Genomic DNA, 72,089 nt, shown 5'->3' with positions numbered 1-72,089 from the left:
AGAGAGGCTTCCTTGGCCACCTTTCCTGTGCATATCTCTGCGCCTAACAGAGCCTTATCCATGAACTTTATCAACAACTCTCGACGACTTAGGTCTGAGACTGATGGGATAAGTATCAGTCTTGAAAGGGTCGACCCTACACGTGGACGAAGGAAATTGAACGCGTGCGAGTATAAAAGAAAAAATATGTAACCTAAAGAAGGGGGTCCTCTAGTCCCACTGAAAAGGAGAAAGGGTTTCAGAGGCAAAGACACTGGAACCATGCATAAACATCTTAACAAACCCACAGCCGGGTAAACAGGATTAAGCCTTTCGATCTCACTCTCTACAAATGATATTGTATGGGCCCATTTACGTGCGAACCCAACTCAACTGTGGTTCAACGCAAATCGTGCGCTTACAATTGGCGCCGTCTGTGGGGAGGCTTGCGTGTTAGCTCGAGCGGTGGCGAGGTTGAGTTTCTGTCGAACAAGGGACTATGAGGACGCCCGTATCACCGGCGACACATTGTTGCTATTCCAACATAGGCTCCCACTAGGGGCTACGTTCCACGGTGTCAACGACATGGGCAAGCCTAGGGGCTTCAAACATCAGGCCGACTTCCTCCACCTTATTCGAGGAGCAAAACCTTCGGAAGAATAAGCAAGTAAAGAAGCATACAAGTTTTGGACAGAACCAAGGCCTTGCATGGTCCTCGGACCCAAGCCTCTGGGGAAACCAACTACTTAAAAAGAATCATACAAGTTTTGGACAGAACCAAGGCCTTGCATGGTCCTCGGACCCAAGCCTCTGGGGAAACCAACTACTTAAAAAGAATCATACAAGTTTTGGACAGAACCAAGGCCTTGCATGGTCCTCGGACCCAAGCCTCTGGGGAAACCAACTACTTAAAAAGAGTCATACAAGTTTTGGACAGAACCAAGGCCTTGCATGGTCCTCGGACCCAAGCCTCTGGGGAAACCAACTACTTAAAAAGAGTCATACAAGTTTTGGACAGAACCAAGGCCTTGCATGGTCCTCGGACCCAAGCCTCTGGGGAAACCAACTACTTAAAAAGAGTCATACAAGTTTTGGACAGAACCAAGGCCTTGCATGGTCCTCGGACCCAAGCCTCTGGGGAAACCAACTACTTAAAAAGAAGCATACAAGTTTTGGACAGAACCAAGGCCTTGCATGGTCCTCGGACCCAAGCCTCTGGGGAAACCAACTACTTAAAAAGAATCATACAAGTTTTGGACAGAACCAAGGCCTTGCATGGTCCTCGGACCCAAGCCTCTGGGGAAACCAACTACTTAAAAAGAGTCATACAAGTTTTGGACAGAACCAAGGCCTTGCATGGTCCTCGGACCCAAGCCTCTGGGGAAACCAACTACTTAAAAAGAAGCATACAAGTTTTGGACAGAACCAAGGCCTTGCATGGTCCTCGGACCCAAGCCTCTGGGGAAACCAACTACTTAAAAAGAATCATACAAGTTTTGGACAGAACCAAGGCCTTACATGGTCCTCGGACCCAAGCCTCTGGGGAAACCAACTACTTAAAAAGAATCATACAAGTTTTGGACAGAACCAAGGCCTTGCATGGTCCTCGAACCCAAGCCTCTGGGGAAACCAACTACTTAAAAAGAATCATACAAGTTTTGGACAGAACCAAGGCCTTACATGGTCCTCGGACCCAAGCCTCTGGGGAAACCAACTACTTAAAAAGAATCATACAAGTTTTGGACAGAACCAAGGCCTTGCATGGTCCTCGGACCCAAGCCTCTGGGGAAACCAACTACTTAAAAAGAGTCATACAAGTTTTGGACAGAACCAAGGCCTTGCATGGTCCTCGGACCCAAGCCTCTGGGGAAACCAACTACACAAAAGCGCCATCGGAGCTCCCTAACTCCCAGTCGACTGCTCGGATGGATTATTTATAAATCATCAGACTTGGACGACATTCACGCGCTTATCACAGAATGTCCAACTGATATCCTGGTTAGTTTCTTAAGTTTGATTTATTACAAATTATCGGTATAATGCCTGATAGTGCTGACAGATGAGATTTGATTAGATTATGCTTCAAAGTAGCTTTATCACAAATATTCTCAAAGCAACGCATACATAGAGCACATTCGTTCATAAAGTTGTGTTGCCCATTAGATCAACGCTTAAAACATGTAAATCAACTTCCATTCTTATTACGATGAAGAAATAGTACAGTGTACAAATGAAAAGCTGGAATCAGCCCACGTCAAAGCTTACTACATAAGCAAGAAAAGAAAATACAAGAAAGCTGGAGAAAGCCGAGGAGGTATGTCGGAGGAAAGGTTGACTACAGCTCCGAGACCTTATTCTTCCCCCACACCCTTACATGCCTATAACTCAGGCAGCCAAAGAGACCCAACTTGAACCTGACACCATTGAAGAAAAGGTGTAGGGAGTTGAAGGTGATGGGGCTTTCTCTAAATATACGCCTACCGCAAAGCAGAGGCGCTGATGGAGGAAAACCCTTCTTCTGCCGCACCAAAACTCTGGCATGGACAGAACCTGCTTCGGATTTTGACTAAAAGAGGGGAAGATTCCTTTCCCTCTCGGTGGAGATGGAGTACTCTCCTGAATTTGTGCTTCCTGTGCCCATACCTTACTGTTATAAGCCTCATGAAGACACGGCACTTCTGCGGCGGAGGAAGTTCTTTATTCCCAACCCTCGCTTTCAATATGTTATGCCAAGAAAGGAGAGCTCCGGATATGGTAAGCGCGATGTGAGTGAAAATTGAAAGAAGAGGTGTTATATATAAAGCAACCATCTCTCCCTCCCATTTATTTGAAAAGACAAGATGATGGTAGTCAACTCATGCGGCGTCCCAAGGAGCACTACAGACAAAGTGGTCTTGGCTCAACTTCCAACATCAACTGCAACCACAAGATTAAAGAGCCTCGTAAAGGCGCACTTCGGTCATCGTGACATCAGAGAGTACCACGTGGCCAGAAGTTGCAGAAATATCTCTTGATTCATGGGCTAGGTGGATTCGTGGACCCGGGGCCGCTTTGTGTAAGGGCCCAGGTACCTTGGCTGACGCCGAGCAGCGGCCATGGCCGAGGATAATCACTGTTGGGCACCTCGGGAAATGCTCAAAGATAGGGGAAACCAAGTACTGATGCAGACATTGGTCTTAGAGAGAACCTAAGGCTTGCATGGTCCTCGGACTCAGGCTAAAAGGGAAACCAAGTACTAGTGCAGACATTGGTCTCGGACAGAACCTAAGGCTCGCATGGTCCTCGGACCCAAGCTAAAAAGTAAAACCCAGTACCGATAAAACCCAAGTCTCGGACTCAAGCCTCTGGGGAAAAATCAAGTACATAAGATAAAACGCATACGTTCTGAACAAAACCCAGGTCTTGCAAAGTCCTCGGACTCAGGCTGCTTGAGAAGTCAACTTCCCGAATGAAGAAATCTCTTGGCTTAAACACTGGAAAAAGATAAGGCTCGCGTATCATGGAGATGATGGAATAACCTAATGATCGGCAACTTAAGGAGGCCATTCATCCGGTAGGTAACATGTCCTCGGACAGTTACTTTTTACCTCTTATCTAGCACTTAGCCCCCATCTCGGCCAATTTAAGGTAAGCCTAATTTCTCACTGGTCGGGTTGTTATATCAAATAACAGTAATTCTATTAAAGTTGTGGTGGCGCCTTTTTATTGACAAATATTTCAGCCTTAGTTACCATTAATTCAAATGCCATATTATTGTGCCGAGCAGCGTGAATAAACTTATAAAACATGAAAATAGAACATGTAAAATAAATGAATAGTAACTTCTATTAATATGGAAAATTGTTACAACGTACAAAGAAGGGCTTAAACAAGCCTATACAAAAGTGAACTGTCAAAATAACACTAGCATCCGCAGTACAGATAAGTAAGTAATCAGCTGCCCTTTAAACTCGCCTTCAAAGCTTTTTCGATCTCTGCCTCAGTGCTGCTCATATCAGGAGAAGATCCTTATACAAAAATAATGAAGGAGAAGGAAGAAGAATTGGAAGACATGGAAGCACTTCAGCAAGCTCTTGTTGCTGAAGAAAGCAAGGGAAAAAGAAGATGGAGGACATGAGTAGGAAGGAGGAGAAGAAGAGGGAAGCAATGAAAAGAAAGTAAAAGGAGCAAAAGAGGGAAAAGGGGAGCCATATTAGGTATGCTCATGAAAGAGCGAATGGAGATGACAAGGGAGGTTTTTGACTCAGTCACACCGGAAGTGGAGTGTAACGAGTCCCTGCTTCGGATTTTGACTAAAAGAGGGAGGAGGCACATCTTGAGTCTTTGCCATCCTTGCCTCGACCGAGCCCTCTCAAGTTTTATTAGGGCATGGCGTTTCTGGAAAAAGAGGGATTCATTCATGGCCGACTACTATGGTGAATGTATTATTGGATAAGGAGTAGCCAGGCGGAAGAAGTGAGCTATAAGAAGGGCCTAAGGGATTCCAATATGAAAGTATCACCTCTGGTTTTCTCTCTTATATAAGGGAGTAAGGCGAGGGCACGTAACACGTTCTGATCCCCAAGGAAATCCGTGAATAAATGCGCATCCGTTTCGTTCCCCCACGTTATCGGTAACCGTAAGATTTGAGAAGTCTCGTAAAAGGAAAAAATTAAAGGCGTGCTACGGATAACCTAACGGTATAAGAGCATCATGCGTAAACCAAGGGAAATATCTCGTAGACCGGTGCATTCCTCGAGGAGGTGAAGAGTCGCCAACGTTGATCAAGGGCCGAATTAAATGAGCAGTAATGAAGGCTCGGGGTTACCAAAACCCCCCTCTCCGACCAAGAGGCCGGACAGCAGGGTTTTGAGGGGCTATTGTGGGGTCCAGTAATAGACGGACCAGGCCCATTTGCTGATGAAGGGTCCAAAGGCCCAAGCCTAAAAGGGTCATGGTCAGAATTCAAGAATAAGGTGGCCCAACTGGCCCGGAGAAGCGGCCGAGGACAGTGCAGTCCTCGGCTGACCCAAGAAAGAGGGCAGAAAGGTAAAGGGGAGTGCCCGAAGGGGAGTGCCCGAAGGGGAAATCTAAAATATCTAAGAGAGGCTTCCTTGGCCACCTTTCCCGTGCATATCTCTGCGCCTAACAGAGCCTTATCCATGAACTTTATCAACAACTCTCGACGACTTAGGTCTGAGACTGATGGAACAAGTATCAGTCTTGAAAGGGTCGACCCTACACGTGGACGAAGGAAATTGAACGCGTGCGAGTATAAAAGAAAAAATATGTAACCTAAAGAAGGGGGTCCTCCAGTCCCACTGAAAAGGAGAAAGGGCTTCAGAGGCAAAGACACTGGAACCATGCATAAACATCTTAACAAACCCACAGCCGGGTAAACAGGATTAAGCCTTTCGATCCCACTCTCTACAAATGATATTGTATGGGCCCATTTACGTGCGAACCCAACTCAACTGTGGTTCAACGCAAATCGTGCGCTTACAATTATAATAAATATAAAAGTTTACCATAAAACATTTTCTCAATTCAAAACTAATTATTCATGATTTTAGACTTTAGTATCAATTAAAAAAAAAAAAAAACACAAATATAAAAAATAGAAAGCTTAAAAATTACCATTGCATACTAAGAAAACAAATAATACTAATAAGTTAATGCAAATAAGTTACCATTCTGTCCTAACAAAAATTCAAAAATTACAAAACTTTAAAAAAAAAAAAAAAAAAAAAAAAAAAAAAAAACTTTTTCCTGTACCGGCCGATACGTCCGTTACCGGCCAGTATTGCCCGAAATTGGCCGGTACGGTCGGTATTTTTTCTGGTACAAAACAGGGGGGTTATATGTACCGGATTGCTTGCCAGTACGGTATATTCTGGCGGTACTAGTCAATACGATACGGAATTGACTCCCTTTATTTTTATGCTTTATGATTCAAATTTCTAGTTTTCTCTTTTTTTCTTTTATTGGGTATTCTATTCACTTATAAACAGGACAAAATGCATGGAAAAAGAAAATCAATTTTATGTCTTTTACTCATATATAAAAAAAAAAAAGAGCTAATCCTCCATAGAGGGCAAAATGCCATTCAGTCAATTTGACTATTGGCTGGTCATGCATCAGTTGCTATTGAACCATAAATGTAAATTTTAAGACAAATGCAAATTCATGAGCTCCCAAACATAGGTAGCAATCATTTCTTGTTATGGGTTTTTTAAGACATCGACCCCCGATCAAACCATTAAAGCATTGAATGCAACTTAGGATAGGCCTAGATAATAATAAAAATTCGCAACTTTTAGAATAGGTTTAAATTTCCATCCAAAAAGGCTATAAGGTTTGAGCTAGGCAAAGTTTAATTCATATTAGGTTTGGCTTTAAATTTGAGGGGGTAGCTACTAGCTAACTATTTTAAATATGATCAGTTCATTTAGGAAAAACATGACTATTTTGGATAACTTTGTCTAATTGTACGGTGACTTACTGCTCCGACCAATATGGAATGATTTTTATTGAAAGTACTAAGTTGACAACCTAGTAAAAAAAAAAAAACCATTCTTGGATGGTTGGAAAGCGATTTTAAGAGGATCTTGTACCAATCTAGAACTCATGCATTTATTTTTAGTCTTTCAAGTTCACAATATGTAAGGAAAAGGTTTGGTTTGAGTGTGCTTTTAGAATTTGAATTGTCATTTTTTTTTCTTATTTATTTATAGGTCATGTTAACCATATTTTTAGAATAATTGTTAATAAACCATTTTAAAAAAAATCCTCTATAACATTTTTATAGAAAATTTAAAAAATTGTCAAAATATTAATTATTTTTTTTCTTATAAAAACTTTCTTAAAGTGGTTTATTAACAAATATCTTTAGGGTATTCGTTAACTTTTTCTTTTCTTTTTTAATTTATTAAAAATAAATATAAATATTATTATATTGAGAAAATAAGACTTTAAAAAATCATATATAAATTATGAAGTTAAATAAAGTCTAAATAATAATAATAATAATAATAAGCGCATGTCTTGAAAACCTTAGTTCCTACTTCCTAATCAAACTTACCAAACTTTGTTATAATTTTGCAAAGAGCATTCTTCATATATTTTATACAAAGGCTTTTACATCATTGCTCAGTTGTTAGACAAACAAAGAGTGTCAAGTTAATTATAACATTAGATATGTAATGAACTCCAAAGTTTGTTTTGATATTCCAATAATTAACTAGTAATTCTTGAGCATAACCATGTATGGCTATAATAATGTGAAGTTAGACTTTCTATCATATGCTTTTAATGAGGCTAGGTATGTTCACAACTAAACTTTCAAACATTCTCCAATGTATACTTTTAGTATATGTTAATCGATTAGTTATGAAGGGATATGATGGACTTTTTGGCAAATAAGTGGAGCAAGTAATTAGCTAGTATTTGATAGTGATAGCCTGATAGGTGCTTAATGATTATTACATGTGTAAACCTTAACTATTTTATGATTAATTAATATTATACTCGAGTTCTGTTGATGTATATGGCCTTTTGTTAAAAAATATTTAGGATGTCATAAATTTGGTTCATTAATTGACAAATTACCTTGCTATTAAGTACTCACTTTATGCATATCAAACTTACCAAATCCTTATGAATTTGGGGATTAATGAAGCACATAGGCACGGGAAAACAGTAACCTATTGATACCACTCATTATATTTGGTATCATCACAAACAAACAAAAAACCATCTTAGTTTGTAATTTTTTTTTTTTTTTTTTTTTGAGGTAGTTTCAACATATGGCGTCCGCTCCTGATAATAACTCTTTATCATCAGACCAAGATATCAATCGGTTTTTGGTGTAAGCGGAGATTGAACCCTAGATCTCTTATTCAACTATCAGAGACTTTACTAATTGAACTAACTGGAACCCACATCTTAATTGTAACTTAAAAGTGGATTTGAATTAGTTTTTATAAATTTTTATTTATCTAAATACAAATATATACTTCTATCAATCTTTAGCAAATAAGCTTCTAATAAAAGTTATTCCAAACACCCACTAATAAAATTTACCATTCCCTTAAACGTTAGTTTTTTCCTTAATTTGAAAGGAAAACTATTTTAAAATAAACAAAACAAAACAAAAGAAGATGTGATATACAGCAGTAGGTATATATCCTAATAATCATATATGTGGATGCGAAAAAAGTCAAAATTAAAGTATCTTTATTCAGGTGGGAGGTGATTGCAAATTTACTTAAAGTATATGGTGCTGTCTAACACTAATAAGTTACACTAAATAGGGTCCTAAGGTCTTACTAACTTTTCGAAAAGAGACCGTTAGGAGGAATGAATGAAATTCACAAAAGCCTTTGAATTTGAAGTTTGGGCAGTGTGGACCCTATTTTACCATGTAGCGGCAAAGATTTCAAGTCTGTCCATCTAAATGTCTTCTCTGTAATTATGTAAGTTTACTGTGTTTAGCCTTTGCATAGAGACAACACAGAGAGAAGCAGACAAAAACAATACTGTTAACATCATGCTTTGTAAATTATCATCATCAAGTGCAAATGGGTTATATTTTTTGTGTTACTTTTCATATGGCCCAGGATTTATTAAAATCAGTTGTAGTTGTTGAAAATTGAATGCAATTGGTGTTTTTTCCATTTGGGTAGAACAATATATAGATTACAGAAATGTCTCAAGATGGAAATAATGATATCCAATGATGCTGAGTGCAGATATTTGGTGACAATAATTTTTATTCTTTGATATTGTGATCATTGCAAAAGAGGGAAACCAGTATTTTTTTTTTAAAAAAAAAATTATTAATACGATAAGATTTAAATCAATGGAATCATTTTATATAATTTTTTTTAATCATTAGACTAAAATATTAATTGATTTCTTTAAGTATAAACACATATGGTCCGTTTGGATTGAAGGAAGGAGGGGGAGTAGAGTAGAGTAGATTTGGCCTGAAATTAGTTTATTTTCAACCAATTCTACTCTCCTCCACTCCCCATCCTTCCCCCCTCAATCCAAACAGACCCTTAAGGAGAATTTGATATCCAAGTCCATTATTCAATGATTAAATACTTTATCAAATGAGCTAATTGAAACTCACAATAAATTGATGGTTAATAGTGGCAAGAGAGAGATGAGAGTCATGGGTGTTGAATATTTATCTTTCTTTTCTTTTTTCTTTTTTTTTTTTTCCTTATAATTGGGAACTTTTTTGTTTTGGGTCAACTATGGAGAGGTTATTTATTTATTTTTTTAACAACAATGTAGAGCTATGTAGTGACATTATACTCCTCTAAAAAAAAAGTAGTGAACATTTTACTCATTAGGCAACTTTCCTTTTTTAGGTTCCCAAATGTATTAGGTTATTTAGTAATGGACCACTTGGAGGAATGATGAAGAACATGATTTTAAGCATCCATGGTCTTTCCCATTTGCCAAGTACTCCTTAGCAAATGAAGAAGTAAAATAATAATAAAATAAATAAATAAAAAGTAAAAAAAAAAAAAACTACATTTTTCTAATGTAAGATGGGGCTATGATAATTTGCAATTATGTAATTCATTGTATCTTACATATTTCAGCACCCATTTTAATAGTAGTCTAATAATTTCTATGTGGGTGTGGTGGAATACAACCACTAATTGTACTGTAGGATTTAATATAATTTAGCCTAACTATCTTTAGCTCTACGTTATTAACTAAATCTTTGACACATTATTATAAAAATGAAAAGCTTGGTTTAAAATTGATCAATATATAAAAGAAAGAGTGGTTACTTATTGGTCCCTCCTTAACATATGGACCAACCATTAATGTGGCAGATCCACCATCCAAACTACTGAATATTAAAGCACCAAAAAAGCAGTTTTGAAAGTGTTCGTAGTTGCTCAACTTCCACCTCTCTGTGATTAGTTTTTTTCTTCCTTTCCTTCTTCGTTGAAAGTGTGTATAAAAGCCAACAAAGTTACAACAAAAACAACTTAGGTGGTCCTTTTTTTTTTTTCTTTTCTTTACTTTTTTTTCCTTTAACAAAATATGAGAATGTTTCTCATATTTTTTAAATGAATTGGTTTTTTTTTTTTTTTTTGGTGGAAAAAATGGTTTCCTTTGAGTGTGACAATGTAGAATTGAAAAGCTGGTGTCTGTTGACATTGTTAGGATGATTCAATTTCAAGTTTTCCTATCATTATATATATGGACCTTGGCATTGACATAACCAATTCTTCTTTTTTCTTTTTGATTAAATGACATAAAAAATTCCTGTCCACAATTAGGTAAGTCAAAACAGTACTATAACATGAATGAAATTCACAAAACGCCTTTATTATTATTTTTTGGCTAATGTGGGTATCCAAATGAATATAGTCTTCCCTTCACACACATACTGGATAGTTATAGAAGAATTATTTTGAATTTGGATTTTGGCAATTGACCCATTTCAGCCTGGTCTTCATTTTTTAAGAAGTGGCAAAGATTTCAAATAAGATTATCTAAATTGATTTGTGTAAGTCATATTTTTATGTTACTTTTCTTTAGGGACTAGGGCAAACTTAAATTTGGTAATAAACGATGGCAAGCAGTTGAAATTATTATTGGTTTTTCTTGGATAGAACAATTATAAAAATTGTGTTACGATCAACAAAATAAATAAATAACATATTATCAAAAGGTAAAGTTTTTGTCGAATGTTTCTATATATTAGATTTGATATGCAACGATATACGTTATATTAGGACATATTGTCACGTCTAGTGCAAAAGAACACTAGATACAAACCAAACCCTATATTGAAAAGGGACTAACGTTAGATGATTAGTCGCTGCAGGTATTAGGTTTGGTAAGCTTGACCTGCAAAAGTAGGAAATTGGTATTTGTTGTGCGAAGGGTTGGAGAATGGACCCAAGATTCATGGCAAAAGATTAAAGATAGAGAACCGAGAGATATGGGAGGTTTTTTGTTGCTTTTTTTTTTCCTCTCTATTTTTGAGTACCAATATTTATGAACTCATCACTTCATTTGGGATGGACAAAGAGGTCCAAGACCACTATATGTCCATTGAAGGATTATAGTTTTTTTTTTTTTTTTTTTTTTTTTGAAGGATTATAGTTAAAACTTAACATCATTGGCATTCCACTCTAAAAAAAAAAACATCATAGGCATTTATACTTTCTTCTTTCGGGGAGAGGGGAGAGGAGTTGTTAATAATTGACCACTTAATTGAATGATGAAAAATATTATTATGAATAAATAACCATAGGTCATCCACAACATTCTTCCCTCGCTCATTTTCTTTTTTAGGGCCTATTTGGATACTGTTTATTTGTTGAAAACTGAAAACTTATTGCTGAAAATACTATAAAAAAATAATTTTTAAAGGTGTGAATAGTGTTGTGGGACCCAAAAATGCATAGGTATACACGTTTTGCTGAGTTTTGTGATCCCATGAACAGTGTCGTGGGACCCAAAAAAATGCCAAATGCAGCTGAAATGCTAGACAAACGCACGCTTAATTGAAGTTTCATTTGGTATTCAACGTAGATCTATTAAAAATAATTATTCATATGAGAGTTTGGCTTACCTCCAGTACATTTTTTACTGGATATGTCATTTTGTTTTAAATATACAATGACAAATAGTAGTGGGTTTTAATCCTCACATTTTATTTAGTTAGTAGATGATGTGGTAATCTCTTATTAAAATAAAAGGAGATTCCTTTTTAAAAAGCACTAGAGGTAAGCTAAACTCTTCTTACGAAATAACTATTTGATTAATTGGTAAAGTTTCTGATAGTTGAATAAGAGATCTAGAATTCAATCTGCTCCTATAGTGGGTGTCGTAGATTGAAAACTCTCTTTAAAAAAAAAAAAAATTGAGCCATTATTCATATATAGGAGTAGCTCATGTTGGCAAAATGAAAATTTTAATTTATAATATAATTTAATATTGATTCTTTGTAATGCTTACCCATATTGTATTCTATGTTGATTCCGCATATATACCAAATATATTATAAAGTATTATGGGGTTAATACAAGTATCAATTATTACTCTTTTCTTTTCTTTTATAGAGTATAATTATTACAAATCAATGAATCATTATATTTCACGTATGGCATGTTATAATTGTGAGCTTCATTATATATCTTCGTGGGTCGGGTGGAATCCAACCACTGAATCTACTTTATAGATTTAAATAATACAATTGACTATCTTTAGCTCTACGTTATATTTAACCAAATCAAATCTTCAGCGTGTTATTAAAAGGAAAAGTTGTACACTGATCATAGCAAAAAAGAGAAGTGCTCATTCTTTAGTACATGGATGGACCAACCATTGAGTCCATCCTCGTGGATGTTTTACCCGTGACCTTCTATTATAATAAAGTTATAAAAATCTTTTATCTATTTAATAACTACTTCTTTTGAGAGGAAAAAAGAAAAGTAATCTATTTATTTTGAATGAGTGGATTTAATTATGTCATACCGTTAAAGTAAAATCTCATTTATTCATTTCAAAATTGATGAATAAGATTTTATTAACTAGTATATGATAGTGTTACCTCAATAACTATAAAAAATCTTAATCCATTTCAATGCTATAGCAACCCTCGAAAGGTCTTTTAGTTGCTAATTTTAACTCATTTGCTTAGTGCACGTTGTTCTTAATTGTGATTTATGAGTTCTTAAATGAAGATAAGTGTAAATTTTGCTTGGCTTTGGCTTTAAATAGTAGCATCAATACTTTTCTAAACGAACGAGCCCATTTTGTGAAGAGGCAACAAAGTGGAGATGAGTTTTCCTTGTCTCATCCTGCTCCATCCTGAATGTGCATTAATATATATTTATTTAAATATTTTATATATAATTTTAGCTATTTGTTTACATATCTTCTTTTTTTTTGTTGGGACATATTCTATTACCAATCCCCAAAACACACAAGCTCTCTCTCTCTCTCTCTCTCTCTCTCTCTCTCTCTCTCTCTCTCTCTCTCTCTCTCTCTCTCTCTCTCTCTCTCTCTCTCTCTCTCTCTCTCTCTCTCTCTCTCTCCCCTTTTTTCTTTCATTTCTACCTCATTAATGGTGAAACCACCTCATTGTGGATGGAAAAATTCTTCCAACATTTTCTACCCCGACTTGCCCTGCAAGGATTTTCTTCATCTTGAAAAGATGACAAGATAGGGACAGGACACCCTTGATCCTACTCCAACCCACACCATCACCATCTCTAATTTTTAGACTGCACCCCACACCGTTACTATCTGTAATTTTTACTGGCTTGATTGAGTAAATAAGTAAGAAACGTTTGAAAAAAAGAAATTCTAATTATTACACACTTTCTCTACCATAGCCACTCATATATAATGACAAATTACATTATGAGATTCTAGGAAAAAAAAAATGCTTGACAAATGAACATAGTTTTTTTTTTCCCCCGTCTTTGGGTTTGGTGAATGATGTACCAATTAGGTATACAGCACATGATACCAGTTTCTCAAAAAAAAAAAAAAAAAAAAAAAAAAAAAAAAGCACATGATACCAATTAGGCAATTACCTAGCTACCAACTCTTTAACTTCATTGGAGTAGTGGCTTAAAGGGGCCTACTTAAAAGGCCTGTAAGGTTGGGCCAGCTTGGCCCAAATAGTGGATGTTTATATGAGTTATAATCCTTCCATAAACCTATGTCTATTTATGAAGATTTACTAGAAAAATGTGCCCCATGTATTATTTTTACAGACTCACAGTCAAGAACAAATTATATGGCACAAAAGAGGACTGATTGATATGAGTGTGGTAGCCTCAAAGTTTATGTCAATTTAAGAAGTGACCTACAAACTTTTTGTTACAATAAAGGACTGGTTCACATGTACAATCATCACAACAGAGACGGATTCTTCATACACAACGAAGAGAATAAAAGGGCTACTAATTTATGTCTGTAATCATTAGACTGTGACTATGGTCGGTTTTTTAAAATTCTCAAGGAAAAGAAAAATCTAACAACACAGATTTTGAATTTAGTATAAATCTCAAATTACTCTGTTAACAATTTTTACTACACTTCTCTTGTTAACTTGTTATGAAACTTAGACGGTTAGACCATCTTAATATACATTTATAAACTAGAATGGGTTCTTTTCTTTACAAAGAATGGGTTCTTTTCTTTACAAATCCAAGAACCCCAAAATGCATTTGTTACGACCACCTCGACCACGACTACCACCACGTTTACTGCGGGGACCTATGGTGTTTTTGTTGTAACAAACTTAATAAAAAGGATAAATTTGGTTTTAGTTCGAGGAAAAACCAGACCTACCAATTAGCAAATTTGTTGAATAATATTCTGATTGATTTTTTATTGATATAACGTGAAGCTATGTAAATAGCTTTACAGACTTGGATAACCAATAAACAACTCCAATATTCCTAAACAACTGAGCAACTGAATAAGGATAAGCAAGACTCCTAAACCAACTCCCTAATACTTCAATCTGATAACTATTCAGATTGTTATTATTATCTCCCCTGACTCTACTAGCACAGAGAAGCTAAAAACAAAGACGTATAAAAGGTAACGGCTAAATAATTCAAAACAAATGAATATCCAACAAAGCGTGTGAACTCAATTGCTCCAGCCACTTCCTTTGGACATAACATTCCTTCCCCCTTAAATTTGACCCTTGTCCTCAAGGGTAATATTAGGAAAACGAAGCCTCATTGTGCAAGCATCCTCCCAAGTAGCATCTGCTGGTAATAGCCCTTGCCAATGGATCAAAACTTCTTCTTTGTTTCTCCAAGTTCGCCTATCCAAGATCGCTTGTGGAAGAGGACCCACAACACTACTGCTACCATGAATTTCTGGCAAGGTAGTACCCTGCTGGTCATTGTGGCCAAGTGACTATTTAAGGTTGGAAACATGAAACACAGGGTGAATCTAGGAATTTTCTGGCAATTTAAGCTTATAGGCAACAACACCAACTTTTTGTGTGATCTAGAAAGGTCCAAAAATCGGGGAGAAAGCTTCAAATTCCTACGCAAGGCCACAGATAAATGGCGGTAAGGTTGTAACCTCAAGTACACCCATTCCCCCACTTCAAAAGATCTCTCTCTAAGTTTCTTATCAGCATAAAACTTCATCCTCGACTGTGACAACAAAATATTTTCACGAAACTCCTTCACAACCTCATCCCATGCTATCAATTCATTCTCCACTGCTTCAATTCTAGCTGTACTTGGGACATATGACAATAAATTTGTTGGGGGCCTACCATACACAATTTCAAATGGGGTCTTTTTGGTGGTCGTATGAATGCTTGTATTGTAACAATATTTAGCTCAAGAAATCCATTTAACCCACTCCTTGGGTCGAGGACTTGAGAAACACCGCAAATACATCTCCAAAGTGCGATTAACTACCTCCGTTTGCCCATCGGTTTGCGAATGATAAGCAAAGCTGATATTGAAGCTAGTTCCATTAAGGCGAAATAATTCCTCCCAAAACTTACATGTGAAAGTAGGATCACGATCACACACTATCGATTCGGGTAGCCCATGCAATCAAAAAACATGATCAAAGAACTCTTTGGCCACACTCTGAGTTATGTACGGGTGAGAAATGGGAATGAAATGTGCGTATTTGGAAAGCTGATCCACAAACACAAAAATGGTTGATTTACCCATAAAAGTTGGCAAACCTTCTACAAAATCCATATATATATTAGACCATACCTTAGTTGGAATAGGTAGAGTGGAGAAGTTCGGCTGGACTGGTGCATTCCTTCTTGTGTCTCTGGCACACATCACAATGCCAGATATAGTCTTGTATCTGTCTCTTCATTCCCACCCAATAAAAAATTGATCGGATCCTTTGTAATGTTTTGTGTAGGCCTTTATGAGTACTAGAATGAAACTCCTGGATTATATCCTGAAGCAATGGAGAATCAGAACTAAGATAAATCTGATTCTTAAAAAATAATACTCCTTCCTTGAAGTCCCATGGTCCAACAGCCTCCCCTTCTTGAAAAAGATTGACAATATGTTGTAGTTTTGGATTAGTTTCACCTCCTCCTTAATGGTATCAAGCCATCTAGGAACTAGAGTAGAGATTGCAGCAAATTCTGCATTTTCTTCCTTTCTAGAGAGTGCATTTGCCACTTGATTCTTTGTTCCCTTCTTGTATTCCACATGAAAATCGTACCCCATTAACTTGGACAGCCCTTTTTGCTGTGCATATGTTGTGATTCGCTACTCCCATAGAAATTTTAGGCTTCGGTGATTGGTTCTCACTACAAAAGTTCGACCAAGGAGATAAGGCCGCCACTTTTGAATAGCCAACACCAAGGCTAGCATCTCTTTTTCATATGTAGAGAGCAATAAGTTCCTTCCCTGCAATGCTTGACTGAAAAAGGCAATTGATCGTCTTTCTTGCATTAAAACCCCGCCTACACCACTCCCTGAAGCATCGCATTCCACCACAAATATATTTGCAAAATCGGGAAGGGCCAATACTGGTGCTTAAGTCATTGCCACCTTAAGATCTTGGAAGGTCTTTTCGGATATTGGAGTCCATGTGAAAGAATATTTTTTTAATATGTTGGTGAGTGGCGACACAATCCTTCCATATTCACGAATGAATTTTCTATAGTAACCTGTAAGCCCCAAATATCCTCGAATGGACCTTGGAGTCTTGGGTTTTGGCCAATCCATCATGGCAACTACCTTTTGAGGATCCACTGATACTCCCTCCACACCTATCAAATGTCCCAAATACTTGATTTGTGTTTGACCAAATTGGCATTTTTCCCTTTTTAAGAAAATACTATAGGCTTGTAAGGTGTCTAAGACGATCTTGACATGCTGCATGTGATCTTTCCAAGAACGGCTATATATCAAAATATCATCAAAAAACACCAATACAAATTTCCGAAGGTACCTTCTAAATATGTCATTCATCAAAAATTGGAAGGTGGATGGCGCATTAGTCAGTTCGAATGGCATCACAAGGAACTCATAATGTCCATGATGAGTACGAAAGGTAGTTTTTGAAATGTCAGGAGGATGGACCCTTATTTGATGATAACCCAAACGTAAATCCAGTTTAGAAAAATACCTTGCAACGTGTAACTCATCTAGGAGTTCATCAATGACCGAAATTGGGAACTTTTCCTTCACTGTAATTCGATTGAGTGCTTGGTAGTCGACACACATTCTCCATGAACCATCACCCTTTTTGACGAGCAAGACTGTCGATGAATAAGGACTATTGCTTGGCCTCACAATACCTGACTTGAACATCTTTTCCACTTGTCGCTTTATCTCTGCCTTTTGAAAATGAGGGTACCAATATGGCCTTACAGTAACCAGTTCGCTTCCGGGTGCCAACAGAATACAGTGATCATGAACCCGTGATGGTGGTAATCCCTTTGAAAAGATCCTGGAACGATTTGATGAGATTAATGAGATTCTGTTTTGTAATGATGTTGTGGTCCTTCTCCTTCTCCCCCATAGCAATGGTGTGAAATTGTATAAAAGCTCCATGCTTGCTTCCCTTAAGAATTTTTTCCATCTTATTCCCATCAATCTACAGGTGTGGGTTAGGCATTCCCTGTAAAGAGATATTTTTTCCCCATACTAGAATCTCATAAGCAATTTAGAGAAATCTCACTCAATCATTCCTAACATTCTAAGCCATTGTGCTCCCAAAACCATGTCATACCCTTCTAATGGTAAGAGGTAGAAATCTACATCAAGAGTAACCCTTTGTAACCAGACTTGCACTCCAATATACCTTCACTTACAAGAGATCCTTCCACCACATGCAACCTTAACATTAAATTGTCCTTCCATATTACATGTTATTCTCAACTTCCCTGCCAACCTCTCCTTAACAAAGTTGTGGGTGCTCCTTGAGTCAATCAAGACAACTGGTGATTGTTGATTAATGACCCCGTGGACTTGCATGGTTTGAGGAGCTGGGGAACCAACCATTGCATGCAAAGAAATCTCCAAATCTTCATTGGATTCCTTTTCTTCTACATTTCCAATTTCGTCAAACCTATCCTTCTCTAGCCAATGACCTTCAATCAAAAAAAGCTTTTTACACTGATGGCCAAGAGCAAACTTCTCGTCACAATTGAAGCAAAGTCCCTTATCTCGCCATTCCTTCATCTCAGTTGGTGACAACCTTCAGATGGTAGGAGTGGATAGAGGTGGACGGCTCATGATTGTTGGGCTAGTTAATGCGACCCTCTTTAGCTCAAAATTTGGATTGGATTGTTTCTGGTATTTAACCTCATAGAGCTAAGCCAAACCTATCGCTGCTGAAAGAGTTGTCGGCTTCATGGCTTGTATGTCTATTCTCATGCTTTCTTTTAGACCACCGACAAAACAAGTAACTTGTTGAGGTTGATTTAGTTTCCCCACTCGGCTGAGGAGTTTCTTGAATTGGATTTGGTACTCTCGTACTGAACCAATTTGTTTGAGCCTTGTAAGATCTCCAAAAAAATCATCAAATTCCGTTGGTCCATATTTCGAGTTCAACCCTTCCTTGAGTAAAGGCCATGTAACTTCCTTCTCTTCCTCCTTAATTATCTAATACCACAGTTATGCCTCGCCCTATAGATGATATGTTGCTAAGGGAACCTTCTCTTCCTCAGCAATTTTTTGAAATTCGAAAAATCGCTCCACTCGGCAAACCCAACTCGTCAGATCTTTACTGCCATTAAAGTGAGGGAAATCAAGTTTGGTAACTTTTGGAATTACCGCACCATGAGACTCAATGGAATCATGAGATCCCCTATGGTTGAATCATTGAGATCCACCACCATCTTGTGAGCTCTCCCCTTGTTCGAGACTCTGGCCACCCAATATGTGATCTAATCAAGTGTTCATGGATGCAGTCGCCTTCATCAAGGTTCCTGTAACTCATAGAACTTCTTGTCTTGCCCCACAACTACGGAGCCTATCTTTGCCTTTAAACAGTCGATACGTGAATCATCCATGACTTGCTTTGATACCAAGTTGTTACGACCACCTCAACCACGACTACCACCACGTTTACCGTAGGGAGCTATGGTGTCTTTGTTGTAACAAACTTAATAAATATGATAAATTTGGTTTTAGTTCGAGGAAAAACCAGACCTCCCAATTAGCAAATTTGTTGAATAATATTCTGATTGATTTTTTATTGATATAACGTGAAGCTATATAAATAGCTTTACAAACTTGGATAACCAATAAACAACTCCAATATTCCTAAACAACTCAACAACTGGATAAGGATAAGCAAGACTCCTAAACCAACTCCCTAATACTTCAATCTGATAACTATTTAGATTGTTATTATCATTATCTCCCCTGACTCTACTAACACAAAGAAGCTAAAAACAAATAGTAATAAAAGGTAATGGCTAAATAATTCAAAACAAATGAATTTCCAATAGAGCGTGTGAACTCAGTAGCTCCAGCTACTTCCTTTAGACATAATAACATTGGCACTGAATTTATGATTCCTATGAATCAGATGTCCAATTCTTTTTCTTTTTTTTTGGTAATAGGAAATATTATAAAAACAGAAGCAGTAAACTACATAGCCAAGGGGCAGGTTTAGTGCATAATCTATTACATCCAAGACCGGTAATGTTATATAGTAAAAGCAAAGGCATCTCCACAGGAAGAGTGTCTAAAATTACAAAAAGTTTGTTGGAGGTGGACTGCCATTCTCGTGAGCTAATCTACGTAGACATTTGCTTCCCTATAATAGTGGTTTAGCTTTCACTTGATAATTTGAGTTAGTAAGCTCCTGCAATCATCAACCATTGGTGCACAATCAACAAAAGAGTCAACATTGCTATTTAGTAAATCAACAATTGATTTCGCATCTAGTTCTAGATTTGGAGTTGTATGCAATGTCCTATTCATTACTTACTAGAACTCATATAAAGATGATTCTTATGGCACATTCATCTCTTGCTAATGAAGAGATGAACCTTTACACACACTCCCCAAAAAAAAAAAAAAACCTGAAAAATCCCTCCTTTAAGGCTTGGCATTAGATGCAATGAGTGTTTTTTTTTTTTTTTTAATAATTTTTTTTATGGACACACCTAATTCATCGAAGAACAATTACACTTAAAAAGTTCAAAAGTACAACTGTACATTGTACAAGCGGTTGCATGGAGTAAGATAAGCCTCACCGCAACCTCACTTATAGACTTAAAACTTATTTTCTAAAATAACAATGTAAATGCATTCAAAAGTTCAAGCTTCAAATCACTAACTAGTAATTTTTTAGTGGATGATTACACCATTCGAGACAATTTGATTGAAAAAAGCTTAAGATCCTATATTTTATTACAGTTCTCTTCAAATGGAGCAGACTAGAGTGTACAATTTGTCCAGCCAAATGTTTTTTTCTCAGATTATGCATGTTTACCCCTTTACTTGGCATTTTAAGAGCATTCACAATGGAAAATGTCATACTATCCTATTTTACCATCCCAAAAAGCTATTTTATCAATTATACCATACCATTTTACAATACACCCAACATCCCAACTTTTATTTTACAATACAGAACATTAAAATAATATAAATTATATAATAAAATAATAAACAAATTATCTATCACTCCTCTCTTTCTCATTTCTGTCCCTACCTCTATGTCTTTCTCTCAACAACCAAACAACCCAATCACCACCACACCACCACCATGCCACCATTACCTACTACCCACCAAAACCAAAAATCCAAATTAAGAAAAAAAAAAAAAAAAAAAAAAAAAACCAGATCAACCCCGATCAAAACCCAGACAATTGTTGAGCAAAACCTCGACCAAAATCCCATCGGAAAACACAGTTGTTGAGAAAAACCCAGATCAACCCCAATCAAAACACAACACACAAAACCCAAATATTAAAAAAACACACTTGTTGAGCAAAACCCAAATCAATGCCGATCAAAACACAACACACATCGCACTGTCGCCACTAGATCAACGTTTCCTCCATCGCACCACAACACACAAAACTCAGCCCATCTTCACTAAGCTTGAGCAACCCATCATCAGCGATAATCACAGCCCATCATCGGCGAGCTTGAGCAACCCAAGCCGCCGCCAAACCCACGCCAGAATATGCCCGTCGTGATAGAGAGATGTGATGAGAGAGAGGCTGTTGTGGAGAAGGAGAGAGGAGATGAAAAAAACAGAAAATAAAGAGAGAGAAAAAGTTAGATTCATTTATGGGTGAATAAAAAACTATTATTTAGTTTTGCAATTGTGCTACAGTGCCATCCTACATTTAGGATGGCATTGTAGCACAATTGCAAAAATATTTGCAATTCTCAGATTTTACAAGTCTGGCTGCTGGGCTCTTTTTATGCCTTGATGCTAAATTTCCCCTATATTTCCTATTTACAATCCCTATTGTGAATGCTCTAACAAACACAAGAGAATGTTCCAACGAGAAAAATGTTATCAAGAGCAAGTATATTTTCTTTCCTTCCATATGATTGTGGTAGTTACAAAAGTAGCACATTAATAATTAGTATGGCAAGAGTAAGATAGATATTTAAGGTGGTCCGTTTTGGCGGATTCCTCCTCTTATCTGAAGGGGATCATTATGTGAAACTAATATGTGAGATCTATCTTTATATGAAAAGAAGAGAAGTTATAGTTAGGGTGTGCATAAGTCTAGTCTAAGGGGTTTTTTTTTTTTTTTTTAACCCAACCCAACCCACATGAGCTAGGTAGGATCTCTGGGTTGTGTATATATGTTTACTGCCTTGCAAACGATTAGACATTCATCAATTATTTAAGTACTTGATTTCAATAAATTGTTACATTTGATCAAATGTGTCTAAATTATATTTCAAATTAATCAAAACTAATTCTCAAAATATTGAAATCAATCAAACGAAAAATAAATAAAATAAGGATAATGATACATATATACATATATATACATATATATATATATATATATAGATTGAAGAAATTATCAACTTGAATCTGATCCAACCTGAGACTTGCATAAAATTTCAACCCAACCCAACCCACCAACACATGAAAAACAACTAGAGGCATTGAATTGGGTTTGGTCAATTTTATTGGATTGGCAGGTTAAATGCACACCTAAATTTTCAACACGAACATAATAATCTTCTTTAAAAAGAGAGAGATAGTAGTGTCAATAATAGAGGTTGGACTCAAGAGAGAAATTGGGTTCCATAAAGAAGTAATTTAGTACTCTAAAAGTACGACAACTTGGTACTCCCTTCTCTTACACGATAATAGATTCTACTAATTAAGTTTATGGTAGAACTTACTTTTATATAAGAGAGAAGAATATCAAGTAACTATATTCCAAGAATACATAGTAATCTTCTTCAGAAAAGAGGTTGAGGTTTGGAATTGATGGTACTGTTTTTGGGTGAACTTTTCATTTGCTTATGGTCCAATCTTTAGAATTATAGTAAATAACATTAATACATTACGGACAACTCTCTTTTTGGTGGTTCCAAAATAATTGTAGCTCATATGGCAATGGACCACTTGAGTGAATGATGAGTCGAGCCTCCCTGTAACATTGAGATGAAAATTCTTCTGGAAAGATTTTATTGCATGTTCCAAATGTTCATCGAACTCATCCTTGTCTTTTACACTAGCATGATCATTGCTTAAACCAGTGCTGTTGTCTAACTTTAAGTAGCCGAATGCACTGAGATAGTGTTTGATCTCATGCAGCCCTTTCACCGTTTGGCCCTTGTGAGATCCCTCAAGATGTTGGAGGGACTTGAAAGAGTGTCCTTTAATAGGCTGTATTACGAGAATGCGAAGTATAATTGATAAAAGAAGAGAGAGATTTGTAGCCATGGCTATAGTTGTGTCCAAGAAACACACACATAAACCTTTTTCCTCTACGTGAATAAAGTGAAAGAAAATGACTGCCATATATATGCTTGTAATCTTAGTTTTATGGTATCTAGGGTATGTTTAGTAGACTGTAATAGGTATGGTAATGTAATAATTATTCCTATGATTTAGTTATTCAATAGTTTGTTTGTGTTTTTATTACAGGAAATAGTCATTCATTATGATAGTTATTCTTTAAAATGAGGAATAACTATCCATCTCTAAGGGCACGTTTGGTACACTATAATGATTATTACATGGGAATAGGAATAAGTATTACAAAGAATACATTAAGTTGGAATATAATAAGTATTACTATTCATTAGTTTGGTGACCATTTAATAATAGAATCCTGAATATGCATCCACAATTTATTAGAGTATAAAAAGAAGGTGTAATTAAATTATTTTTAAGTCTAATTTCTTAAAATACACTTATTTTAGGGTGTTCAAAATAGAGCTAATAATTAATAAGAAGGAAAATTTATTTTCTTTCCTTTTGAAGATGTGGCAACTAATGACTTTTAGGAAATTTTTTTTTAAAGTTATTATATAAGGTGAAAGAATAAATATTCAGTACTTTTGATAAAGAACAATTATTCCTTATTTTGAAGAATATCTATTCATAAGAAATAACTATTCATTATAATAAAAACATAACCAAACAACTGAATAGTTATGTCATAGGAATATCTATTACATTACAGTAACTATTACAGTTTACTAAATGTGCCCTAGAAGAGTAGAATCTCTACCTTGTATAAAATAAAAACAAAAAAATATGTAATAGTTATTCCTTAGTAGGTGTATTAATTTCAACAATTAATATATTTCTAAATAAACATACTTTCCATATGCACATAATAATTAAGAAAATTAAAAAATAATAACTAATTTCTTTTTCAAATTTAAAAAATATTATTTTTTAGGAAACATAATTATATGAGTATGATATTTCCTTAAATATATTTAAAGTTTGATCTAAAATGCTTTCATTCCATTGTCTTTAGAATTCTATTATTGTGTTGTCACCAAACAAATGAATAGTAATAAGCATTACATTATAACATTTTGTATTCCTTATGATATCTATTCCTATTCCTATGTAATTACCGTTACAGTCTACCAAACGTGCCCTTAATGTTGAAAATATTTATAGGAAATTCTGAACTAATTCAATAAATAAGCTAAAAAGATAGGCAACAAGCCAACAAGGCATATCTGGTTTTTTAACGCCATACGGGTACAAACGCTTTACGTGAAGTATATGTCAAGCCAACTCTTGGAATTTTCATTCTAACATGATATGAATTTTCAAGATCCACAAGTGGGGAAAAGTCAAAATATGAAAATAATGTTCACATGTTTATAAAAAAAATAAATGAATAAATTAAATAATGTTTACATATGAACCAGTGAAAAAATAAATGTGATGCATGCTTCAAAACTTTAAAAAGTTATATATCTTTGTGTTTAGTTGCTTGTTTTATTTTTAATTTTTTAATTTCATGTCAAATTATTAAAATCTAAACGATGGCAATGCAACTTTTAAATACTTTCTGAAAATTATTATAAAAGCGGGAAGAACATGATTTACATAGTCAAGCAACGATGGTCCTGCCCATCTTCCATCTCCTTAGGGAAGGGGAGGAGGACAAATGAGGTACCCTTTCTCTAAATTAGGACGTGGCTATGATACTTTTGAAGTATTATAAGTCATTATATATATTATATATCTTACATATTCTCGCACGTGTTTTACTAGTGAGAGTATTATAATTCTTTTGTGGCCTTGTGGGTATGGTGGAGGGGTCCAACCACTTAATCTACTTTATAATATATAACATAATAATAAAATTTTGATTATCTTTAGCTCTACGTTATCAACTAAATCTGTGGCTATGCCTTCTTTTACCAAAAAGATAAAAAAGAGAGGAATAGATGTAAACAACTCATAGCTAAATAGGGTGGTTATGACCATTCCCTAGCACTTGGGCCAACTATTCTATCTCCCATTGTAACTGCATGCTATATTTGTTAGTTCTCAACTTCAAATATGGTCTTCTTTTTTCCATTTCTTTTTTCTTTCTTTTAGATATAGTCAGTACTTTATAGTAACATTTTGAAAGCATTCACATGGAAAAGGATGAAAAGAAAAAAGGGTTTGAGTTAGTGATAAATCTTTTCTCATTGAAATAAAGAGCTTAATTGGATCCAAATCCTGCATAAAAAAAAAAACTATTTGTGTTTTTGTATTAGGCTGCAATTAGAATGGAATTGTAGGCCAAATCAAATTTGAGACAAGAATTCAGAAAATATTTCTCTTTTGATTAAAAAAAAAAAATCTAAATTAACAAGTTCAGACTCTTCTAACAAGAAGAAATATTTATATTGTACATTTAAAAATTCTTATGCTTATTTCTGGCGACATTTACAGCTAATCAAATGGGTGCTTTGAGCCAAGCAGATTATAAGATTTCTTGGTTCGTTTAACACCATTAAATGGCCCTCCAATTTGTTTTTGAGAACACAAATGTTTGGTACTTACTTTTTTTCTAAATTATTCCACATGGATGATAATAGTTTCATTGCAAGTCATACATGTTCCATGACCAAAAATTTTTCTTTAGGCTTAAATTGATGTCTGTACATAGAAGTTAAAGAATCTCTTATGGTTGTGGTTCAGGCTTAGATTTTACATGCACATGCAAACTCAGTAGTGAACACAGAGACTCCGGTGCTGTTACTTTGAAGAGATAATATTTCCTATTGCCATTTTTTCTGAAAACCCTGTGGGACAAAGAAAGCATTCCCATACCATAAATTTTAAACAAGAATGCACCAGTTTTCAATTGAAATAAAAGAAAAGGTCATGTGGTTTACAAAATGTGATCAAAAGGACACAACTCCAATTATTCAACCTCCAATAAAAGAAAATTTTCAAATTACAGCAAATTTTACTATAAAAAGTTTACGAACTTTAATGACAATGAAATTTATTGATAAATTTTCAACAATATAATAAATGAATTTTGGAATTATTATTATTGTTATCCTAATTGATGACACATTAGTTTGTAAACTTTATATTATATAATAATGTGAAGTATCTTTTTAAAAAAACACAGAGATTATAATACATTCATAAAATTCATAATCTAGATACGTGTCATCATTGCAACCAAGTCAACATGAATATAGAATTCCAATATCGTAGCCTTGTTCATGCCAATTTTAATGAATTCCTTCTATATTTTTGGTTCAATTGCTTTGAATGTAGAGCAGTGCAAAGGTATAGGCCCAAATTAGAGCAAAAAACTTTGGGCTCATTTCATGTACTTGGGCTACCGGGTTTACAATGAGGTGAAGTCCAAAGTGTCTTAGGAGTGTGTTTAAGACATCGAAACGCACCGTATCGGAGGTGGACTAAGAGTTTCCCAAACGGCATGTCGTTGCAAAGATTCAAACATTAATGCCAATAGTTTTATACAGAGTGGGCAAAGGGGGCTTCGATGTGGAGAAAGCTTAATGCAAAATAAGCAGTCCTGTCTACGTGTTGGGCCTATTGGCAGTGGGCTTGAACATGGTGCCTCTTTAGCTTTGCTTATTAATTAGGCAATCAAGCTTGAATTTTAAGCTTTACAACTTATGCATCTTCTCTCCGTCCGTTTGAATACAACTTATTTTTGTTAAAAATTAAAAATTAAAAACACTAAAACAAAATAATTTTTAAATGTGTGAATGGTATCGTGAGACCTATTTTTAATGAAAAAGTGAGGTTTGTAGGTCCGATGAATAGTGCACGGGATCCACTGGTGTGCACTACACCGCTTATTTTTGCTGTGAACAGTGCACAGGTTGATGAAAAGTGAACAGTGAACGGATTGAAAAGTCAAAAACAACTGCAAGCAAAAAAAAAAAAAAAAAGAAACACAAAAACGCAAACGTAGGAATTATAAGTTGTATCCAAACACTCATTAACTCAATTTGAGATCATATATGCCCTTAAAGACCAAGGTCACCAAAAGGGCCTGTGAATAATTAGCATAGCTTCAATTGGTGAGCTAAAGTTATTCAGCTCTATTCAATTAAGGGCCTATAACAAAAAATGAATTAGGTTTTTTTTTTTTAATATCTTAAGTTTGTTTGAAAATCACAAATATTTGATGATATATTTGTCAGACTAATAATTAAATAATTCAAGTCATAATTTTTTAACAGCTTAAACTTTTTAAGACAAGTGATAATTTGTCACAATATCAAAGCAATTATTATGAATTCGAAGATTATAAAAATCTCACATGTCCCCTTCAAAAAGAAAAAGAAAAAGAAAATCTCACATGTCTAGCATCTTACATGAAGGAGAGAGTGTTACAATATGGTAATGTTAAATGATATATCATAAATGACTTTGATACAATGTTAAAATTGATAGAAGATGATAAGATGATATTGAAAGAGAAAGTAGAAATAAGAGAATTAACATTGTTCGACCTAACGACACATGTTCATAGCTAAAAGTCTTTAGCAAATTACGTCTTTGCAATCTTGAATTGTGTATTATATAATGAACTCAATGTATGACTCACGCAATTCATGGTTTTCAGCTTTTCACAATTTCTTTCAATCGCATAACCATATAAGCCATACCATAGGCCCTAAGATTAGGTACTTTGGATTTACCAAATTAAGTATGTCTCACACAATTCATGATTTAACATGCATGAGCTTTTTTTTGTACATACCAACTTCTGCACGTCTATGACATCATTGGCAATCGACAAAGCAAAGAAACCAAGAAAAAAGTTGAAAGTAAGAATCTTCTCTAGTCTCTAGTTCAAGGCTTTAAGCAAGCCATGCCTTACACTCTTTTATGCCGAAAAAACTTTCATGATCCTTGTCATGTCCCAACAAGAAATGGACAGACAAGATTTTCTATCATTGGCAAAAGATAGAGTTTAATACTATCATTATTAGTATTTATATATCTTTGAGGAATTCAATTATTCCTCATAAGCCAAATAGAAATTTTTGTGCGACAGAAAAAGCAATAAGGGGCTCACCATGTCTCAAGGGGTAATATTGCATATTGAGGACAGTCATGTAAGTTGTTCTCTTTTATGTAATACATAACATGATTAAGAGTAGGTCTTGATCTAAATACAGTTTAAACCATTTTATGCACAAGAACTTTTTGAATTTGGGTCCTATCTTTCATTAACTTGCTTGTTTTAAAATTGCTTATTAAGAAATACATTTTAATTTAGATGAGATGTGTGTGCAGGTTGTGATGGATAATGGCATACTACAAGTAAAATTATCAAATCCAGATGGAATTGTTACTGAGATAAAATATAATGGCATCGACAATTTGCTTGATGGTCTTGATGAAGAGGTTAATAGAGGGTAAGTGGCCCTAGAATTGCTCTGTTTTTGGGTCAGAATGTTGATTTTTCAATGAAAACCTTTAATTTAGGTAGTTATGTAATTAGCTATTAACTATTTTGAATGAAATATAAATGCAGGTACTGGGACCTTGTCTGGAGTGAAGCAGGAAGCACAGGAACAACGGGTACATTTGATGTGTATGTTTAATGCCTCTACAGTCTTACATTAGCTTGTCCAAAAATTTATATCTATTTTAGCATAAGAATTTACTTTTAAAAAAAAAAAAATTACATACTCATTTTTCAAAACAACTCACATCAAATTATCTATTTTACACTATTTTTCATTAAAATATCAATTTTTCTTATTTTTAAAATTTTTTTTCTTCACACACAATAACCATCATTCACTCTTTTCTTTCGTTACCAGGATATGTAAAGAAAGAATAAAAAATTAAATGCAAAATAAATAATGTCAGTATAAATTTACACAGTTACGATAGCAAATTTGTAAACTTTTACAATTATATACTTATTAATTGTATAATCCACTTCTTTTGCTTTATAATCCTCTTCTTCTTCTTCTTCTTCTTCTTCTTCTTCTTCTTCTTCTCTCTCTCTCTCTCTCTCTCTCTCTCTCTCTCTCTCTCTCTCTCTCTCTCTCTCTCTCTTATTTTCATAATAATTGCCAAATAAAGGTTGAATTCCATATATTTTTTAGATCATATATTTATGCAATTTAGTGAAATGTAATCATTAAAAATGGAGAGAAAACATCACACAAAGAGTTTGTATAATTTGACAGTGTGTCAACATCAACAGAAGCTATAGCTAATATATTTTTGGGTTTTACTAACGTATGCCCTTAGGACATATGTTAGTAAACTATTTTAGGAAATTGTTTATGGAAAAGTGAAAAAATAATTAACTTTTTTGACAATTTTTTCAATTTTTCATAAAATATTACTTAAAATAGATAATTGACGTGTATATATATATATATATATGCCCTAAGAACATACATTAACTAGACTTTATATTTTTCATCATAAAGTAACAAAAAGAATAAGATTTAGTGCGTATATATATATTGCCCCTAGCCATAAAACACCTCTATGGTAGATTACGCTCACGCTCTATCCATAAAACACCTCCATACTCCATAGTAGAGACCAACATTTCTTTTTCATTTTGAATATGAGTCACCATCTCTAACTGTATACATCAAATATTGTCAACTAACTCAGTGAGTTCTTTCTATGACTACTTTCATAGTTTCATGTCTTGGTTTACTACATCTCTGTTATCAAAAAAAGGCAATAAATATCATGCAGGATTAAAGGAACAAGTTTTAGGGTTATTGTGGAAAGTGAGGAACAGATAGAGATCTCATTCACAAGGTTGTGGGATCCCTCACTTCAAGGCAAGCAAGTCTCCTTAAATATAGACAAAAGGTAATTAATCAATCAACTTCTAGAGTATTAGTTTGTGCTTCACGCTGATAATGATAAAGTAATTTTATTGACACAAGTTTTTTCTTATTTTTTTTTTCTTTTTTAAATTTATTAAGTTGATAAGTTGTGAATACAACAATATTATTGATGACACCATCTTTTTAATCTATCAGTCCAAAAGGTTGTGATAGTATTTGTGAAAGTTTTTATAATGATGGTGACAAAAATTCATGACATTTTAGGTTTATAATGCTACGTAATTCTTCGGGCTTCTACACCTATGCCATTTACGAGCACTTAAAGGAATGGCCTCCTTTCAACCTCCCACAAACCAGGATTGTATTCAAACTCAGAAAAGACAAGTACACAATATTATTGCTTTTTCTAGTTTAGTCAAATAAGCAATTTCTAAGTCTGCATTTTTAGTAATTCCTTATTCTGGGTATATTAACATACATATAGGTTTCACTATATGGCAGTAGCGGATAACAGGCAAAGATACATGCCACTTCCAGATGACCGGTTACCAGAAAGAAGTGAACCTCTGGCTACCCCAGAAGCAGTCTTGCTTGTTAATCCTGTGGAGCCAGAGTTTAAAGGGGAGGTACTCTTATCTTCTTCTTCTTTTCACACTTTTTTTTTTTTTTTTTTTTTTTAAATTCTTGTATATTACGAAGTAGACTATAACTTATTCTCCAAACAAGAAAATAATTTAAGATAACTTTAAGCATATAGTTTGTAAGGGATATTATTGAAACTAATTTATCATATATAGGACTAATTTCCTTGCATGTGTAGGTGGATGACAAGTACCAATACTCATGTGAAAACAGAGATCTTCGGGTCCATGGATGGATATGCAAGGACCCGACTGTGGGGTTTTGGCAAATCACACCTAGCAATGAGTTTCGATCAGGTGGACTCAGTAAACAGAACTTGACTTCCCATGTGGGGCCTTACAACCTCGCAGTAAGTGACTTCCCACACCAAATTTCAACTTTTTCAAACTTTTTTACTTTTTTTTATTTTTTTGATTTGAACCATTCAAAAGGTATTATACTGTATAATAACCCTAGCTATTGGACTATCTCAATCCCACTAAAATTATAACAATGCTAACTTCACAATTCATTTTTCATAATCTTTTTTTCACAATTTATTAAGGTGTTAATTAATGTCTAAAGTAGTGGGTTCCAATTAGTTTAATTGATAAAGTTTATTATCTTTGAATAAAAAATTTAGACTTCAAACTTTGCCTGCACCAAAATAAATAAAATAAATCTGAATAAGTAATAATTGAGATAATTTTACAAATAATTGTGCAAAATTTTATGAAAATTTTTGTGTCATTGGACTTATTGCTACAATTAAGTTCAAAATATTGTATACATCTCTCAAGAGTTTTGTAGCTCAATAGTAATGTATGACTCTTATAAATAGAACTTGGATTTAAATCCCACTTCCCAATGTGTTATTGAAAAAAGTGATGTGTCCATAAAGTTACATGCACACGATATAAATATTTAGTGAATTATACCCACCAGGAATTAATATATAATTCCAATTGCTGTTATCATTTACCATTTCCATTCATGTTAACCTGATCTAAATGTTTCATACAGATGTTTCTCAGTGCTCACTATGCAGGAGAAGATCTTGTGCTTAAACTCAAACCCGACGAGCCATGGAAGAAAGTTTTTGGCCCTATCTTTATGTACCTTAACTCTGTCTCAGATGAAAATGACCCACTTCATCTTTGGGAGGATGCTAAAAATCAAGTCAGTAATTTACAATAGAGAGTTTCCAAAAACAACGTTTTGATTGAGAAAGTGTTTTTTTTTTTTTTTTCTTTGTTGTTGTTGAAGTATTTGATTGAAAAGTACTACGTTAACCTTAAATCGGTCTCCAGATGATGATTGAAGTTGAAAGCTGGCCATACAATTTTCCAGCTTCTGAGGATTTTCCACCTGCTGATCAAAGGGGCAGAGTTAGTGGTAGATTACAAATCAGAGACAGGTACTTAAATCACTTCGGTTTTGTGTTTTTACTTAAAACCCTTGTTATGTACCTTCGAAAGGGGCAATATTCATACTTTTAATTGCATGACATACTTAATAATCATATTCATATTACTTAATTAAATGATTTAATTAATCATGTAATTTAATACATATGAATGGTCTCTAAATGGCCACATAACCCAATTTGGGAGAAAACTTTGTTCATAATGTAATTTCTAATCTAAGAAAAAGATATTGATATGGATATTTCTTGAAAACATTTAAGGAATTTCCCGTAGAACATTGGTCACATCGGCAATATACCTAAAAAGACTAGTCAAATTAATGACAACTACTTATAATCGATTTAATAAAAACTTGATGTGAGACGTAAAAACACACCCATTCAATCCAATTTACATAATTTGAGGTATCTATCACCACATCAATTGATTGTCTTTACTCTATATACTTGCTCCTGAGCTAAAAGTTTCATCTCTAATAATCTGGCTATAGGGGGTTAAAATATTTTATTACAATGGCCCTTACTAGGTATTTAAGTGATCGGTCCATTTCTGCAAGCTATGCTTATGTGGGACTGGCACCACCTGGAGACGTTGGATCCTGGCAAAGAGAATGCAAGGTGATATTAATTCACCATATTTCTAAGCATGGTTTTTTACATATAATTAACAAGAATATCAGTATATTCTATTATTTTATTAAAAAAGAAAATGCTAATAGTACCATGAATGTTATTATAAAATACTTACAAAATTGGCATGCTAATTAATTTGATTGATATCACATCGTCAATATAATGAATAATTTTCTTAACTACTATTTTCTGTATTTTGTTTTGGGTTTCAAAGCTGCTCCCCTTGTATCTATAAAACCAGTAACTCTTGAAGAATAAGTTCATTTTTTTTGTCTTGACAATAATTACATTTTAAATTTTCATTTGACAAAATAATCTTGAACAATAATATTGTTGGTTCAATATCATCAGGGTTACCAATTTTGGACCACAGCAGATGCAGATGGCTACTTCTCCATCAATAATATAAGATGTGGCAGCTATAATCTTTATGCATGGGTTCCTGGTGTCATTGGTGATTATCAACATGATGTCTTCATTACCATAACCGCAGGTCCTATTCTTTACCTCTAATGAAACTTTTTTAAGCTCTCATTTTGTTCATACATTGTATGAATAATAACATGTGCAAAAACAGGTTGTGATATTGATTTGGGTGGTCTTGTATTTGAACCACCAAGAGATGGCCCAACACTGTGGGAAATAGGCATCCCAGATCGCTCTGCTGCTGAATTTTACATTCCTGATCCTGACCCAAAGTATATTAACAAACTTTATGTCAATCATCCTGACAGGTTAGCAATTCCAGCTGCAAATTTAGAGAGTATACACTAATCATATAGACTTAGAACATAGAAGTAGTACTGCATTTGTTAGCTTTTTATACCAAATTCTTGCTTGTTTTCTTGGTTGGTATAATAATTTTTAAGCCTCATATGATTCAAGAGATTTTGTATTCAAGTCTTTTACCTAATATCTTGGGACCATTTTCAAAGGGATTTCTAATTGTAATTATCAGATATATGGAAGACGGGAAGACTATACAAAATGGAGAGATTAATTAGTTCTAATAGACCTTGACACTATTAGCAAAAACAAAAAACAAAAAGCACATTTACGGAGTAGGGAATTGTAAATCATTGTTTTATACTGGCAGGTTTAGGCAGTATGGACTTTGGGAAAGATATGTAGATTTATATCCTGACAATGATTTAGTTTACACAGTGGGTGTTAGTGACTATCGGAAAAATTGGTTCTTTGCTCAGGTTACCAGGTGAACTCCTTTCCAAACATCAACTTATCTTTTATATAATGATTGCAATAATAATCAAATAACAATTCAAATTGGAGTTATGATTTCTTGTAAATCATAAAATTGAATTAATGATATCTAGACATTATTGTGTGGCAGAAAATTAAGTGATGACACATATCAAGGAACTACATGGCAAATCAAATTCAAACTTGACTTGGTAGATCCAAGCGGATCCTACACACTGCGATTGGCACTTGCAACAGCCCATATATCTGAATTACAGGTATGGACTTTCAAGATTATTGCTCATTAAATATTTGCACTGAGTAACTGATTTTATAGAAATGTTAATGCATTATCATGATGGTCATGGATGATCTTCCTTCCCTTTGGTTGGGATATTATGTTTAAGGGAAGTTTCAAATTAAGTAATAGTGTTAACTGTTAAGTACATGATTAGTAAACACAAATTGGACACATCTTAAGCTTCAGTTTTTGAGTTTAAATAATGGTGTTTCAAACATAACATTCAAATATCTCACACCTACTTCAACAGCCAATGATCTTTAGATCAAATGATTTTTCTTGATGATTCTAATGGAGATGTTTAGAATTCGACTCTCCCTCTCCAATTAAAAGTATCAAAAATCTGCATCAAACATATAACCCATGTAATACATGTATCAAATGCATGTAATACCACCTCCTAGTATTTTGGGAGGTTCCAGTCAAAGAATATTTTTTCTTCTTCCCCAGTTTGTACCAAACTTAATTTTTATGCAAGCAATTATTACCAAATCTGACATATACCTCCTCATACATGTGGATCACATAAGATGTGAAAACCATATTATATATGCCAGAAGCATGAAATAATTATTACATCTAAAAGATTTTCCAAAAGTGTTCTTTGGGCACATTTCCTGTAACTCCATAAATGCATGTTGATATTGATTTTGTTTGTTTCTGAAAGGTTCGAGTAAACGATCCAAAAACAAGTTCTCCCTTGTTCTCAACTGGAGTAATTGGTCATGACAACACAATTGCTAGACATGGAATTCATGGACTCTACCGGCTGTACAACGTAGAGGTACCATTCACTCAGCTTGTGGATGGGAATAATACCATTTTCTTGACACAAACAATGGCCTCCGGCGATGCTTCGGCTTTGCAAGGGATTATGTATGACTATATTCGTTTTGAAGGCCCATCGTCCTCTAATTCCAAGAAACAAACTGGGTTTGTATAGGTGGATATATATAAATCTACATTGTTGCATACTGTATAGAAGGAATGTCTTTTATTTCCAATAATTAATTAATTAGCATGTAGAACAAATTGCATTCCAACAATGGGCGAAACGATATTTCCCATAATAAATTAATTTTTGAATAATTATTATTGTAATTTATGATAAATTTGTTTGTAAACTTTATATATTATAACATATATTATCATTTTTAAAAAAAACACACAAAATGTATTAGATTTCGTTAATCCATAATTTGGATACATATCATCACTGTAACTAAAGTCAACATGAACCTAATATTCGAATTTTGTACCCTAGTTCATACCAACATAGATGAATTCCTTCTATATTACTGGTTTAATTGCCATGAAATCGGCTTAATTTGTAAAGAACAACACATAAGAAGTTAAGAACAAGATTTTTTTTTTTTTTTAATTTGGAAAAATGCATGGAATTCATAATAAAATAAAGTTTTATTTTTTTAGATAAAAGATAGCATAATAATATAAAGTCGGAGCAATGCAAATTCGTATAGCCCCAAATTAGAGGAAAAAACCTTGGGCACCATTTCACGTTCTTGGGCTGCCGGGTTTACAATGAAGTGAAGTCCAAATGTCTCTAGGAGTTAGAAGTGTGTTTAAGATAAACTTATAACTTTAAGGCTCCGTTTGGTGAGGCGTTTTCTAAATGAAAACTCGTGTTTTTGATAATAAAAAACTCTGAAAGCTATGCATTTGGCATTATGTTTTTTGAAAAATTATTAGGCCGTTTGATAACATTATTCTTGTAATGTTATTTAAAAACTGAAAACTATTGCTTAAAATGCCATATCAAACTCTGAAAATTCACGTTTGTGAAACACAACCGTGGATAGCTTTTTAAAAAACCAGGTAAAAAACGCAACTATCATAGTCGGTTGAAGTTTGAAATTCCTAAAATAACCTCACAAATAGTAATGTCTTGCCTGCTACCTATGGGCGCAACCTTGCTATCATCTATCTCTTCTAGGCCTTGCCATTATCTAATTCTGCTCGGCTTTGATGAAATTTCTTCTCTCTAGCTTTTTTCATTAATTGAATATTCTGGGCATGCAAAAATTGGAGCACAAACAAAAATTACTTTGGTATGGGATGAGGTTGTGGGTGACGTAAAGAAGATGAGTCTGGAGAAACTTGGATGCAATTGAATGAATTTTTTTGGAAATTACTAAGGTTAGATGTGGACCATGTGATTGGCAGTAGAGGATTTTTGTCCAGCTACCCAGCAAGTGAAGGAGAAGAAGCTAGAGGTAGTAGGAGATAGACATTGGGAAAGATAAAAATTAGGTGTCCTTCTTGTGTAATTTTTTATTATTATAATAACAAAAGTAAATTACACTATTAAATGGAACCATATTATTATTATTATCTATATTATTATTTAAGGAGTTTCTCCTGTTTGGGATCCTCATTTTTTTGGTTCAAAAATACCCCTACACCTCTATGTTTATGCAGATATAAAACTAAATGATAATTCGGTAAAAATACAACTCTAACTCCCACTAAAACATTGCCTAAAGAGTAGGGTCCTTCTCCTGTTGATTTTCAAATTACTTTTTCTATTAATAAATTAAATTCTCAAAATAAAAAATATATATAAAAAATAAAGACAGTTTTTTTTTTTTTTTGGCTATAAAATAGGACCATTAAGCCCAACATTTTCACTAAACCAAAAAAAAAAAAAAAAAAACCTCATTACACGTGCGAAGCGCGTGTGATAAGGCTAGTTATTATTATTATTATTATTATTATTATTGTAGGGATATTAAGCCCAGTAAAATGTATCGGGTCGGGGGCCCAGTCCAAGGACACCTCATAAGTCCGAGGATGAATAGACATGTGATTGAGGTCAGCACTGATAAATAAAGGAAGGGATTTAGGCATTATGTTCCAGGGAAATGATCCGAGGATAAATGCTTCCTAGGCTAGGCAAAGCCGAGGTTAGAAGATGCGGTCTGACATTAAGAGCAACGTTCCGAACGATTCCACTAATGAGGATAAGTATCCAGAAGGAACAAGACAAAGGGAGACCATGAAATATCTAAAGGGAAAGCCACTACATTAAATGCTCTGCAACTAACTCCCTGGCCACATTAATGAAGAAGTGGTACCTGAATAGTATCTTTCAGTCTTACAGCTACTCTTTAAAGACTTCAAGAAGGTGCTGATGGGACAGAGATTAACACCAATAATCTAGTCTACATGTGGAGGATAAAGATGAAGGAGGAAGATAGTATAAAATAGAAAGGAGACCCTAAAGGGAGGGGATCGAGAAGTTGAGAGAAAAACATTGTAGCAATCAAGAATTGTATTTGTAACCAACTTCAAATAATATGTACAAGAACTGATCTCCTCGGACTATAACGATGACGATTTTCCTTAGATAAATCCAGTCTATTTTTGCTTTATTGTCTACTGGATTCGTTGTAACGGGGACCTAACTCATTAGAACCTAGTTTTCCAACCCATTCTCTACAAATTCATTGTACTGGGCTTTTGGGTCTAAATCCTTTTATCATTTGGGCTTAGGACTCAAATCTCGTCCTTACAATTATTATTATTACTACTTTCGTTATTAAATTTTTTATGGGACGCTTTCTTATTATTAAATTATTAAATAAAAATATATATTATTACTCTTATTATTATCATTATAGCATAGCCTATCGTATCCTTTTTTGTAATTTTCTCAAAACAACAATTTTAGAGCAACATGTTTTACCAAACGCTCAAATGTAGCTTTAAAAACTAAGTTTTCAAAATGCTCATTTTAAAAACACTATTTTTTGAAAATGTACCTTTTAAAACAGCTTATCCAAACAAGCCCTAAAAGCTGCAACGTGTCACCCATCGAACTCTAGCTTGAGAAGAAATAGGAAACCCTATCCATTTCGAACATGATTTCAGATTATAATAGGAATAGTTACGTAAATAATTGCTTTGTGTTGTGTGCAAGCAATAGTATATAAACAAAAGGGAAGCCATAGATTTTGTGTACTTTGTAACATCATTCTAGTGGGTTCGACGAGAATGAGTAGTAAGATGAATAAGAAGAAGTTGCCACTGTTGGAAGATGGAGTTATGAAGGATCATAATGGTGTTGAAGATTTGTGTCCGCTTGATATTTTGTTTATGGCTGCACGCGCTGCAAAGATGAAGCATGACATTGACAAGTTCAAACATCCAGAGAATAATAGTGTTGTGCCAAAAGAAGAACCAAAAGTTGTGCTAGAAAAGTTCATGAACAATGCTATCCTAGCACAAAGAAAAAGGCCTTACTCAATGTGCAAAGTTCTTACTTTTATGAGATCTGAGAGAAGTCATGATAAGCAGTCTTATTCCCAAAACTCGAATCCATGACTTTTGACCACTTTTGAGGAAAAACACTTGCAATTGCATCAAGTCTTGACTTCTATCCAAGCACAAAGAAAGAATGAACAAAAGCTAAGAAGTTGTGAAGAAGAGGAGAATGAAGATTGGGGTTCAAAAGCCAAGATAAAGAGGTCTGGTTTGTAGAGGAAACCTAACGAATCAAAATCTGACACCCAAATTGCCTAAAGAGTTTATTGATAAGATTGAAGCAATGGGTGGGACTGATATAATGTTGGTGATACAAAAAAAGCTATTTCCGAGTGACTTAGACAAAGGTTTAGCCCAATTGTCGATGCCTTTGAAGCAATTAAGGTCAGATTTCTTAACTGAGGAAGAGAAATCAATGCTTAATGCACATGAAGAAATCCCAACAATATTGATTGATCCTAGACGTGAGGAGTTTAAGATTATTTTGAGGTAGTGGGACATGCCAAAGAATACCGGCAAAGTGAGTTCGATGTACGTTCTGAGGACTGATTGGAATGAGGTTCGATTGTCAAATGAACTCGAGGAACATGATGTAATGCAAGTTTGGTCATTCCGGCTTGGCCAACAATCTCGTGACAATGCTTCTTCTTCTTCCAGTCAAGAGAGAGGATCACTCCGTTTTGCTCTTATGTTGGTTGAGAAAGCAAAAGATAGTAAAAAAGATGCATAATCAAGGGATCAAGAGCAGGTACTGCCTGCAGTGGAATTACTCTTGTTTTTTTCACGAAAATTTTTTACTTCTTTACTTTTAAACTTTATTTTCATTCTTATTTTAATTCATTCAAGGATTAAGATTGAAAGTTGTTTTCTTAATTTCGAATTTTAGCCATTGAAAGCAATTGCATGGTAGTAATTAGTATTGCTTCCAATATGAAACTAGTATTTTTTTTTTAATTATGTTCATAATTTGTTGGAGTATATGTATGTGGTACTTAATTAGTACATTGATTTGTTTCTTATGGGATATTGTGTTTATATATTTTTAATTTTATTTTTGAAGTTTCTTGATGTTAGTATGGGCTTAAATTCTTAATATTTGTAAGCAAACATATATATTACCTAGATTGAAGTTGACTTCCTGAACATTTAAAAAAAAAAAAAAAATTCAGGTTAGAGCATATTGGTGATATGTTTTAACATATGCATATTTTTTTATTAGCAAAAAAAAAAGAGCATATTGGTGTGTTGTGTTGTATTTGGAGAATTTCTTATACACAACTTGAAAATTAGTAACATGGTTTAGCTTAGTTGAAGGGTTGTGATGCAATGTGTAACACACAATTACTATAACTCTTCCATAAATTTCAAGTTCTACAAGAACACTATGCTAGTAGGCAAAAGAATTAGATAATATTTCTTAATAGAAACTTTCTAATAACAACTTAATAATCACCACCTCCTTAGAAAGAGTATTTATAGGAAGAGATTCTAATTATCTCCTAATCCTTTCAAAAAAAGAAATAACAAAGTCCTACTTCTACTAGAGAAAAGAACTCAATTAGAAAAGAAAAACCAATAAAATCTTAATTCAACAAGGAAAGGAAAAGGGAAAGAACATAAAATAAAAATCCTAATTCAACTACACAAGGAAAAAAAAAAAAAAAAACTAATTAAAGTTTTGTCAGCCAAGCTTGCTACTTGAACTATTGATTTTTGCAATTTGTGTGTGACCTAGTTAATTTAGATTAGATGGGGGATGTTGTGTGTTTAGGAATATACATTACATAAACCCCTTACTCTACTAGACTACTTAACAAAACTTCTTGGAGTATATACGTGCGAATGAATTCTCATATTAATAAGAGTGAGAGTGGTCATTACACTTTTATACATTTGTTGATTCATCAACTGCTAATGGACTTGATCCCATTAAAGTTACATTAACTCTCAGATGCAAAGATTCAAACATTAATACTAATAGATATATACAAAGGTTTCATTATTCTTCACTTCAAATTAAATTTAAGAGAGAGGAATGCAATCGCTTTGTATTTCTTCAAAAAGAGGATAATTTGTAGAGTTTGCCTTTGGATGCAAATTTAAATTAGGGTCCAATTACGGTGATTATGGGCTTTTTATAACCACAAGCCTGGGCAAAGTGGGCTTCAATATGGTGCTACTTTAACGCATAAGTGAGCAGTCCTATCAATATATTTGGGCCTATTAGCGGTGAGCTTTAACATGGCGCTTCTTTAGCTTAGCTTATTTGGCAATCAAGCCTGAATTTAAGCTTTACAACATCATGTCTTCTCTCCCCCTATCAATCCTTGACATAATTTGAGATCATATATTCCCTTAAAAGACAAAGTTCACCAAAAGGACCTGTGAACAATTAGCATAGCTTCAATTGGTGAGCTAAAGTTCTCCAACTCTATTCAACTTAAGGGCCTATAACAAAAATGAATTAGATTTTTTTTTAATATCTTAAGTTTTTACCAAACATCACAAATATTTGATTATATATTTGTCAGTTAAATTCATAATTTCTTAACAGCTTAAACTTTTAAGACAAGTGATAATTGTCATGATATCACCCTTCATAAAAAAGTCTCACATGTTTAGTAGACCCATATGTGAGAGAATGAGTGTTAGAATTTGGTGACGTTAGACGATACATGGCTTCGATACTATGTTAAAATTGACAGAAAGGTATAAGATGATATTAAAAGAGAAAGTGGAAATAAGAAATTCAACATGCTTTGATACCATGGCTTGTGTTAAAACTCATTTCCCTCTTCCTTTTGTGTGTGTGTGTTTGTTTCTTAAATATATATATATATATATATATATAGAGAGAGAGAGAGAGAGAGAGAGAGAGAGAGAGAGAGAAGTATTTTAGCGGACTATATCTTTGCTATCTTGAATTGTGTATTATAGCAACCCAATGTACCATCATATTATAAAACCACAGTAATTCATAGTATTCTACAAAACCATGGTATACACATTTATTGTAATATCTTAATATATTCTTACAGCTTTCATATATGTATATATGGCAAGAAGTCTTTAGCGGACTATATCTTTGCTATCTTGAATTGTGTATTATAATGAACCTAATATACCATTATATTATAAAACCACAGTAGTTTATGGTATTCTACAAAACCATGGTCCCCCTCAAAAAAAAAACAAAACAAAACAAAACCATGGTCTACACATTTATTGTAATATCTTGATATATTCTTACAGTTTTCAATGCTTACATTCACGGTTTCCTTCAATCACATAACCATATCAGCCATACCTAACATGAGGTTCTTTGGTAATAATTACCAAAGTATGTCACACATAATTCATGATTAACGTGCATGTGCTTGTGTTTCATACCACTTCTGCACGTCTATGACATCATTGGCGATCGACAAAGCAAAGAAACCAAGAAAATATTAAAAAAGTAAGAATCTTCCTCTCTAGTTCAAGCAATAGCAAACCAAGCCTAACACTCTTTAAGCCGTAAAAATTAACTTTTATGACCCATGTCATTTTCTCAAACACATATAATTATCAGAATCTAACATTTAATATTAGTACATTTATCTTTTGCGGAATTCCATTATATTCTTCCCCATTGGCCAAATCGATTTTTTTTTTGTGCTGCAAAAAAAAACCAAGAAGGGCCTCATCACCATGTCTCAAGGGGTACAATTGCATATTGAGAAAAGTCATGTAAGTTGTTCTCTTTTATGTAATACATAACATGATCAAGTGTAGGTCTTGATCTAAATAGAATTATTAAACCATTTTATGCACAAGATCAGAAATTGTTAAATTTGGGTCCTATCTTCATTAACTTCCTAATTTTATAATTTCTTATTAAGAAATACATTTTAATTTCATATATATGAGACGTATGTTTGTGCAGGTGGTGATGGATAATGGCATACTAAAAGTAAAATTATCAAAGCCAGGTGGAATTGTTACAGGGATAAAATATAATGGCATAGACAATTTGCTTGAAGTTCTTAATGAGGAGGCCAATAGAGGGTACAATATGGCTCTACAATTGTTCTCTTTGTTTTCTAAGTGGGGTCTTAAATTTTGTTGATTTTCTTTTAAGGGTCAATGAAAGCAAGCAATTTAAGGTAGTTATGCACTATTTAGTTATTAACTATTTTGAATGAAATATATATGTAGGTACTGGGACCTTGTATGGAGTGAAGCAGGAAGTACAGGAACAACGGGTACATCTGATGTGTATGTTAAATACCTCTACAGTTTTACATACGCTCAGCAATGAAGAAAAATGACCTCTATTGCTTCTTCTCATTCTAACTTTGCTTTATAATCCAATTGATCTTTTGTTCTTCTTCATCCTCTTTTTTTTTTTTCCTCCTCCAACCTTGGTTAGCAGTTTGGTTATTTTCGTCATAATTTCTAAACAAAGGTTGAATTCCATATGTTTTTTTCTTTTTTCTTTTTTTTTGGTGTATTAAGGATCATCGATCTATGCAATTTAGAGAAACTCAAAGAGAAAAAAAGGTTAAGAAAACATTGAAATGATAATTTATGTGATTTGATCATGTGTCTACATCAACAAAAGCTACAACTAATATATTTTTCACTATAAAAAAGAATAGGCTTTACAAGACACACATATATACCTATATTGTCCCTAGTTATATATAAGATAACCCTAATTTGGTACAATAAAATTGCCAGCACTTAACTTGGTTTTTTTTTCTTTTTCTTTTTCTTTTTCAAATTCGATTTTTACAATGGAGGAATGAAGGTTTGAATATTAAGACTCTGTTTGGATAGAACTTATTTTGCTGAAACTGAAAACTGAAAACACTGTAGTAAAATAATTTTTAAATATGTGAATAGTATTGTGGAACCCATTTTTAATGAAAAAGTAGCTGAAAAATATAATTTGTGGGACCCATGAACAATGACGAGTGCACTGTTCACTGCTGACTTAGTCAAAAGGTGCGGCAGAATAAAAAAAAAAAAAAAAAAAAAAAAAAACGCGCATGGTAGAAAACGCAACGCAGAAACATGGGATCCAAACCGCCCATAAATATTTCTATCAAAAACACCAAAAATACTAGTGGAATTATAAAATCTTATTTTATTGACAAATTTTCAATACTTTTTTTTTTTCAGAGTTTTCAATATCCTTAATGTTAATGAACCATGGAGACAATAACTATTATTCGACCCTAACATAGCAAACTTAAATCAAAGTGCAGTACCAATGGGCCTCATGGGCTCCACTCCGTTGCATTAAGCTCTTGCTTTGTCCATAACAGCTCTATTACAGAGATCACATTAATCAACTTACTTTTTCATTATTAGTATGAGTCACCGTTTTTAACGTTATGCATCAAATATTGTCAACAAATTAAGTTGGTGAGTTCTTTGTATGACTTTTTTTTTTTTGAGAATCAACTACTTTCATATTTTGGTTTAATTTCTTCATCTCTGTTATTAAGAAAAGTTAATATATATCATGCAGGATTAAAGGAACAAGTTTTGAGGTTATAGTGGAAAGTGAGAAGCAAGTAGAGATCTCATTCACAAGGTTGTGGGATCCCTCGCTTCAAGGCAAGTCCGTCCCCTTAAATATAGACAAAAGGTACTCAATCAACTCTTAGAGCATTACACCATTATCTATCAATATATATATTAAAAATGAACTCTTTAGAGTATTAGTTTGTGGTTAATGATGGAGTAATTTTATTGACCCAATTTTTTTTTTTATTATTAAGGTGATAAGTTATAATTACAGTAATATTACTTTTATATAAATTAATTATTGGCATCATCTTTTATTACGTATCAATCCAATATGTCATGATAATATTTGTGAAAAAAATTTAAATTAATGATGGTGACATATATACATGATGTTTCAGGTTTATAATGCTAAGTAATTCCCCGGGCTTCTACACCTATGCCATCTATGAGCACTTAAAGGAATGGCCTCCTTTCAACCTCCCACAAACTAGGATTGTATTCAAACTCAGAAAAGACATGTACACAAAAATATTGCCTTTCTACTTTAGTCAAATTAATTATTTCTTACCCTTTTTTTAAATAAACAAATGTATCTTGTCTGTTAATGGAAAACCAAACTTAATTCGAACATCTCTAGAATAAGGGGGTGTTTTTTTTTTTTTTTTTAAATAATAATAATTTGATAATTGAGAGAAGGGATTTAAATCCTAAATGTCTCAATTAGAAATACAAGGAAGTATCAATTGAACTATTAGGCTCTTGGTTAAGGATTACTTTCACTTGATGATAATTGTAAGTCCATATTCACATTAGTTTCTTATCTTGGTGAATGACATATAGGTTTCACTACATGGCAATGGCGGATAACAGGCAAAGATACATGCCTCTTCCAGATGATCGGTTACCAGGAAGAGGCAAGCCTCTGGCTACCCCAGAGGCAGTCTTGCTTGTTAATCCTGTGGAGCCAAAGTTCAAAGGAGAGGTACTTTTTTTGCACACATTTTCTCTATGACTTTGAGTCCTTGTATGGTAAGAATTATTGTAAGAAAATTAATTGAAACCAATTTATCATAGACTAATTTCCTTGCATGTGTAGGTGGATGACAAATACCAGTACTCTTGTGAGAACAAAGATCTTCGGGTCCATGGATGGATTTGCATGGACCCACCCGTGGGGTTCTGGCAAATCACACCTAGCAGTGAGTTTCGATCGGGTGGACCCATCAAACAGAACTTGACTTCCCATGTGGGGCCTGTCAACCTTGCTGTAAGTGATAAAAATTAGAGTAATATTAAGGATACAATTTTTTCATGAATTTTTTTTTAATATAACATGGTCAATTGCGATTGAAAGAAGATCATTTTTCATATAAATACAATACAAAGTCATTACCATCACTTTATTATGCACTAATTATAACTTGCCATTTTAATAGTTATAAAAAAATATTTTTGTATTACTAGACTTATTGCAAAAATTGTTCAAGTTTGTTTCTCATCGTAAAGAGAATTTAGGATCAAATTTGCTCAACAAGTGAAAAAAAATACCGTGCATGCATATGAGAGACTCGCCATGAATTAGTATTTAGTACCAATTGTTGTGATTAATAATCATCTCTAATCGTATTAACCCGATCTAAATGTTTCGACCAGATGTTTCTCAGTGCTCACTATGCAGGAGAGGATCTTGTGTTGAAACTCAATCCCGATGAGCCATGGAAGAAAGTATTCGGCCCTATCTTTATGTATCTTAATTCTGTCACAGATGGAGATGACCCACTTCATCTTTGGGAGGATGCTAAAAATCAAGTCAGTAATTTAAAATAGAGAGTTACCAAAATACAACCTTTGTAATTGAGAAGTATTAATTTAAACTTAAATTGATCTTCAGATGATGATTGAAGTCGAAAGTTGGCCATACGATTTCCCAGCTTCTGATGATTTTCCAACTGCTGATCAAAGGGGTAGTGTTAGTGGTAGATTACAAATCCAAGACCGGTAATTAAATCTATTCTTTTCATCTGACATATTTAATAATCGTATCATTTATTTAATTACGTAATTTAATACATATAGATGGTCTTTAAATTGTCATATAATGGGTTGGAGGATATTCATCCAACCCAATTTGGAAGAAAATATTGTTCGATCACAATTTAATTTCAAATTTAAGAAAATGAGATTGATGGAGATACATCTTGAAGATACTCAAGAAATATTAGTAATTAAACACTTGATGTTACAAGATTGCACAACTAATTTACTTCATTTGAGATATCACACATCTATTGATTGACTTTACTCTTTATATTTGATCCTGAACTAAAATTTTCATCTCTTATCTGGCTATAGGGGATTATTTTTTTATTTTTTTTATTTATGGTTTATTTCATCTCTTATGGCCCTTGCCCAGGTTTTTAAGTGATGAGTACATTTCTGCAAACAGTGCTTATGTGGGACTGGCACCACCTGGAGATGTTGGATCCTGGCAAAGAGAATGCAAGGTGATATTAGTTCATCACATGGTTTATTACTTATAACAAGAATATCAACATATTCTATGCTTTTATTAAAAAAGAAAAATGCTAATAGTACTAAAAAAATTGACATGCTAATATTGTGTTGTGTTTAAAAGTTAATTCCCTTCATTCCTACTATGCCATCTGTTTAATAGTTAGTCCTGGAGTGTAGATGAATGGCAATCTTTCCCTTACCCTTCTTTTTTTTGTTGATTTGATTCACTTAAAAAAAATTAAAATAAATATTGTACACATCTTGAACAATAACTTCATTTTTTTTTTTTTTTTTTTTTGTCTTGACAATAATTACATTTCAAATTTTCGAAGAAATCTTGAAGTATAATAATATTATTGATTCAACATCATCAGGGTTATCAATTTTGGACCACAGCAGATGCAGATGGCTACTTCTCCATCAAAAATATAAGACTTGGCAGCTATAATCTTTATGCATGGGTTCCTGGTGTCATTGGTGATTATCAACATGATGATTTCATTACCATAAACGCAGGTCCTATTCTTTACCTCTGAACCTTTATAAGGGCCAAAATGGCCAAGTATCATTATTTGCTAAAATATGTATGGATTTACCACTGTTTACAAAATGATTAGAAATCTACAACTTTTTTAAACTTGAGTTTGCCATGGAACTCGAGTTTTAAAAAAATTGCACAGCAAACTTAAAAGCTATTTTTTCAAAGAAATTGAGTTATACAACAAACTCGAGTTCCAAAAAATGTGGTAAATTGCTAAATATTTCGCAAACAGTGATATATTGCTAAATATGTTACTAAATAGTGGTATGTGGCCATTTTGCCCTTTATAAGTTCTCATTTTGTTCATACATTGTCTTATATGAATAACTTGTGCAAAAACAGGTTTTGATATTGATTTGGGTAATCTTGTATTTGAGCCACCAAGAGATGGCCCAACACTGTGGGAAATAGGCATCCCAGATCGCACTGCTGCTGAATTTTACATTCCTGATCCTGATCCAAAGTATATTAACAAACTTTATGTCGATCATCCTGACAGGTCTGCAATTCCTATTGTAAATTGAGTAATGCTATAATTATAACCTATTTTAAAGCATTTTTATAAACCGTTGATTTGACAAATTTTTATAATGAGTCTCATCTGAACTAACCACTAAAATCATTTTTTTACATACTAATATATAACTATTTACGACATTAGCAGTTTATAAAATAATTTGTGTTTATAGCATTTTCCTTGTAAATTTAAAGAGTATAAAATCAATTTTGTATTTGCATATTTTTTTTGCATTAGGGTGATAAAGTCATAAAATCATAGACTTTGCATTAGGAGAGATTAATTAGTTGTTCTAAGAGACCTTAACACTATAAGAAAAAAACAAATAAAGCACATTTAGGGAGTAGGGAATTGTAAATCATTGTTTTATATTGGCAGGTATAGGCAGTATGGACTTTGGGAAAGATATGCAGATTTATATCCTGACGAAGATTTGGTTTACACAGTGGGTGTTAGTGACTATAAAAAAGATTGGTTCTTTGCTCAGGTTACCAGGTGCATTTCTTTCCAATCATCAGCTTATCTTTTATCTCATTATTGCATTAATCAAATAATAATTCAAATTGAAGTTATTATTTCTTGTAAATGATAAAATAGAATTCATGATATCTAGACATTATTGTGTGGCAGAAAATTAAGCGATGACACATATCAAGGAACTACATGGCAAATCAAGTTCAAACTTGACCTGGTGGATACAAATGGGTCCTATACACTGCGATTGGCACTTGCAACAGCCCAAATATCTGAATTACAGGTATGGAACTTCAAGATTATTTTTCATTAAATATTAACACGTAATAACTAATTATAGCATGCTAATGAATTGTCATGATGGTTGATTTTTTTTTTTTTTTGAGAAGGATCATGATGGTTGATCTTTCTTTCATTCGTTGGGATATTATGTTAAAGGGAAGTTTCAAATTAAGTAGTGGTATTAAGTAAATGATTAATAAACACAAATTGGACACATCTTAACTTAAGCTTCAGTTTTTGAGTTGAAAAAAATAATGTTTCAAACATAATATTCACATACCCCATTGGCAGCCAATGATCTTTAGATCGAAATGACATGTTTTGATGATTCTAACGAAAACATCTAGAGTACAACTTTCACTCTCCACTTAAAAGTGTCAAAATTTTGAACGAGTCATATAACCCATAATTTTGTGTCTAACTTAATTTTAATGCAAACCATTATTACCAAATCCAACATATACCTTATATATGCCGGAAACACGAGATAATTATTTTACCTAAAAAACTTCCCAAAACTGTTCTTCTAACACATTTCCTATAACTATAGCTATGCATGTGGACTTACACCCTATTGATTTTGTTTGACTGATTTTTGAAAGGTTCGAGTAAACGATCCAAAAACAAGTCCTCCCCTGTTTTCAACTGGAGTAATTGGTCATGACAACACAATTGCTAGACATGGAATTCATGGACTTTACCGGCTGTACAATGTCGAAGTACCACCCACTCAGCTTGTGGATGGGCATAATACCATTTTTTTGACACAAACAATGGCCTCCGGCGAATTTCCAGCTTTGCAAGGGATTATGTATGACTATATTCGTTTTGAAGGCCCATCATCCTCTAATTCCAAGAAAAAAACAAACTAGGTTTGTATAGGTATATATATAAATCTACATTGTTGCATACTGTATAGAAGAAATATCTTTTATCTCCAATAATTAATTAATAATTAGCATATAGAACAAATTGCCTTCCAACAATGGGCATAAAGATGATTGTATTTTATTTTGAAGATTTTATAATTCTATAATTAATAGCTTTAATAATTGCAAAATGAAAAATATTTTTTGTATGCTATTTCATCAAAATTGGAAATGGGCTATTGGGTAACTTTACCAAGAGCCCACTGGCCCAAAATGACATCAAAAATTAAAAAGCTGTAATTCCTACAACATATTTGTTATTTGTTATTAGATTGGCCTCAAACTAATTAACATAACAAAGTATCTCATATATGATGTATCACATCGGATCATGCATATATGAAAGTCCCCCTAGCTACACACTAGTGTTTAGGAACACTGTATTGTTGTGACTGGAAAACGTGAGTTAAAGTTTTCAGTTATAAAAAAACACACATGCGTATAAGTACAATTGTACAAATACAAATACAAACTTTACCTCGAACTAGACCACAACCACCCAATTTGAACCAGTTTTGCACGTGTTAGTATGCACTTGCTATATATATATATATATATATATATATGTTTATATATAGTTTTTAAACCTATTTTTAGTTTATTTGTTTATATATAGTTTTTAAAACCTCTTTTTATTTTTGGTAGAATTATCCTTTAACTAATTTTTAATACTAAATAAAATTATTATTTTTTCTTTATAAAAGTATTCAAATGAACACTAGCCACATTTGAAGAGTTAAGTCCTCTATAATCATCGGCCTGATTCACCATCACTTTCATGACAAAATCATCCTAAATAAATTAAGATTTGCAACACCATATCATCCTTCCTCATTGGTAATGAGCCTCCATATTTCCCCTTTTTTTTATGAAAGCCAAAAACATACTTTCATTAATTTGTCATTTCTAATAATACAAATTTTGTGTACAACAATTAGTCAATTACATAGATTTGTCAAGTCTCTTCTTGGTTTCCTCGGCAGCATCAGTAGCTTCAACCTGCATCTTAGCAGCCTTTAGATCAGCTTCAGTCGCTTCCCTCTCCTTCTTTGCCGTCATTTTTTTCGCCTGCTTCCAATTTTCCCATATCAACAAAAGGAATCGATAATTCGGTCCCCAAAAAGTGTGTAAAAGTGTATATATTTAAATAGGGAATTAAGTTGAAAATAGGTGCATAACTACTTAGGGTCCGTCTGAAAACAACTTATTTAGCTAAAACTGAAAACTCTTTACTAAAAGTACTATAGATAAAACTAAAAGTACTATAGATAAAACTAAAAGGTAGCTAAAATAATATCGTGGAACTCATAAATAAGTGCAATGAAACTCATAAATAGTAACCAAAATAAGCTAAATAGTAAAAGGAAAACTGGCTTTTTAAAGCAATGCTAAACGCACACTTAATCTTATCCCATCTTATCCATGGGACAATCCTTAATTCTTTATTGAATGTGTCATTTGAATAAATCTATAACATTAATAAAGTATACCTCCATTTTGTGGGGGTAAGGCATCTAATTAGTGAAATTATGAACAGATAAGATACTAAAATATAAGGGTAGGAAAATTGTCAATACACACTTCTTGTTATGCACACAGTACACAAGTTATTTTTTAAATTAAAATCCTGAGTTGAAGTGTGTAATGGCATAAATGTATACTCCATATTATACCATCATCTAACATTTTTTTTTTCTATGAAATATTTAAACTTTAATAGAAAGTTAAGGAACATTTTCTTTTTATGGGGTAAGTAGTAAGTACATAATAGTAATAGCGAACATGGTAAGAGAGAAGAATCTAATAAAAGAAGAGAGTGAAATACGTACCAGGCCAAAGAAGAAGGCTTTGACATAGCTAAAACCCTCTTGCACTGAAACTGCGAACCAACTACAATCCTTCTTCAACCGTGACGTCGCTGACATTTTTTGTTCTCTCTCCGTGGTACTTGCGGCTGTTGGCGGTGGCGACGACCTGATCTCTTCCATTACTCTCTCTCTCTCTCTCTCTCTCTCTAACAAAGCTGTGGTGGTATGTGAGAAGAGAAGAGAATGGTGCTGAATTTTCCTCCTTCAAGGCCACGAAGCTTACACGTTTGTGCAGCTCGCTCTACGTGGCAGCTTTAGAGCTCACCCACAACTACATTCTCACGCCAGCGAAGCAAAAGACTATATGACTCGTGCTTGAAAATTGAAATATTATCTTGTGACTAGTGAGACTTCATGGGATACTCTTCATGTGCCTCGAAATCGAATCAAGCTCAATGAACAAAGATCTTTTTCTTTTTTCTTTTTTGGTTATTGGGCTTAGGCCCAGTTAGCAGTAAATTATGGAATGGAAACAAAATTAAAGAGAAATCACATTGGAAGGTCAAACAGCATGCTTGTGTTGTCGTGATGTAAATGAATGTCCTAGTCTCCTAGTACTTAGAGATAATCTTCTTGCATCCTTAGGAATAGGCACATTTGAATGAATAGGTATATCCACCCAACAGTTACAAGCTTATCCAAATATCATTTATTCACTATAAAAACAAATATTGCTTTCGTGAAACAATATTGTCCGTCAAGTGGGATTATTGTCTATGTGAAGTTACATCATATTATGGTGTAATCACTCATCACAATCACATACCAACAAAAAGCATGAATTTCATTTCATTTCATTCGAAATAGCCAAAATTTGTCATTCTAATTAATTAACCAATACGAATCACCTATTTATTTTCTATCGTTCTAAATTTTGGCCCATTCTAATCCATTCCACTAAATTTCATCTGATATGGTGATTTCGGCTGGTAAGCCCAAGACGGTACGCCAAAATAAACTAGTATCGAAATATTCTATTTTAATGCACAAACCAAAATAATGTCAAAAAAAAATACTAATATAACACATGGAAAATTATCTTAATTGTTTGGTTAAACATTCCTCTTCCAACATATGGGGTCCGTTTGGATTGAGCTTATTGTTGCTGAAACTGAAAACTGAAAACTGAAAACACTATAGCAAAATAATTTTCAAATGTGTAAATAGTACCGTGAGACCCATTTTTAATGTTTTTTAATACGTAAACAGTGTCAGCACAGTGCGTGAACAGTGTATTCACTGTTCATAACAGTAAAATTTGTCCCCCAAAGTCAACAAATGCGGGCCAAAAAAAAAAAAAATGAGAAAACGTGAACTGGAGAAAACGCAAACGTAGAAACACGGAGCCCAAACGCCCTCATGGGACCTACAGTTGTGTGTTCTTAGAAACGATGATTTATGCTAGGGCTCCATGAGATTTTTTTTTAAAAAAAAATCTTATGTATCTATTCTCATGGGACCTACAATTGTGTGTTCTTAGAAATGATGATTTATGCTATGGCTCCATGAGATTTAAAAAAAAAAAAAAAAAATCTTGTGTATCTATTATATTATAAGCCCCACCCATCTATGAGAGTATGAGAGAGAGAGAGAGAGAGAAGTTTGGGCCGTATTTTTCCTTAAGTCCTGTCCTTTCCAATCCAGTCTTGGCCCAAAAATATTATCGTTATTAGTTTTCTTTGTGGCAGGTAGGAGTCCTAGTACCTGCCACAAAGAAAACGAATAACGATAATATTTTTTTCCTATAATAAAAAAAAAAAAACGATAATATGTTTTTTACAGAAAAAAGCAAAAGCGGAAGGGCAAATGGGTCATTTCGCATATTTCTAGATCTGTCGCGTCTATATATACCCCTAAGCTACAAAAACTAGGGTATAAAAAGCCCCAAATCTCTCCGCCCAAAGTTTCTTCGAAGACCAAACGTACAAACGAGACGAAGAAGAAGAAGAAGAATCACAAGCTCAACACCAAAAACCAAACCCAAAACCATCTGTAACCTCTCAAATCTCATTCAATTTCTTCTCTCTTCCTTCAAATCATTCACATCTTTTACTCATTTTCGGTTTTTCATCTTCAATTTTCAATTTCCATTTCCAATTTTTATTTTTTTTCATTTTTCATGATGAGTGTGTGTGTAATTGGTTCAGATCGTGTGCGGTGACGGAGAATGGCGACGTTTGAACTGTACCGTAGATCGACGATCGGGATGTGCTTGACGGAGACTTTGGATGAGATGGTGAATAGCGGTACGCTCAGTCCTGAGCTCGCCATTCAGGTTCTCGTTCAGTTCGATAAGGTACAGTTTTAGGTCATTCATGGTTTTGCGCTTTGCTGGTTGTGTATGAGTTACTGTTTTTTCGCACTTTGGAATCTTTGTTTTAATATTATTTTTTAACTTTTTTTTTTTTAATTTTTTTAAATATTATTTTTAGTCTATGACTGAAGCTTTGGAAAGTCAGGTGAAAAGCAAGGTCACCATTAAGGTAAACTTTTTATTTTATTTTTTCCTTTTTCAAATTGAGTTTATGTTATTGTTGAATTTTGATTATGGATCAGGTAGTGTCGTAGTTATTTTTTTATTTTTTTATGAGATAAATTTAATGCAATATTCACCTATTTATAGTAAAATTTTTCATGTTATTGATGAGAATATAGAAAACTATAATTATTTGAGATTCTTTTCTCAAAAAAAAAAAAAATTTTGAGATTCTGAGAATAATTGATTTTTTTTTTTTTTTTTTTTTTTTTAAAAGCGTCTTGTTTGGGTTGCGTAGCATGCTGGTTGCTTCTGTTTTCAAGTTGAAAATGACAATGGTGAACTTTTGTTGGGGGTAATATGCCATATGTAGAGGGGAGCAATTAATGCACCAGCGAAGAAGAGTGAGCTGATTTTGATGAATAAGAAAATTTTATTAGAAAAGAAGCTCAGTATACAAGAAATATACTAGAGGAAGAGTGAGCTAATTTAAGAAGAGAATGAAAAAAGATAGAGGAAGATGTAAAAAGTCCATTTGGTTAAGCGATTTGGGAGTTTAAAAGCATGTTTTTAAAACCCAAAATGATGTTTCGCAACAGCAACTCCTCATAGCTTTTTTACAAATGCTCATTTTAAACCCAAAACGTCATTTTGCAACAGCTTATACAAACGCACCCAAAATAATATCAATAGTAGTTAAAAAGAACTTCTTACAGAAGGAGGTGACATATATTATGATTTTGGATATGATAGAACTCATAGAAGGGCTAAAAAGAAAACATTAATATATATATATATATATATATACATGTGGCCAACTCAGATTATCGCAGATCTCTAGCTCACTCCCAAAGTTTTGGGATTAAGACATGGTTATTATTGTTTTTGTATATTATACTTTGATTATTTATTTTTCCCTAATTCCCCCGAGGGAAAAAGGAAATTAAATTTATTTTGGAAATGGATTTTCAAGTGCTATCAATTTCCTATACTCTATTATAAGACATGGGTTCCTTATTATTATTTTATTAGTACAATTGTTCAAATAATAAAACAGACTAAAGAGGTGCACCTTTGAATTCTTGAGTAATATTTTCTTCTTTGAAAAACACTAAATCAGGAGATGTGTTATGTCACATCAAGTTTCAAATGACAGAATCATGAATTGGTAATATTATTAAGGTTTTTTATTTTCTGCTGAAGAACTATAATTGGAGACAGAAAATTGATTAAATCAGTTGGTATGAGTTTGTCCTGCCTTGCTATTATTCTGTCAAATTTAGGGTGGACCTATTTTAGTGGGTGCTTTCCATATTTTTCTTGCAAGTCACAGGTACTTCTAAAGTTGCTTGCAAATGTTCCTAGGTTCCTGGCTTAAAGTAGCATTAAAATAAAAAATAGAATAAAAATTACACTCTACCTGTGGATTACATTTTGGTTTTGCGCTTGTTGACTTGAATGACTCAGATTTTCATAGCATCAGAATGAGATACAATTATTTTTCTTAAATTTTGGATTAATTGTCTGCTGTTAATGTTAGTGGTGACAAATTGCACTTGCAAGGAGTAATTGCTTATAGCTTATAATCGTCTCCACTTTACAACAAAGGTGCTTATTAATTGTTAATCTATAACTTGCCTTCATTTATATATGTTCAGAAATACCTATCCAAAAAAATTTATATATGTTCAGAAATAATTATATTGTGATATCTAGAGTTGACTTCTACAAGCTGTTTTGAGAGAGATTTAAACAAAATGATATTAAAATGAGTGTATGGCTATCAGATGCAGATATAGATAAAATAAAAGTAATCAATTTCAATTAACAAAAAAATGTACCTAATTGGCAAGCCTTCTAAAAGAAAAGCATACATCAGGACACCTCAAAGTCCTTATCCACTACCAACTTGTAAGGGAAGGACAAGTGGTAATGGCAGATGCTTTCATGAGACCAAAAAAAAATTGTTCTTTCCTCTTCAAAGTGCCCAAAATAGCACAGAAATGTAATGATTGATTCAGGAAACACCCACTTCGTCACCAATTGAACAAAGGAAAAGCTTTAAAGAGCCAAAGTGAAGTAACATAGAGTGGAGGTATTTGATGTCTGCCAATAAGCTCTTGTTCAAATGGCACCTCTTCCCTTGTAAGAGTAAGGTTGTGGGTTCAATAGTCATTGGGTGTGTATAACTTGCCAATAATAAATGAAATAAATGAGTGAGATGCTGTTGAAGTTCTCTGCAGTAAGCTGAGCATGGTGAACTACCTCCAATACTGTTTTCATACATGAGTAATGTAGACGAGAGAACATTCCAGATTTCTGTCAATGGTTCTCATGTAAATGGCTTCGCTTATTTGATCCTTTGTATTCCTTTAAGGCTTTAACTATAGGATTATTGGCTATCATTTTTGTTAGATAGATATATGGATATAAGTCATGAAAGTGACATTGTACAGTTGTGGCAGAGATAATTTTTAAATTTCTAGGACCTAAAAAAAAAAAAAAAATTGTTAAATTTTCTATGGTCATAAATTGAAACAATTTGACCATCCAAGCATCCCTAAACAATAGTGTTCCGCTATAAAACCTTGTTATGCATTTTAATAGAGTTGTGTACATATTTCAGGCTCAGATGGTTGTAGTCTAACACTTGAGTGTACCCCATGGTACAGTTTAATAAGTGTCTATTACTTTTTTGGAATTTGAAGTTTTTATCTTTAATTTGCATGCATTTAATGACTATTGTATATATCAATATATGTATGTATGTATGTCTGTCTATTTAGGAGTATCTTAGAAGTATTGTATTTGCTTATGATTTGCTATAACCCCTTCTAGAAGTTTCCATGCTACTTATTCTTTAAAAGGAAAGTCGAAGCATTTTGACTCTTTAACCTATACAATACACTGTCAAAATTTCATATAGGTGTCATAAACGTCTATAAATCTCTTCTCTACTAAATTGATTGTTTGTGTGTGTTTCCTTTAAGGTTCCTATTACATGGCTGCTGAAGTGGAAAAATATTTTAAGAGTTGTTTATGAGCAAAGGAGTAAAGAAATTCCATTTGTAGTCTGTTATGCTTAATATGGAAGAGATATCCACACGTTATCAAAGTAGAATGTTGGAGCAGAACACACTGATTGCCTTAATTGCTACAATTGCTATCTTTTTGCCCTTCATGTAGTTATGGTTTTGGGTCAAAGTAGAATATAATGAATAAAATTTTGCATCTCACTTGAGTCAACATTAATGTGGTGGTTGATTCTTACCCGCTGCTTTGATTAGGAAGACTAGTATTTGAAATGTTAGGCATGCCAGTTTATGAAATGCATCCTGTGATATGGGTATCTGAAATTTTCTAAATTCCTGCTGTTATTGGCTATTTATTCTTGAGTTTTGAATACATTATCTTTTCATAACACTTGATTATATTTCTGCTTAAGTTTACGTCTTAACAAGAAACATAGGGTTGAGTTTCTCAGAGATTCAGGTACCGTATATTTCGTTCTTTAGCTGACAAATCGCTACTAATGTCAGTCTGGCAATTTCCCCTTTCAATTTCATTCCTAGTTAATATATTGTTATGATGGACTGTGCTAGCATTGCAATGTGATATCGGAGCCATTTCTGATACTTTATTCCTTATTTATCTTACAGGGACATCTGCACACTTACAGATTTTGCGACAATGTATGGACCTTCATCTTACAGGATGCTATATTTAAGAGTGAGGAGAACCAAGAAAGTGTTGGCAGGGTGAAAATAGTGGCATGTGATTCAAAGTTGCTCACGCAATGAAATGTCTGAGGACAGTGGTCTGTTTAATAACAAAAATTTTATTGCCCCCCCCCCCTATTGGTAGTAATGGGCATATGGTGGCAAGGAAGAAAAGTTGGAGTTTGTATTATTACCTGCAGGAACTGGTAACAGTGGGAGATTGAATATAAATTGTAAAGCCATCACCCTTGAGATTTATAGTTATTTGATGTTACATGGATTATGTTGCAAATTTATTGAATGAATCTTTGTATTTTTTTTTTTTTTTTTGTTGTAAAGTAAATTAGTTTATTACTTGGAAAACAAAACAAAAAAAAAAAAAAAAAAAAAAAAAACATGGAGGCTACAGCAAACTTGGGAGTTGGGAGATACTATGGCACTCAAGAGTCAAGACAGCACAAACCAACTAGCTGACTCTTGAGTCTTGTCAGTCCAACCAAAAGAAGATACTATTAAAACTTCTTGTAAATGTTTTTTCCCGCACACTTCTATTCGTTTAATTAAAATTAAATTCTTGGGGGAATTGCGTTTCAGGTTTTTTAAGTTCTTCTAATGGGATATAGAATTGTTGTCGTTTCATCAGAGAATTGTGGGATACACAAACTGTGGCTTTTAGTATCCTCTTTCTAATTGGAGCATAATCAACAAACAAACAAAAAGCGTCCCGAATTTTGACTAATTTTCTGCAAAGAAGTAAGGAAGTTTGGTCTTGTAAGAAAATCGAACACTCACGATTGACTGTTGAGACTTGAGATTGGTTCCCAAAATCTGTTAATTTGTGACGCATGGCCAGTGCTGGGCAGATTTGTAAGTCCAAATTTATACCCTATATGGCTATATGTGATTGGAGCCAAATCAAGCCACAGACTCATCAAACCTAGTTTGAAAATTAACGAGCTATGAAATAAGATTGAGTTTAGTGCCTTTTAAGTGAATCTTGAAGCAGCCTCTTAACTGTTAATCTCCGAGCAATTCAAATAATATTTACACGAGGGAAAGAAAAATTTTAAATAGAGTAGCATTTTGCTTATATTGGCTCAAAAGTTGAAACAGTTACAAATCTCAAAAATAAAAAATTGACTTAGCTATCCATTTTGAGGAAACCCATGTTTTCTGAAAGTTAGTTCATATTCAACATATTATGAGAGAAATTAGTTCTCAATTATGGACATGGTTTTTTTTTTTTTCTAAAATAAACCTATCATATCTTTTTTCAATTGCCATCATGTTATTACAATTTAAACCACATGAAATATGCTGCTTAATTTAGTCAAACCAATGTAAGGTTAACTGAATGATTATTGAGTCCCAATAGGAGCTAGTAGTCGACGATATGCTCATATTGGTGACGTTATTGTTGCTGTAATCAAGGAAGCAATACCAAATACACCTCAAGAAAATTCCAAAGTGACCAGAGCTGTAATTGTACATACTTGTAATAAGAGATGCAAGAGACTACAGGAAAATCAAAATTTTATTAATTGAAGAATTTTTAGTGTAAGCAACACGAATTATTCTTGATAGTAGTAGCATTCTTCATGTTGATTGCACTCAGAGTACATCTTGCCTCCTGCCACATTCAAGAAAAGCAAAAGGTTCAGTTTATGAAAGAATAAAAAAGGAGAAAAAAAATAAAACCAAAATATAAGTAGAATTAGAATGAACATTTCTATTAGATGAATTCAAAATTATTCTTATAAACAACTAACATTGAAAACATGAATGGTTACCTGTTGCTTAGAAGAGATCCAAGTTAGAGAGAAAACTCTTGATACTCTAACAAGAACAACGATCTTCGTTTTGGCTTTTGATCGGCTTTGACACAGAACTCTTTATAACCAAAAATGTTCCCAATAAGTTGAGCATTCATCCTGAAGAAGAAAATTTTCAAAACAGAAAGGTACTCCATCAGCTACACTCTCTAATTAAATCTTTTTGTATAACTCACTAGACCAATGATCAGAATAGGTGCTGCACTTGGATTTATATAGGCCTAAAGGTATATTTTCATATGCTTCATATGCAACATTTTTAGTTGTAAAATGTTATCCATCAAGACACGGTATACCCAAAATTTCAAGACTAACAACTAATAAATTTATTGTTCCTATTAACTCTTCATATTTGCAAAAATATCCCAAGATAGCCTGCCAAAATTGGCTAGAACTCATAATCCTGCATGATTTATTTTTCAATTGTACACCAAGGTTTCCTTCTTAATCTTACGCAAGAGACAAGTAATTACACTTGTAAGATAAGGAAGAAATTTTATCGTGTATGTATTCATTAAAAACTTAAAGAGGGTGTGAGGTTCATTGGATCAAAGCTCGAAAGCAGATTTTGCACCTCATTCATATAGCATCATCATCTAAGAGTTCTCTAATAATAAAATGGGTAGAGAGAGAGAGAGAGAGCATAATATTGGACATATGGTATATTTTGATAGCATTTTTTTTTTTTTTTTTGGGAAAATTGATAGCAAATATTTATTTCAAATTTTTAGCCCCCAAAGTAAAGACATAATTCAAAATAGGGTCATGTTAACTGGTGTCCCTAGGGTAATTGTTAATAAATTATATTAGGAAAGTTTTAGCATCACTTTCATGGAAAATATAAAAATGCTGTCAGAAAAATTAATTGTTTTATCATTTTTTCATAAAATATTTCAAAAACTAGTTCCTAAACCAATGCCCTTCAAAATATTATATATTTATATAATAGAATTTGAATCGCTTGCATCCATTTCTACATAGCATTGCATTTCTGACCTTATAGTTTATAGAGAATTGCTGTCCTTCATGCAAAATATAGATGGTACGTCGTTAATGTCTTATTGAAAGTTGAAACGGTGTCATGGGAGGAAAATGTAGAAAACGACGCAAAGTTTAGCTCAAAAATGGGGTCATTTGGTGAAAAAAAAAAAACCATTAAAACACATATCGAAACTAAGGGTGTGTTTGGATACCGCTTATTTACTGAAAACTGAAAACTTATTGCTGATAACATTGTAGCAAAATAATTTTTAAATGTGTGAATAGTGTTGTGGGACCCAAATTTATGTTTGGATGACTTTTGTGGATCCGTGAACAGTACTGTAAGACCCACATTTTTTCAACGAAACGCACAAACGCAACTCTTCTGTCGCTATCCAAACGCAGCTTAAAAGCGGTTGAAAATGTTGTTTTAAGATGAGTATTTTTTTTTTTAAACAATATGTTTTCAGAGAAAATATGTAAATATTTGAAATTATTTTTGTTTATTTAAAAAAATCAGTAAGAATAATTGTAGGGACACGATTCTCAAATGGCCCAACGATTACGTTGGGCTCGCACGTGAAGGATCCCTCACAATAAAATTTGTAGAGAGTGGGCTTGAAAGGCTAGCGTTTGGTCACAGGGCGTTGGTCCAAACCGGATTTTAGGGAACTCAGATAAGAAAAGGCTTCAGCCTGGATATCCAAGCCCCACGGCTTTGTAGCTTGAGGGATTGGACTCCTCGGATCAGGTCCGAGGAGCACTAATGTTTTTCTCCGGTTACCCGACGGTGGGTTTTTCATGGTGGTGTACCTATATTATCCGGGCATTCTCCTCCCTGGAGTTTTTTCCAGGAAGTGAGATGGTCCCCCCCTCTCTAATTAGTTTACCTTACCTTTTATACTAGCCTACGTTTGTTGTCCCTCGTCCACGTGTAGGGTCAACTTTTCCAGGACTGATATTTGTCCCGTCAATCTAATCCCAGAATTGTTGGGGAGGGTTAATAAAGCCTAAAAATTAGGTTCTGTTAGGTGTAAAGTCTTATCAGTGAAGGGTATTAAGGACAACTTTCCTGAAATATTTTAGATCTTCTTATGGATTTTTTTCTTATAGCTCTCTTTTACCCCTTTTGTCAAGGGAGCTTTAGGCTTGACGAGGACTAAACTGTCCTCGGCTGCATATCTGGGTCATCCTCGACCTTATACTTTTGAGCTTGGGCCACGACTTTTTTCAGCTTGGGCTTGCGGGCTCCCCACGAGCAAATGGGCCTGGCCCATAAACTATCGGGCCCCACAATAATATTTATAAGTTCCATGCCAATCTAATTCAATTTCATGTCTTCCATGTTTTAACAAAAATTTACACCACATTAGACTAAATAGTAAATTACACCTTTTAAATTTGGATGAGTTCGGTGATATTGCCTATTAGGATTACATCTCCCCTTTATTGCTGTAATTGTTAAAATATAAAAAAATTTAAAAAAAAAATTTGGATCATTTTAATTTTATTCTGTAATGTTTAAACTTTTAGAGTGATTAACACGCTATATTTCATCATTCCATTTATAATTGATTTGATATAAAAAATTGATGGACAAAATTGAGACAATTAAATATATAACAACATACAAAAAATGATCTTGTAGCTTAATTGACACTTTTTGATATTTTCAATTAAGACATTTAAGGTTCAAAACCCCCCTCCTTGAACTACGGAATTATCAAATAGATATACACACAAGAAGGAAATCAAAAGAGCAAAGTTTGGCTAAAAAATTTGTTGTAGTCTAAGGTTACAACTTTATTCAATATCTTTTTATTTGATGTGAAATTTAACAAATCCACCATTAGATTACATTTTCTTTTTATATCCTTCATGCATGCAAAATTTCTCAAAGACCAATAATTAATTACTAGCTATATCATCAATTAATTGTTTAAATTGCAAGTTTTTATAGTCTAAAATTATGCATAAAAAAAGGTTTATGAATCATATAGTAAATAATATTCGATTGACACAGAATTTGACATATGCATAAAAGTATAAAGAACATGTAATCCAATAATAATTTTCAAAATATGTAGCAATTTCAATAATAAAAAATAATAAAATAATAAATAAAAAAAAGGTTGAACTACAACCAAGTTTGTAGTCAAATTTTTTCCAAATTAAAATACCGTCATTCATCTTTGGAGGATCAAAAATGCAATTTAGCCTTAAAAAAATGTAATTGTTTAGCATCAGCTTATAAGCTTAACTTTTAAATTTTAGCTTTTCTGTACAGCTTTTTAAAATCCCACTTTATCCCGCATTTTCTCAAACTTTCAAATTTTTTCAAGGTACACACTTTCATCAAAAAACTAAATAAATGGTCCCCAAACAAACATATGTGCAATGTGATAACAGAGCCGTTTCTGATACTTTATTCCTTATTTATCTTACAGGGACATCTGCACACTTACAGATTTTGCGACAATGTATGGACCTTCATCTTACAGGATGCTTTATTTAAGAGTGAGGATAGCCAAGAGAATGTTGGCAGGGTGAAAATAGTGGCATGTGATTCAAAGTTGCTCACGCAATGAAATGTCTGAGGACAGTGGTCTGTTTAATAACAAAAATTTTATTGCCCCCCTATTGTGAGTAGATGGGCATATGGTGGCAAAGAAGAAAAGTTGAAGTTTGTATTATTACCTGCAGGAACTGGTAAACAGTGGGAGATTGAATATAAATTGTAAAGCCATCACCCTTGAGATTTATAGTTATTTGATGTTACATGGATTATGTTGCAAATTTATTGAATGAATCTTTGTATTTTTACTTTTTTTTGTTGTAAAGTAAATTAGTTTATTACTTGGAAAACAAAAAAAAAAACATGAAGGCTACAGCAAACTTGGGAGTTGGGAGATACTATAGCACAAACCAAGTAGCTGACTCTTGAGTCTTGACAGTCCAACCAAAAGAAGACACTATTAAAACTTCTTGTAAATGTTTTTTCCGCACACTTCTATTCGTTTAATTAAAATTAAATTCTTGGGGGAATTGCATTTCGGGTTTTTTAAGTTCTAATGGGATATAGAGTTGTCGTTTCATCAGAGAATTCTGAGTTAGAGTCCAAATTTTTAAACTCTATATATGAGTGGAGCCAAATCAAGTCACGGACTCCTCAAACCCAATTTGAATTAACGAGCTGCGAAATTAGATCGAGTTTGGTTTTTCTTTGTGAATCTTGAAGGAGTTTCTTACTGTCAAAAACTTTGAGCAATTTTAAGTTCTATAAACAAGAGCGAAAGAAAATTTTTAAATAGAATAGCGTTGTGCTTATATCGGCTCGTAGCAGTTACAAATCTCAAAAATGAAATTGACATAACTATTCATTTCGGGGGGACCATATGTTTTCTGAAAATTGGTTTATATTCAACATATTATGTGACTCACATAATGTGAGTAATTAGTTCTCAATATATGGATATATTATATCTTTTTGTCAATTGCGATAATGTCTGCAGTCTGCACAATTTGAACCACATGAAATATGCCACTTAATTTAGTTAAAACCATGGAAGGTTAACAATATAATTATTATGTCCCAAAATGAAAGTCACAACAGATTACAAGAAAGTCTCAAACTTTTATTAATATTTCAATTATTTTTCCAAGCAAAGGGAATTACTCTTGTAATGAATATATTTCTCCATGTTGCTTGCACTCACAGTACATCTTACCTCCTGCCACATTCAAGAAAAGCACAACCTTCAGTTGATGAAAGAATAAAAAATAAAACCAATATCTAAGTAGAATTATAACTAACATTTTTACCAGATGAATTGAAAACTATTCTTGAAAAAAATTAACATTAAAAACTTGATTGGTTACCTGTTGCTTAGGAGAGATCCAAATTAGAAAAAACTCTCTTGAAATTCTAACAAGAACAACGACCTTCGTTTGGGCTTTTGATCAGCTTTGGTACAGAACTCTTTATAACCAAAAATGTTTCCAATAAATTGAGCATTCATCATGAAGAAGAAAATTTTCAAAACAGAAAGGAACTCCATCAGCTACACTCTCTAATTAACTCTTTTTCTTTAACTCACTAGACCAATGATCAGAATAGGTGCTGCACTTGGATTTATATAGGCCTGGAGGTATATTTTCATATGCTTCTTATGCAACATTTATAGTTGTAAAATGTTATCCATCAAGACATGGTATACTCAAATTTCAAGACTAACAACTAATAAATTTGTTGTTCCTATTAACTCTTCATATTTGCACAAATATTCTAAGATTGCCTACCAAAATTAGCTAGAACTTATAATCCTGCATGATTTATTTTCAATTGTACACCAAGGTTTCCATCTTAAGCTTACGCAGAGACAAGTAATTACACTTGTAATTGTAACTTGTAAGATAAGGAAGAAATTTTATCGTGCATGTATTCATTAAAAATTAAAAAAAGGTGTGAGGTTCATTGGATCAAAACTCAAAAGCAGATTTTGCACCTCATTCATATAGCACCATCATCAAAGAGTTCTCTAATAATAAAATGGGTCATGTCCAAAAAAAAAAGCAAAATTATAGATAACATAATATTGGACATATGGTATATTTTGATAGCATTTTTTTTTTAAATAAAAAATTGATAGCAAGTATTTATTTCAAATTTTAAGCCCTCAAAGTAAAAACATATTTCAAAATATTATATATTTATATAATAGAATTTGAATCGCTTGAATCCATTTCTACATATTGGGCATTGCATTTTTGGCCTCATAGTTTATAAAGAATTGTTGTCCTTCTTGGTCAAGCAAAATCTAGATGGTATGTCGATCTTCTTCTTTTTTTCTTTTTTTTTGGGGAGAATGACGTTAATGTTTTGTTGAAAGTTGAAAAGTGTCATGGAAGGAAAATGTAGAAAATAACGCATAGTTTAACTCAAAATGGAGTCATTTGGTGAAAAAAAAAAAAAAAAAAAAACATTGAAATACATATCAAAACTCAAAAGTGGTTGAAAATGTAGCTTTAATATTTTTTGAGAGAACATATGTAAATATTTGAAATTATTTGTGTTCATCTTTTAAAAAGTCTCAAAAAATAAATGTCAATATTTATAAGTTCCGTGCCAATCTAATTCCATTTGATGTCTTCCATGTTTTAACAAAAGTTTTACACCAGGTTGATTAGACTAAATTGTAAATTACATTTTTTATTTTAATTTGGATATGTTCAGTGATACTACCTATTAAAATTCACATTTTCCTCCCTTATTGTTGTAATTATCAAATTATAAATAGAAATAAATTTGATCATTTAAATTTTATTATGTAATGTTTAATATTTTAGATTGATCAATATATTATATTTCATCCTTCCATCCATACTTGATTTGATATTAAAAATTGATGTACAAAATTGAGACAATTAAATATATAATAACAAACTAAAAGTTTTATAACCCAATTGACACTTTTTAATATTTTGAATTAAGACATTTAAGGTTCAAAACCCCCAACTTGAACTATTGAATTATCAAATAGACATATACACAAGAAGAAAATTGAAATGACAAAGTTTGATTACAACCTTGGTTGTAGCCTAAGGTTACAACTTCACCAATATATTTTTAATTAATGTGAATTTTGAAAATCCACCATTAAATTACATTTTCTTCTTATATCCTCAATGCTAGCAAAATTACCTGAAAATCAAAAATCAATAGGTATGTCATCAATCAATTGTTTAAATTACAAGTTTTTGTAATCTAAAATTACACATAAAAAGGGTTTATGGATCATATAATAAATAATATCTAAATGATACAAAATTTAACATATGTGTTAAAAATGTAAAGAACATACAATCCAACAGTTAAATTTTCAAAATATGTAACAATCTTTTCTTTTCTTTTCTTTTTTAAGAAATTTGAACTACAAAAAATTTTGTTCAAATTGAAATATAGCCATTCTTGGAGGATCAAAAATGTAATTGTTTGACATTAGTTTATAAGCTCAGCTTTTAGTTGTTAGCTTTTTTGTATAGCTTTTTAAAACCTCATTTTTTTAGCATTTTTTTTTTTTTTTTAAGGTACAAGTATACTTTAGCACATTTCAACAAAAAGCTAAAGAAGTTGTTCCCAAATAGTTTAGCCTTAAAAAACGTCATGTCGTTTATACACACTGGCTTAACTTTTTTATAAAACGACACACCGTCCTGTCTCACTCTTCCTTTAAAATGCGCTGATATATTGAAGAAACGACCGTTGCTGGGTTTTCAATTCTAAAATCTAAAATATCTCTCTCTGTGTGTGATTATTCGAGTATCGATGGTGATTCCTGTAACCACAATGGGAATCGATCCTCACTTTGAGAAATGGAAGCGTGGAACCGTACATAAAGCTCTCAAAGCATCGGAATCGGATTCTTTCCCATCTTTTCCACAAGTAATCGTAATTTGAATTTCCTTCCATATCTTTTTCTGTGAGCTTTTTTTTTTTTAACTTCCACCGATGACAAAAACAAAAGAAAATTCCCTTTCATATAATCATTTTCTTTTCTAGGCTTTTTATGCCTAGAGATTCTTAATCACATCACAATCACAATCACATGAATTTGCTTTTGCTAAGTGGAGATTTGATTAAATATAAAACAATCTTATGGCATATGTTATATTATATTTATATCAATTTGATTTTATAGTAATTAGTATGTGTTTCCAATTTTGGTAAATTTGACTTCTTTATAATGCAACCTTATGGCTGGGTGTGCTAATTATTAAGGTAACACATGAAGATTCACTACCAATAAGTCTAGTGACACAATTTTTGAGTGATGTTTTGTTTACTACAATCTTACAAACTGATGCAAAAAAAGTAAGTCAGAGATTCATTTATTATGTTGTTAAAGTGGCAACAATAAGCTAATTGCCTTGAAACTATGGCGCCTATTGGTATTTCCAACTGAAACGTTCAAGATTCAAATTCCCCCTCCATCAACTATTGAATTATAAAAATAATAAAATAAAATAAAAATGCCAACAATCACATTTATTAAGATATCAATTTGTAAGTTTTTTGTAGTAACTTTAGCATTTTCTAAAAAAATATAAGGCGTGGTGCAAGTGGTGGGCCAATGTGAAACTGATGTTGCACCAATCACAATTGCCAGTTCAGAAAGTTTTTAAATTTTTTTGGTGTGTCTCTAGCATTGCTCAATCACTATTGATTGTAAAGTAAAAGAAAATCATGATGAACATGAACTTTCAAATTCTACCTTTCAAGAATCTGCTACAGCTCAATGATTTGGACCCTCAATGCTTATAAATAGAGAGGCTTTTCTTCTATTCCTTGTGGTGTTTGAAACGCTGTTTGCTGGTGTTACATGAAAAGCTGCTGCTATGGCATCTTCGAAGGCTACCAGCTCTACCCAGGTTCCTCGGGCTCATCATTTTGAGCTTGTGGATTTGATGCAACTTCAGGTAGTGATTTTCTGTTTGTGCAGATGAGTTGTGCATATATCTTATCTTGTGTACGCTTTGGAAAAGTAAATTAAACTTGTGTTGCTTGATTTACGCCAGATTAATGTGACTGGATGTTCAAGTGGACTAAATGCTAGAATTGGACTTCAACTTAAGAACTGTACAACAACTTGGATACTCCATTGGGGTTATCTTTACTGTGGAGATAGGTAAAGAAGACCCAAAGACTCTTTTATACACAAATAGGTACACAAGTATGCACACACACATACATGTTGTATGTAGAAGCAATACTGATATATGTGTTTTTTTCCCCAATTAAAACTGGTTCATTCCTGTGGATCATCCTTCAGGGACAACGCCTTTCATGCAAGGCGCAATGCAGACACCATTTAGGAAGGTTTATCCTTCTTTCTCTCTCTTCTATGTGGTTAATTTGCTTATAATTGGTTTTTCTTGAGTTAGGAGCTTATTATTAACCTGTAGTTGATTTTAAGTTGCAGAATGGAGAAGTATATTTATTAATCATTGAGTTGTGGGACCCTAACATACATGCTATTGAATTTGTTTTGAAAGATGGCAGTTGGGATAGATGGTTGGTTCGCTTCTCTGGGTTTTCATCTTTGCCAATTTAGGCTCCTGAGGCATGCTTGAATCTTGATGATTTCTATCTCATGCATTCTAGGTTGAAATTAAACCATGGGAATTTCGGATAGAGATACCTGAGAATGATGCTACTCCTATCTTGAGTAATATTTTCTTCATGGAAAAACACTAAATAAGGAGATGTGTTATGTCCCATCAAGTTTCAAATGAAAAAAATCATGAATGGGTAATATTATTAAGCCTTTTTATTTTCTGCTGAAGAACTATAATTGGAAGCAGAAAATTGATTAAAGCAGATGGTGTGAATTTGTCCTGCCTTGCTATTATTCTGTCACATTTAGGGTGCTCTCCAATCTCCATATTTCTCCTGCAAGTCACAGGTACTACTAAAGTTTCTTGCAGACGTTCCTAGGTTCCTGGCTTAAAGAAGCAATAAAATAAAAATAAAAAAACTGATAAAAAAATTACACTCTACCTGTGGATTACATTTTGGTGTAGCGCTTGTTGACTTGAATGACTCAGATTTTCATAGCATCAGAATGAATTACAATTATTTTTCTTAAATTTTGGATTAATTGTCTGCTGGTATTGTTAGTGGTGACAAAATGTGCTTGCAAGGAGTAATTGCTTATAGCTTATAATCGTCTCCACTTTACAATGAAGGTGCTTATTAATTGTTAATCTATAACCTGCCTTCATTTTTTTATGTTCAGAAATACCTATCCAAAAAAATTTATATATGTTCAGAAATAATTGTATTGTGATATCTAGAGTTGACTTCTACAAGCTCTTTTGAGAGAGATTTAAACAAAATGATATTGGAGTGGGTTATGGCTATCAGATGCAGATATAGATGAAATAAAAGTAACAAAGTCTATTAACAAAAATGTACACAATTGGCAAGCCCTCTAAAAGAAAAGCATACATTGGAACACCTCAAAGTCCTTATCCACTACCAACTTGTAAGGGGAGGACAAGTGGTAAAGGCAGATGCTTTCATAAGACCAAAAAAAAAAATTCCCCTTCAAGAGCCAAAAATAACACAGAAATGTAATGATTGATTCAGGAAACACCCACTGCATCACCAATTGAACAAAGAAAAAGCTTTAAAGAGCCAAAGTGAAGTAACATAGAGTGAAGGGGTATTTGATGTCTGCCAAATAGCTCTAGTTCAAATGGCACCTCCTCCCTTGTAAGAGTAAGGTGTTGAGTGAGGTTGTGGGTTCAATAGCCATTGGGTGTGTATAACTTGCCAATAATAATTGAAATAAATGAGTGATATGCTGTTGAAGTTCTTTGCAGTGAGCTAAACATGGTGAACTACCTCCAATACTGTTTTCATACAGGAGTATTGTAGACGAGAGAACGTTCCAGTTCTGTCAATGGTTCTCATGTAAATGGCTTTTCTTATTTGATCCTTTGTATTCCTTTAAGGCTTTAACTATAGGATTAGTTGCTATCATTTTTGTTAGATAGATATATGGATAGAAGTCATGAAAGTGATATAGAGATGATTGTTAAATTTTCTAGGACTTATTAAAATAAACATAAAATATTTGTTAAATTTTCTATGGTCATAAATTGAAATAATTTGACCTTCCAAGCATCCCTAAACAATAGTGTTACTCTATAAAACCCTGTTATGCATTTTAATAGAGTTATGTGCATATTTCATGCTTAGGTGGTAGTAGTCTAACACTCGAGTTTACCCTATGGTACTTTTTAATAAGTGTCTATTACTTTTTTGGAATTTGAAGTTTCTATTTTTAATTTGCATGCATTTAATGACTATTGTATAGATGTATATCTAGTTAGGATTATCTTAGAATTATTGTATTTGCTTAGGCTTTGCTATAACCCCTTCTAGAAGCTTCCATGCTACTTATTCTTTAAAACAGAAGTTGAAGCATTTCAACTCTTTAACCTATACACTGTTTAAATTTCATATAGGTATCATAAACGTCTATAAATCTCTTCTCTACTAAATTGCTGAAGTGGAAAACTCTTTTAAGAGTTGTTTATGTGCAAAAGAGTAAAGAAATTTCATCTATTGTCTGTTATGCTTAATATGGAAGAGGTATCCACACGTTATCAAAGTAGAATGTTGGAGCAGAACACACTGATTGCCTTAATAGCTACAATTGCTATCTTTTTGCCCTTCATGTAGTTATGGTTTTGGGTCAAAGTAGAATATAATGAATAAAATCTTGCATCTCAGTTGAGTCAACATTAATGTGGTGGTTGGTTCTTACCCGCTGCTTTGATTAGGAAGACTAGTATTTGAAATGTTAGGCATGCCAGTTTATGAAATGCATCCTGTGATATGGGTATCTGAAATTTTGTAAATTCCTGCTGTTATTGGCAATTTATTCCTGAGTTTTGAATACATTAATCTTTTCATAACACTTGATTATTTTTCTGCTTAAGTTTATGTCTTAACTAGAAACATAGGGTTGAGTTTCTCAGAGATTCAGGTACCATATATTTCGTTCTTTAGCTGACAATTCACTACTAATGTCTGTCTGGCAATTTCCCCTTTCAATTATTTTCTAGTTAACATATTGTTATGGAATATGTTAGAATTGCAATGTGATATCGGAGCCGTTTCTGATACTTTATTCCTTATTTATCTTACAGGGACATCTGCACACTTACAGATTTTGCGACAATGTATGGACCTTCATCTTACAGGATGCTTTATTTAAGAGTGAGGATAGCCAAGAGAATGTTGGCAGGGTGAAAATAGTGGCATGTGATTCAAAGTTGCTCACACAATGAAATGTCTGAGGACAGTGGTCTGTTTAATAATGAAAATTTTATTGCCCCCCTATAGGTGGTAGATGGGCACATGGTGGCAAGGAAGAAAAGTTGGAGTTTGTATTATTACCTGCAGGAACTGGTAACAGTGGGAGATTGAATATAAATTGTAAATCCATCACCCTTGAGATTTATAGTTATTTGATGTTACATGGATTATGTTGCAAGTTTATTGAATGAATCTTTTTTATATATATTTTTTTTCGAGGTAAGTAAATTCGTTTATTACTTGTGAAGAAAAAAATAACGAAGGCTACTGCAAATTTGGGAGTTGGGAGATACCACAAACCAACTGGCTGACTCTTTCGAGTCTTGACAGTAAAAAACTATTACAACTTCCTGTAGTTATTTTTTCCTCACACTTCTATTCATTTAATAAAATTAAATTCTTGGGGGATTTGCATTTTGGATCTTCTAGTGGGATATAGAATTGTTGTCGTTTCATCAGGGAATTGTGAGATATACAAATTGTAGCTTTTAAATATAGTCTTTCCAAATTGTAGCATAATCCAACAAGCAAACAAAGCTCCCAGCTAGGATGAATGGACTAGAGTACAATACAGTGATACAAATAAATAACATTTGAAAAATTATAACATAATACGACAAATAAAACATTGTTAATAAAACATTTTTTACGACACATATACAATACTTCAAATATAGGATAACTAATATAGGATAACTTTCCGCAAAGAATTAGAGAATTTGGTCTTTTAAAGAAAATTGAACACTGATGATTGACTGTTGAGACTGGTTCACAAAATCTGTTAATTTGTGCCACACGTCCAATGCTTGGCAATTTTATGTCCAAATTTAAACACGATATTTGAATGGAGCCAATTGAAGTCACAGACTCCTCAACCCCAGTTTGTAAAATTAACGAGCTACGAAATAAGATTGAGTTTAGATTTTTCTCAGTGAATCTTGAAGGAGCCTCTAACTGTTAGTCTTTGAGCAATTTAATTAGAAAATTAAATTGGGAAAGAAAATTTTTAAACACACACATAGGGAGAGGAGAGAAGCTCTTAAAGAAACTGACCGTAGTGTATATCTGAAAAGACCTAACTCTTTAGTAGCATTTTGCGTATATTGGCTTGAAACAGTTACAAATCTCAAAAATAATATTGATTTAGCTAGTCATTGTGAGGGAACCTTATGTTTTCTGAAAATTGGTTTATATTCAACATATTGTATGAAAAATTATTACTGAATATGTGGACCTTGATTAGATCATATCTTTGGTCAATTTCACAATTAAACGACATGAAATATTCCTCTAAAGATGCAAGGTTAACTGAATTTTTATTGAGTCCCAAAATAAGAGATGCAAGAGATTACAGGAAAGTCAA

The 72,089-nt window shown here is 33.3% G+C and overlaps 4 protein-coding genes across 8 annotated transcripts; 3 read left to right on the top strand and 1 right to left on the bottom strand.

Annotated features, from left to right (window-relative positions):
• Positions 1 to 27,863: 27,863 nt before the first annotated feature.
• On the top strand, positions 27,864 to 34,990 carry LOC126698464 (probable rhamnogalacturonate lyase B). Its single transcript, XM_050395703.1, has 15 exons — positions 27,864 to 28,004; positions 28,186 to 28,307; positions 28,427 to 28,486; positions 29,623 to 29,742; positions 29,985 to 30,104; positions 30,205 to 30,346; positions 30,541 to 30,711; positions 31,365 to 31,520; positions 31,652 to 31,758; positions 32,295 to 32,385; positions 32,752 to 32,893; positions 32,978 to 33,134; positions 33,497 to 33,613; positions 33,752 to 33,878; positions 34,569 to 34,990. The coding sequence occupies exons 1-15, from the start codon at positions 27,966 to 27,968 to the stop codon at positions 34,842 to 34,844; spliced, it is 1,947 nt and encodes a 648-aa protein (XP_050251660.1). The 5' UTR covers positions 27,864 to 27,965; the 3' UTR covers positions 34,845 to 34,990.
• A 6,710-nt stretch (positions 34,991 to 41,700) lies between these two features.
• LOC126698465 (probable rhamnogalacturonate lyase B) lies at positions 41,701 to 49,100 on the top strand. Of its 3 annotated transcripts, none has more exons than XM_050395705.1 (15): positions 41,701 to 41,914; positions 42,111 to 42,232; positions 42,383 to 42,442; positions 43,704 to 43,823; positions 44,104 to 44,223; positions 44,546 to 44,687; positions 44,802 to 44,972; positions 45,359 to 45,514; positions 45,597 to 45,703; positions 46,152 to 46,209; positions 46,594 to 46,735; positions 47,103 to 47,259; positions 47,656 to 47,772; positions 47,908 to 48,034; positions 48,636 to 49,100. In XM_050395705.1, the coding sequence occupies exons 1-15, from the start codon at positions 41,876 to 41,878 to the stop codon at positions 48,903 to 48,905; spliced, it is 1,908 nt and encodes a 635-aa protein (XP_050251662.1). In that variant the 5' UTR covers positions 41,701 to 41,875; the 3' UTR covers positions 48,906 to 49,100. The 3 variants fall into 3 exon arrangements, with proteins under 3 accessions (XP_050251662.1, XP_050251663.1, XP_050251661.1); XM_050395704.1 differs by having other exon boundaries at positions 41,703 to 41,914; positions 46,119 to 46,209; XM_050395706.1 differs by lacking the exon at positions 44,104 to 44,223 and having other exon boundaries at positions 41,702 to 41,914; positions 46,119 to 46,209.
• Positions 49,101 to 49,733: 633 nt separating this feature from the next.
• LOC126698467 (uncharacterized) lies at positions 49,734 to 51,147 on the bottom strand. The gene is made up of 2 exons (XM_050395710.1): positions 50,792 to 51,147; positions 49,734 to 50,030 (listed from the first exon to the last, which is right to left on the bottom strand). Exons 1-2 carry the CDS (start codon positions 50,948 to 50,950, stop codon positions 49,905 to 49,907), a joined length of 285 nt encoding a protein of 94 aa, XP_050251667.1. The 5' UTR covers positions 50,951 to 51,147; the 3' UTR covers positions 49,734 to 49,904.
• Positions 51,148 to 52,662: 1,515 nt separating this feature from the next.
• Positions 52,663 to 70,904, top strand: LOC126698466 (transcription initiation factor IIA subunit 2). Of its 3 annotated transcripts, none has more exons than XM_050395709.1 (4): positions 52,663 to 52,822; positions 52,978 to 53,126; positions 53,263 to 53,313; positions 70,558 to 70,904. In XM_050395709.1, the coding sequence occupies exons 2-4, from the start codon at positions 52,998 to 53,000 to the stop codon at positions 70,696 to 70,698; spliced, it is 321 nt and encodes a 106-aa protein (XP_050251666.1). In that variant the 5' UTR covers positions 52,663 to 52,822; positions 52,978 to 52,997; the 3' UTR covers positions 70,699 to 70,904. The 3 variants fall into 3 exon arrangements, with proteins under 3 accessions (XP_050251666.1, XP_050251665.1, XP_050251664.1); XM_050395708.1 differs by lacking the exon at positions 70,558 to 70,904 and adding an exon at positions 62,286 to 62,472; XM_050395707.1 differs by lacking the exon at positions 70,558 to 70,904 and adding an exon at positions 56,966 to 57,349.
• The last annotated feature ends 1,185 nt before the right edge of the window (positions 70,905 to 72,089 follow it).

The sequence above is a fragment of the Quercus robur genome, chromosome 9 (assembly GCF_932294415.1).
Source record: "Quercus robur chromosome 9, dhQueRobu3.1, whole genome shotgun sequence".
Classification (NCBI taxonomy): Eukaryota; Viridiplantae; Streptophyta; class Magnoliopsida; order Fagales; family Fagaceae; genus Quercus; species Quercus robur.
The sequence above is the reverse complement of the archived record's forward strand: the minus strand, read 5'-3'. Positions and strand labels throughout refer to the sequence as shown.

Coding starts and splice junctions, on each gene's coding strand:
- LOC126698464 (XM_050395703.1), top strand. CDS start 27,966: ATGTCTCAAGGGGTAATATTGCATATTGAGGACAGTCAT. Junction 28,487..29,622: donor ACAACGGGTACATTTGATGT/GTATGTTTAATG, acceptor AATATCATGCAG/GATTAAAGGAACAAGTTTTA. Junction 30,105..30,204: donor TTCAAACTCAGAAAAGACAA/GTACACAATATT, acceptor ACATACATATAG/GTTTCACTATATGGCAGTAG.
- LOC126698465 (XM_050395704.1), top strand. CDS start 41,876: ATGTCTCAAGGGGTACAATTGCATATTGAGAAAAGTCAT. Junction 43,824..44,103: donor CCCTTAAATATAGACAAAAG/GTACTCAATCAA, acceptor ATGATGTTTCAG/GTTTATAATGCTAAGTAATT. Junction 44,688..44,801: donor AGCCAAAGTTCAAAGGAGAG/GTACTTTTTTTG, acceptor TTGCATGTGTAG/GTGGATGACAAATACCAGTA.
- LOC126698467 (XM_050395710.1), bottom strand. CDS start 50,950: ATGGAAGAGATCAGGTCGTCGCCACCGCCAACAGCCGCAAGTACCACG. Junction 50,031..50,791: donor AAGCCTTCTTCTTTGGCCTG/GTACGTATTTCA, acceptor AATTGGAAGCAG/GCGAAAAAAATGACGGCAAA.
- LOC126698466 (XM_050395709.1), top strand. CDS start 52,998: ATGGCGACGTTTGAACTGTACCGTAGATCGACGATCGGGATGTGCTTG. Junction 53,127..53,262: donor TTCTCGTTCAGTTCGATAAG/GTACAGTTTTAG, acceptor TATTATTTTTAG/TCTATGACTGAAGCTTTGGA. Junction 53,314..70,557: donor AAAGCAAGGTCACCATTAAG/GTAAACTTTTTA, acceptor TTTATCTTACAG/GGACATCTGCACACTTACAG.